The sequence below is a fragment of the Argiope bruennichi genome, chromosome X1, assembly GCF_947563725.1.
Source record: "Argiope bruennichi chromosome X1, qqArgBrue1.1, whole genome shotgun sequence".
Classification (NCBI taxonomy): Eukaryota; Metazoa; Arthropoda; class Arachnida; order Araneae; family Araneidae; genus Argiope; species Argiope bruennichi.
In genome coordinates, this window is record NC_079162.1 from 102,155,232 (window position 1) to 102,223,412 (window position 68,181).

The window sequence follows — 68,181 nt, forward strand, 5'->3', positions numbered from 1 at the left end:
GGCTTGAACAAAAAATCTTAATAAAGAATAAAAATTGAATTATTTCCTTGAAATTACGAAGAAAAAAAATTGTCCGGGACTTCCACGATTTTACTTCTATTGATGCATCTATGGAATAATTCAATGATGTAGAACCAATAAAAAAAGACATACTGTTAAAATTCTGTCGATAAAAAGTATATTATTTGGGGATAAATACAAATTAAAAATGCATTAAATAACATATAGGAATTGCCTTCAAATTGTATAAAGATATTAGAAAATAAACATGAAGATAAAGTTAGAAACTCAAATAAATTTAATTCATGTTACTTTTTTTGTCTTAAATAGAGTTTATTAAGGAGAGGGCCTCAAAATACTTCAGTGCGTGCGACTTCATATTGTCAAAATCCACCACTGCCCATCGCATGGGGAAAATTTCTCCGAATCCAGATGTTTTCTTAAAAGAGGAAAAACAATTCCAAGAATACCAATCTCTTGTTACAAATGGCAGACCGTTCAATTCTTTACTTAAAAACTGATAACATTAAGCGATGTTGTGATCACACTAAATGGAAATTTTTGTGTACATTCTAATACCTCAGTTCGAAGCCAAAAGATTTTGATAATATAAAGTGAATGTTAATATTAGCCGCGATCACATTAAGAGGCTTTCACTGCATTCTTTTTGGAAAAGAAATAAAGCAGAAGGGTTATTTGTTTTAGCTTTATTGTCGAAATATGTTTTAAAAATACTAAAAAGGACAAAAGAACTTTCTTTACTCCAGAAATTAACAATTGCATAGCTAATCCTCCTTCTTCCTCTTATCAGAGAAATTTCTTTTGTATATTATAAAAATTCTCCATCATTTACTTTATTAATTTGAAATTTATATATTGTATAAAAATTTTTCTTGAAAGAATTTCAAACTGAAAAAGCTCGTTGTTCAATTGAGCCAATCCAATATATCCTAATACTTTAAGTTTCTTGTGAACTGAGACTGAATACTTTCTTATATCACATTATTAAAAATTACTTGCAAATTTTTTTGGGAAAAAAGTATTTAAAATAACTATCTAAGCAACGCCTATAAATCTCTTAAAAAATTGGGTGAAAATTTTTCACACCGTCAAATGTAAAAAATATATTTAATCATCATTGGAAATGAATTAACTGAGTAATGGCGAAATTAGATAAACACTAATTTCATATCCTTTTCTGAAAATAATGAAGAAATATTAACAATTTTTCATATCTCTCTATTGAAATAATTAGATATTCCTGGAATTAGTCTTATTATTTACCTTGTTTCGCAACATTTTCCACCTTATCGTGCGACTAAATTAATTTTCTTGAATTTGTTAGAAGAATAAAATATCGCTGATTAATTTTATGGATTCAGATTTTATTTCGAAAAATTCTTTCGACTAGAAATCTCCTCGGATCCTTTCAAAAACTTTAAGAATTGCAGAAATATTCCCTTTATTTCATGAGACGAATTTTTCGATTTTGTTATTTTAAAACTTAAAACTTATAGGTTTGTTTTTGTTTATTTCAATTTGCTTTTGCATCTCAATCGTACAGGAAATTAATTACGAATGAGTTGTACCGTTTTGAAGCGACCCTGATCTATTTAAGTTTTTTTTTTTTTTTTTTTTTTTTTTTTGTAAAGGAACGATTTTATTACTTGATAGCGGTACAGTAAAGAAGATAATTTAAAGGAAAACTTTGAAAATATCCATACTTTTTTAAACAATACGAAGTTTGTTTTTGAAGATTCATTTAACTTTTATAATATCATGGAACGGAAATTGCTCAGACCCATTGACTGAAAAAAAACGCTTGCGCTTGTTAATAATAATTATATAACAGTAAAAATATTTCACAATATTTTCAAATTCCAAATAATAATAATAATAATAATTTTTTTATGCCTTGAGTAAACAAAAATTATAAATGCTCTTGGCTCTAATTTCTGGTCCAAAAAAACTTATATCAACAGATTTAATCAAACTATTTTTTGTAGACGATCCTGTAAAAATGCCATATTTACTTCCTTTTAACTAGTATAAAAACTTTAGTAATATGCAGAAAATGTTAATAATGCTAATTAATAACTTTTATAAAAAAAATTTATATTGGGCTTTTTTCTATTTTCAAAAAAATACATAATCAAAAGATAAGAAAAAAATATAAGTTGTTTTTGCTGATACTATTTTAGCCCCCCCCCCCCATTTATCCAAGTATTTCAGCCTAACTTCTGAAAAGAAACACAGAAAAATATTATTATAATGAACAAAGGAAGCCTAAGGATTACACAGATATAAATGGAACAAGGACAATGTAAGCACATTCCTATTGTTTTGTATTTTCTTTTTGTCATTTTTACAGTACTTTATTCATATAATAATTTTTTCAACTTTCATTTCTTTTGTCAACATTGGTATTAATTTTATACCAAAACATGAACTGAAAAGGAAGAAAAAATATTAATTGCTATAAAAAATTAAGTTTGAAAATAATACAGGAAATAATTATTCTACACAACTTAAGGAATAGAACGCGACTAAACTAATGAAATTAAATATTTAAAATATAGCAAAAAAAATAATAACATATATTTGAACAAATTAATTATTACTATAGAAAGTAATTTTTTGAAATAAGTACGTTTAAATATGTAAGTAATTAATTTACTAATTAGCATATAAATGAATTTTTATTATTCATTTTTATTAATTTTCCTTTTTAATAATATCATTACTAAATGGAAGTGTATGATGCCAAAGCGGATGCACAAAACCTCATTACAGCGAGGGCAAAAAATTAAGAGCTGTTTGTTAAAGAGGATGCATAAGAACCGTTTCACATCTAACAGATCATCTCAGGGAAGAAATAAATGAATAACCTACGTCAGTGAGTTATCACTAGCTTTGTTTATCATTTGGCTATAACTATTTGGCTACCATCCACAGTAAGGTAAGAAACCATTTTAAAGTTTTCGAAAACAGCAAAAAGATTTCTGATTGAAACAGTTCTTCGAAATAAAATCTGAAGCTAACAAACTGAGCAACAATAGTATATTCTTCTAAAAAGTTCCAGAAAATTAATTAAGTTAATCGCACGATAAGGTGACGAATGTAGCGAAACGAGGTCAATAATAAGGTTAATTACCTTACTCATTTCGCCATTGTTTGGTTAATTTATTTTCGTTAATAGTTAACATATTTTTTTAAATTTAAGGAAATAAAAAAAAATTTCGAATTTTATGAGATTTATAGGGGCTGCATCGATAGTTCATTTAAGCAATTTTATAAATTCCTTTTTCAAAGTTTTTTTTTAATAATCATATGTATGAAACTATTCAATCTCAATATAGAAGAAATGCAAAGTATCAAGTTGTATTTGAATGGCTCAATTGATCCACAAACTAATTCAGTTTGAAGAGAAATTTTTCTTAAAATCCATAAATTCCAAATTAGTAATAGTAAATGATACATAATTTTCATAATATGTAAAAGAAATTGGCTGAATTGTTAATTTCTGAAGTAAAGAAAGTTCTTTTGCACGTTTCAGTATTTGAAAAGCTTTAATTCAAAAATAAAACCCAAATAAACCCTTCTGCTTTATTTCTTTTCTCAAATGAAAGTCTCTTAATGTGATCGCGGCTAATATTAACATTCACTCTATATTATCAAAATCTTCTGGCCCCGAACTGATGCATTAGAATGTACACAAAAATTTCCATTTAGTGTGATTGATCACAAGATCGCGTAATGTTATCAGTTTTGAAGTAAAGAATTGAACGATCATCATTTGTAACAAGCGATTGACATTCATGGAATTCTTTGCCCTCTTCAGCAGTCGGAGTCATTTTCCCCATGCTATGTCGATTCATATTCTTTTGTCTGGACAAAAGCGATCTGGATTGCAGAAATCTACTGAACAGACATACACTGACTATATAGTTGATTTTTCCTGCGACTGAATTATGAAACAAAAACGGATTGGGAAAAGAGAGAGAGAGAAAGCTTATTTGAGTTTTAAAAGACAAAAATGAAAGTCTTAACAGGTATGCAAGTTTACCTGAAATTCCTTATGGTCAGCTAAAATTTTGGAAGTCTTTTTTTAAAATTTTGAAAAATCTTTTTTTTTTTTTTTTTTTTTTTTTTTTGTGAGCAAGACCAAGCAATAAACGTTAATGATTCTGATGAGAACAAATAGATTGACGAAAGCCCTCCCATAAAAATCAAAATGAGTCAAGCATTTGATAGTTTGAAATACGGTGTGCAATTTTGGTAAATAAGTTTTAAAAATCAATACAAGTCCGAACTTTATACGAGTGAACTATTACGGAATAAATGTTAATAAGTAACAATTAATGATTTTTAATTGTTATATTATATTATAATATTTTCCTGTTATTTAAAAAGAAAGTATTTTACTGTGTCACAGATTTACAAAATGTTATCTTAATATAAATGAAAGTCGAGTATATGAATCTGTGTTCCACATCTTATGCTAAACGCCTTGGCCGATTTCAACCAAACTTTGCAAACTAATTCTTTATGATAAAAAAAAAATTAAGTTTTCAAAATACAAATGTTATTTAATTAGTAATTAAAGGAAAATGTGTTGCTTTTCAGAAGTAACTTCACAGAGAATTATCTCATAAGAAATATTTTAATCTGTTAAAATTGAGAACTTTAAATTATCAGTAACATTAAATTCATTTTTGTCCAATTTAAAACGTTAAATCATTTTCGAGAATCGCAAATTTTTTTTTGACATTTAACGCAGACAATTTTAAAATACGTGACAGTAAGACTCTGACCTATTCTGTCACAATTTTTTGAATGTTTTATTTATTTTTGGGAATTTAATTGAACTAAAGTAGTTAATAGTTTCTAAAAAGGTGAAAGAAATGATAAAAATGTTATATCCTTCATCTTCCAATAAACACAAATAAACAAGGCAATCAATCAGGTGGTGCGAAGTAATAAAAGGATTGTTTCCATTATAATTTATCCAAAATTAGATTTTACATTAAAAATATTGTGCATAAATGTATTCCAAGCAACATCAGATTATCAGCTAATAATTTATAAGTCTAATTCCTAAAAAATAAATTGCTTATATAGTAGTAAATTACTTATAGCCTTTCCATTGGCATAAATAATACATTCACCTTGTTTCTTTCTGGGTTGAAATTTATGCTCTCACATCAGTGGAAATTAATGGGCAGCTAAGTTAGTGTTTTGGTAGATTTAAGGCATACTCTATCATAATTTTTTGTGATATTCAGTAGATTTTTTATACTAGTCAAAAGTAACAAATTCTTAAATCCTTATATTTCTATGTATCATTTATGTTAATGCTGTGTTTATTGTACTACTGACTTACATTTTCTGCTCCATTTATCGATAGTCAAAGATCTTGGATTATTGCAGTGTTTCCAATTTAATCCTGCTCAGCATACTTTCTTTTATTGTTATTTCTTAATGTCTCAAACGTTAATAAATATGTTGAAATATAAATAGTGTAACAATTTAAAAATCAATTTAGAAACAGTAGCTGGATTTCTTTACCACAAAGCATGCATTTTTCCAGTAAAAAAAAAATCTACAACTTTATTAAACCTTTTAAATTTAAAAAAAAAATGTTAATAATACAAATATGAGTTGCTGCACAGTGTAATGTTAAAAATAAACTTGTCCCTCTTCCCCTCTGCTACTTTTAATAGACAATCTTTAAATATTCTTTAAATAACTATCAAAAAGCATTTCAATTAATTAAACTATCAGGCACTTTGCTCTTATTTGATATTTTTATTAAGTATCATTTTTAATAATCTCAATAAATCATTTTTTGTTAAAGTAAGTAAATAGACCATAAAACATCAATATCCAAAAGTTAAAAAAAAAAAAAAAACAGAGTAAGGAGATTTGCAAAATTCTAAGAACAGAATTTTAAAATATGTGATGAACCTTTATTACCTATAATGGGTATCAAGATCCCAGAGTTTATTTTGCTATAATTGTGATGCATTTTAAATGGCCATTAATATAAAATTATACAACTTAGGGTTGGAACAAAAAAAGCTGGTCTTCGTAAATTAATGCATCGTTCTAAACACCAAGGAGTAAAATAAGTATGATAAATTGAACAATAAAATGATTAAATTTGTATAAAAAGTTCTTGTGATACTAAAATTACTGTAGAATTATTACACAAAAGAAAATTCATTGATGTCAAGAATGAAAAAATTATATTTCTGGAAGATTTGATCCAGAAATATATCAGGCCTATAAAAATCATGAATTTCCTAGTTAAAAAAATCTTTTGATATAGAAATAATAGTTCATTTTTACTGAAATATTTATGACCAACCCTTTTTCTTTGAAAAACGCTAAGCTTATTCATATTGAACAAATACATATTTAACATTAGAAAAAATTTTAAACATTTTTGTACATAAAAATCAATATTATAAAATTAAACAGATGATGTACTGCAATAACTGTAACTTATTTAAATTTAAGTTGAATGAAGCAAAAATATAACATTTATATTTAGTTACAATTGCAATTAGAAAAAGCTATAATAAAGAAGAAAATGATAATATTCATACCTAGCATATAGATTTACTAGAATAATAACATTATAATAAAGAAAACAATCTTTGTTTACATTTTTATAACAAATTTAGAAGAAGCTATAGTATAACTATTTAAAAAGACAATTTATTTCTAGTAATTTTATAACAAATATAACTTTCACTTACTTTAATATTTTTTAAAGCTAAAGTATTTAAGCATCAATATAAACAATGGTATCACATCTTAAAAAATTTCTATGAGGAAATTATTTATTGAGAATATAAACATACAATTTCTTAACAAATGAAAAGAAGCAACCCTCTCAAACATATATACAATATTAAGTTTATCAGCAAAATATACAATGTGAAAATAGAAATAAAAAGCTTTTCTATCCTTTAATAAATTCTAAAAATATTTCCAGAACCTTAGATACTAAATATACTTTTGTTCCATTGCTGATATTATAAGATAAGAAATTTTACATTCCAAATAGAGAAAATACACAAATATTGTGATAAATTTAAGCTTTTTAACTGTGCAATATGCATATAAAAATAGAATAAATCACTAAAAGCTTTTTCAAGAAAATATTCTAAGCAAGTCTTACAGCATTAGTTTGATATTTTATATTTTCTGTGAGGTTATGCTTTCTTTTGGGGGAGAACTTGAAGCTCTTTAAATAGATTACCATATGCTAGTCATTTGTTGCCTCCTGTAATTCTAATAGCTCTTCAGGCAATGGATGTAGGCTACACTCTTATGGCTACTCAAGCCTATTTCTTTAGAGGAACATTAATATTAAGAGATGCCAGCATTGTTTCCCACTATACTTCAGATGATATTTTTTCTAAATTCATTTCAGCCTTTTCTAAAACTGATGGGGAAAAAAGTTGCAGAAAATCAGTCGTAACTTCAGAGGACTCTTGTTGTATTAATATTATTTATTCTAATATCACAGTTTTGAAATTGTCTATCACAAAACTTCTAGACAGATTTCTACAATTCATGGACAACCTTTATTTACAAATATACTATAATAATAACTACAAAAATTTAAAAAGAAAAAAAGTAGGAGTTTGTTTTGAAAAATATATTTGATTAATAATTCCTAAATGTAGAAACTCCTTTATCTGGAACAACATGCTTAAAAGATTTTTCAAAGATTTTACCTTTTAATTTTTGTATTATGAATTTTTTAATGCATTTGGTAAGATTCTGAAATTAGTCAAGTGACATTATCTTGTACATGCAAAGTACAAAATTAATTATTCTTCTAATTTGTTAACAATTTATGTTACAGAAAACTTTCAAATTTTAAAAGTTGTGGTCACTTTACAAATAACTGTTTAGAAATGAAACATGTAACAAGAGTTTTTAACCTTATTCAGAAGAATCATATTTCTAAACCATCTGTAAATAATTTCACCAATTCTTCCTTCTGTGAAGTTTTATCATTGTATGAAGGAATGTTATAATCTGAAGAACGGCTTATTGTAGCATGAAGTAACTCGGAAGTTAAAGGAGGAATTCATTCAAGAGATTCGCTGATTCTATTAATTGTTAGAATTTCACATCCATCTAATTGTAATGGTTGGTAAAGATCAATTGATCCCTTCTCCAAGTGCCAGATAAGTTATTTGATGTTTTTGTTTTGCTTCCGACGGAGGAAAGTTTTTACCACAAACATAAATAATAATAAAAAAAAAGTTTTAGTGATTTTCCAAAGACATATGTAACCTACAAGTTAGAGAATATATAATAATAACATTAAATTTACTGACAATAGCATTTATTCAATGTAAATATTCTTTGAACCACATTATGTGTGCATCTTTTTTTCTAAAAATATCAAATTTTTTATATTTTTTCAGCCATCTAAATAAAATTACTCAGTATATCTCATAAAATAATTAAACACAACCCTATGTTTATTTTATCCTAATTTTTAAATCATAGCCAATTACTGAAGCACTATGCACTTTACGTCTAGTATATCCTTGCATTTCAAACTATAACATAAATGTTAATGGATACATATAAATCACAAATGTCTTAATTCAATATTGAACACAGATATCAAATATAAAAATTTGGCTGCTTCTGCAAGTCCCATGCCATCACAAAAATAATCTTCGAACTGTTCTCTGCAGTCTTTAGTAAAATGATCTGATGCAGATAGTGGATTTATAGATTAAAATCCAAAAATTATTTAACTGTAAAAAGGATTATTCAAATAAAGCATTTATTGTGTGTAAGATCAGAATAAATATAAACTCTCGATATCTATTATAAAAGTCTGGCATAAATTATTAGTTTTAATCAAAATTGAACTTGTCAAGAATTTTATTTTATGCATTTTTTGGATGACAAATTTTTATACACACTTTAATTGTTTTGGATAAATGTATGAATTCACATTTTATATATTTATCACCCCAGTAGTGATAATTTGATTACACTGTCAAATTCTGGAAATAAATATGTTATAATGAGATACAACTGTACTTGAAAATAAACAAAATCTCCAACAATTTTTATAATACAGATAAAATAACTTAAAGTATGAACTTAATAACCTTAACTTTTAAAAACTGCAAATTTTTAACCATAAATTAAAATTAATGTACTCTTAGAAAATCATCTTCCATTCTCATGGTGTAGTATTTAGTTTTATCTTCAACATAACAGAGGCAAGGCATTCAGCATTTTTTGAAATTCCTTTCTTATTCTTGGTAAATGGCACATTATTGAATGAGCTATGAACTTCCTGTAATAATGCCAATAATAATTATAAGAGTCCACCAAGAGACTTAAAAAATATATTTCTAAAATTTAAAGCTAAAATTAATCCCCTAATTATACGAGGGAAGTTAAAATTAATTTCGTAAAATTAATTTACTAGCAAATAAATCTACTTAGCATTTGGTGAATTTCCAAATTCCTTCATCCATTTGATATATCATCCATGGATTTTAAGTTGAACCTAATGGAAACTATTTCATTGTTTTCAGCAATTTCATTTTCGCAATTTGGAGGCAATTTCTCTGCTGCTATATTCATGCAAATATTTTCAGACAAATCCATTTAGTCGGGAAGTAAAAGATAAATACAGAGAGAGATAATAATTACGAAACAAACAAAAAAGGCAAATGCGTTCTTCGGAAATTACGAACTAAAACTACACCGAAGTTCGCACATAATGACGTCACATTCTCTTAACAGAGGGAGCGGTGGTGCGAACCAATGATATTGCCCGATTTTCTTCCATACATGAAATAGGGTAGGGAATGGGAAAATGGGAATATGCCGCAAGATATTATTTCATTTATCTTAATAAAATGCAATTGATCAAGGGTAGTTGAAATAGCTAAATTATTACTTTTAATATGAAAGGCGAATAGCTGGTCGTCTAAAGAGGTTAGTGTCTTTTAAGCTAAAAGCATAAGAAGAATATATATATATATAAATCTTTTGTTTATCCAATGAAAATTATTAAATATGAATAGTAATCATATATATCAATCGTCGAATTCTGATGCTGTAGTACGATTTTTCTTTTCTATTTTATTCAGAGTTCCCAGTAATGAGGGGATTTTATTTTCTCCCCTCAAAAAACGTCATCATCGCCCAAGACGAGTACTTCCATTTTCAATAACGCCTGATAACTTAAATTAATGAGAATAATATTACTAAATTTTTTTTTCTAAATAAATGGAAACATTCTAAATTCAGTAATTTATAAATGGTGATTAATATTTAAGTAAAAATTCCTCCAAATTGAAATCTAATGGAGAGCCATGCCGAATCTGTAATGCAAATTTAAAAAGGACGTTTTTACTGCTCTTAAATGCCCAGAACAATTTGCTGGTTAGAATGAGTTAATTGTCTCACTTATTTATTGAAAATGTTATTATCAAAGAATTATGGACAAGTTTTTGAAATTAAAAGAAAGAAAAGTGATATTTTGATGCCTTTCAATAACTGTTTCTATATTTGTAAAGCTTTACTTTTAGTTCCTTTTTTTCTTCTTTTTTTTTTATTACCATATCAAAAATATAAATTTAATGTCAACTCAATATGCACTTTTGTACCTCCTTCTAAAATTTAATTTAATTTTGTTTGTTAGAATTAATATTTCTTTATCAGAAAATATGCTAAATTATAGAATATGCCATTCGGATTACAGAAAACTGAACAATGTTTGTTTCAGTTCGAAGTTCAGCAAGAAAATTTTTTTCCATAATAGTCCTCTGTTTACAACAAAATTAATTATAATTCTAAAAAAAAATGTAGTGATTTATGAACTTAAGCCTATTTTTACTTATTAGGATAACGAATTATGCAAAGAAAAAGCGTTATGATCGTCGAAAAATTCTATTCGATATTTTGAAAAATTTCAGACTTCTCGGAATCCATAAAGCGTAGTTTCGTAATTATGTCTATCTATAAGTCTGTGAATACAATAGCTTAAAAAACGTCTTGAGCTAGACAAATTGAAATTTGGTTGTGTGGTCTGTGGTCTTTACAACAACTCTGTAGAATCCTATCAAATTTTGAGTGAAATCCCTTGACATGTCTGTTTCGCTGTTCCATTGACTACAAGTGAGGATGATAGACAGTAAGTAGCCATACGAATAAATCGGTTCAAAAAGTTGGTATCTAAAGTTAGATACTTTTAGAATTTTGAATTAAATCCGTCAAAGAGTTGACCACTTGTTGTCTGTACTTTTGCATACATGTAAATGCGATAATTTAATCACACAAGGACTTAGATAAATGAAATTTGATATGTGATGGTGATATTAAAACTGCAGTTCTGTGTTAAATTTTGATTAATTAGACAGCTAAAAAAAAATGCATTTACAATGGGTATTTAGTTTTCTTCACCGTGCTATGAAGCACAAAACTCACATGCGGGTGTCTGAAAATAAAAATTCGATCACTTGTGTCGTTGACGGTAGGGCCCATTGTTCACTGTTGAGGGAGGTAATACCGTCATTAGTGAGCCTACTGGAAAGTTGTGTAGAGACCATTCCTGCTAATTAAATTGACAGGGTGGCCAGCCGACCACGAATCGTCAGGGAATTCCTGGAGGTCGGGAAAAAAAAAAATTTATTTTACAAAAGGGGGAAATATTTTTTAGGGAAATTTATTATAAAACAGAATTTATTTTTATAAATTTGTAATTTTTATCGAACATGATTACTAGCTGGCATTTCTTCATAAGTAGAATAAAACATCGTTGGAAGCTAATGAAAATCAAACTTTTACTGATAGTCTAAAACAGACTATGACAAAGAAAGATTAACCACCATATCTAATTTACTGCATATATATGTATATATATAATATTTCACTGAAAGTTTTTGTTTGCTTTATTTTTTTTCAGAACTATAAGTTATCGACATAATTAGCAAAAATGGTTTTGCGTACTGTGGGAAATGGCAGCCTAATTAAAGCCCAGCTCCTGTTACTGTTATGATTTTAGGCTTTAAAGGGTCTCTTGTATTTAAAAAGATATATATGGAGCTATCCGCCTACCCCCTTTCTTCCTTCGAACATCGAATCGGTCATATCAAGTGTTACGAAAACGAAAGTAAGAATTATGAATATTAATATTCAAGGCTAGTTGTAAAATATTAACCCATTATTATAATTCCAAAACAATTTATTTAACTAAATAAGTATTTTACAATAATTATTTTGTTCCCTCTTCTCGAGGATCTTTTTGTCAAATTATGAAGTATTGGATGTTATTGTTATTATTTCCGTAAATCATTTTTTTGTTTAATTTTCATCATGATGATTACTAAACTCTTCATTTGAATAAATGCTATGGACGACGTGGAATAGACGTTATTGCTAATATTTTAACATTTTTTTTTTTTTTTTTTTTAAATTTTCAGTTCGCTTAAAATTTCCCATACATTGAACAAAATGCTTTATAATTTTAAAATAATACTAAACAGGAGAAATTAATTTGTTTGATACATTATAAGTAGAAATGGCTCTTGTAATTTTTTCAAAAACAATTTTTTTATTAAGAGAAAGGTAGCACTTTTTTATACGGTTTGATGTTTATGAAACGGTTTGCCACAAAAATTTACAAAATTCATTCATACTATCTTTTCTGAAATTTATACTTCCAAAACATTTTTCTTTATATGTACTAAAGAAAAATGTTGATAAGGACCAATTTCTTACTTTGTTTCTTTATTTTACGTGTTAAACATTGAGCCAGCATGCAATCTTTTATTATTATTATTAGTATAGTTGGCGAGCTAAAAGTCAATGCAATTTTGATTTTATTGAAGAATTTTTCTTATTTTGATGCAGAAATTTAATTTTAGATTTTTAAATTATTTTTTTTTTCCTATTAGTAAAATTATTGCTAAATTCTGATTGCGTGTTGTTAAACAGTATGGGCGATCCCACAGGAAGGAAATAAAACATTTCATTCTTAAGAACTCTACTAATGTGCATATATTTTTGTACTGCACTTTTCATGAGTAAATTTGACAAAAAGGTTCTCAGATATGACTTGTTGGTTAAAAGTCGGTCTAGATGGGCATGTATCTTCTAGTATTGGTTAATATATTTGGAAAAAAAAAAGAAAAAGGAAAGGGTTTTTACATAATTGAAGCTTATCTAAAATTCAATAAGTGAAAATGTTTTTTTTTTTTTTTTTTTCTGAAAATTAAATGTAATTTCACATTGATTTTAGTTAAAAGAGTAGACCAATTTTTCAAGAGAAATTAAGAACATGTTGTGCAATAATTAAAGAAAACAAAATAAAGTAAAGCAACATCATTCTGAAGATATTAGAAACATCCGAAAAAAGTCAGAGAATTTTCTTTAAAAAATCTGGAAAAGTCAGGCAAAAAATTAAGTCAGCTTTCATAGGATTAACAATAAAAATGTGCATTTTTTTTTTCAGTATAACTTAAAATTAAAAAACTACCAGTTTATTTAGATATATACATCATATCAGAAAATGTCAATATTGATATAGAAGCATTGCATAATCAAACAGTTTGTAATTGATTTTTATACCTGTAACAACAAATAAGGTTCGACGTAGTTGGGATGGAATGTGTGAATTTCCTCTTGTACTAACTTGCTATATTTAGAAATTTTAGTTGCAGTCTTATAAAGCTAAGAGCTGAGCAGTTCAAGATGGCTATCATCATAAGACTAGCAAAACTGCCATGAAATTGACGATAGAACCAAGCCATGTTCTAAAAGAATTTTTTAAATAATTTTTTTAATAGAGAAGAATAGCAGCGTTCAGAAATGGTCAGGCTATAAAAAATTGTTTCATTGCTTCTTACTTCTGTTCTCATTTGTTATTACTTAACTTTTTTCCACCGTTTTTGCTTTCGAAAAATTTGGTAAAAACTTGCTTTTTAAATGATATATATATATATATATGACAATTTTTTATAGCCTGACCATTTATGAACGCTGCGGTTCTTCTCTATTAAAAAAATCATTTAAGAAATTCTTTTAGAACATGGCTTTGTTTTATCGTCAATTTCATGGCAGTTTTGCCAGTCTTATGATTACACACATATATATATATATATATGTGTGTGTGTGTGTGTGTGTGTGTGTGTGTGTGTGTGTGTGTGTGTGTGTGTGTGTGTGTGTGTGTGTGTGTGTTTATAAATTCTTACTTTAGCTTTAAGGAATTGCAGAAAAATGTGATTATATATTTTACGAAGAATTAGAATGCTTTAAGAACTTCTTGTTTCCTTAAATAAAGAAACAAATTCTTTAACCCCTTCCGGTATGATTTAATAATAAAAAGTTGTGCATGAAATAAGAATTTCATTTTTTTTTAAAAAAATTGTTTCATTTTAAAATTCTTATATATTACTGATTAAAATTATATTATTGTTATGGATATAATATCAATTCGTGAGTTCATATTCAACACTTCACTCTAATTCGCTCTCGGATTAACACCTAGTTATCCCAACATCAGAGCGTTTATACGAGGCACTCCTGTAAATTTCTTTATTTCAGGCACATTATCTATTTCCTTCCATTCTTCTGATGATGTGTCTATGATTTCAGAAAATTCACTAGAATCATTTATTATTGGTCTAGTTCTTTTTCTTCTTCTTGGTAATACTTCACTGTTATGGGTTTTATTATCGGTATGGCGTAAATATTTGATTATTTTTTATGATTCTTCAGAATCCCTCCAATCACCTTGATATTCATAGTCAGCACTATTCATTACGATGTTTTTTTCACAATATGTTGCTCCTTTAGTAAAAATATATATTGGCCAGACCGATGTTGACACTAACTGTTTATAAGAATGAAATCCCACTGATTAACAACAATTTAGTCGTGATCTATATCAAGAAATTCTAACGGTAAGCAATATGTGATAGTGATCTATGATATTAATATAAGTAACAAAAGTGCTGCCGGATTCAGTACACTTGAAATTTTAAACCAAATTTATTATTAACAGTAACTTCAGTGGCAGGATGAAAATAGCTCGTCATCGGGCTGTATGGCAGGAAAATTCAATTACAAGCTGTATTCGTCATTTTACTGGAACGGGTTAGGTTAAAATAAAAAAGAGCTAATTCTGTAGTTAAAAGCAAAATGAAAATAAAAAGTGTCAGTTAAAGCATTCTTTAAATGTATTTATATATATATTGGAGTCAGCCCAAGACAATAAAATGCATTGCTTTAAAATTTAACAAAACTCATCAAATAAAAAATCTTATTCAATAAATTGCTTAAACTTTTTTAAATATAAAAGCGAAGAAAGCATTTTGTTTTCTTACTTTTTCCATGACTTTCAACCGCGGAAAAATAACGCAACGTGTCGATTTGAAGAAGCAATGACATTGTTTTGAGCTTCGTCATAGTAAAAATCATTGTTATAAATTGTGTCCAATACTAATTTTTTAAAAATTACTAAAACAAAAGGAAAAAAATGCATTAATTCAAACAAAGTTTTTGTCATTGAAAAGCTACTTTTTAAATCTTTAAAGCAACATTAAAATAATTTTTGTACAATGATGTTATGGTGAAAATACGTTAAAATTTTGATTTTGTTTTTTGAATAAAGATTTTGAAAAATCCGCATTTAGACGGTCTCTAATATCCCAAAAAATAGCTTCACAAATTCCATGCTGCTGACTTAAAGGGTTTGTGTTGCGTACAAATTTCTATAAGAGTTATAAAAAAAAAATTAAAAGCAATAATCGTTATGGATTGATAAAATCGGGATCCTAAATAATAAAAGTTTTGAAAAACTTAATTATTTCATTAAAAATTTTAAATATCAGAAAACTAGCAGTTTTTCTTTCCCCTTGGTAAAAACTAAAATTTGGTGAGATTGGTCCAACAAAAAATAATTTTCAAATGCATAGGGGTTATTTAAAAAGTACACTGTGAAAGAAATCCTGATCACTGAAAACTTAAATCTTCACGTTAAAATCTCATCTTACAAGATTTTAAGTGATCGACTAACGTAATTACAAACCGCAATTAATTACATTTCAGTAACTAGTTAAAAAAATCAGTCTAATAAGTTGTTCAAGGAATTGCTCCAAAACAACATACGAAAGAGAACGATGATGAAATGTGTAATACCATCATAAAAATACCATAAATAACGCACAAATGGGGTAAGGAAATAATTTTTTTAGATAAGTGTGTAGAATATAACAGTAAGGCAAATAATAAGCATAAATCAGCCAGCCCAATCTGAATCACAATCCATTATAAGCAAAATGCACGAGAGTTGTTCTTCAGAATTGAAGGAACTTGCCAAATATAGTATTGACAATAATATATACTTGAAATTTCGAACCCTCAGAAATGTAAATATACAGGTAGTTATCAAAATAATGGAAACACCCGTGTTAGAGTTTTGACTCTCTCCAGTGGAGAAAAGGGGAAATTCTGTTCCCCTAACCAGATGTACTCGAGACACCGACCCGGCGACATGTACATACTCTCTCTCCCGTCTTTTGTGTTGTGATGTGTTTGTGTGGTAGCTTAGAAATGTCCGTGTCCATATATGTGTGAAAATAAACCTATGAAAGTTCAACTCCTGCTTCGTCATTTATGGAATTGTCATGCACTGACTGAACAACCCGTGAATAAAAGTGACATTTTTGAATGCGCTTCGTAAGCCTAAAAATATAACAACAGCCCTCAGTTTATTTTATAAATAGCAATGTCTATATTCTGGTAGTATGCGTTTGCTTTATTGAAGTTCTGTGATTCTTGGATTTTTTTTTTCAAAAGCGTAAGATGTCGGGCTTCTCAAATTTTCAGAGACCAAATTGTAGGAGCCCGTCTAGCTGGAGCAAGTGTGACCGAACCATCCCATCTTTCAGGTGTTTCTAGAGGTATGGTATCTAAAGTCATTAAGGCATACACACTGCTCTGCATGGCAAAATAATGGGCCGAAAGGAAGCTCAGTGAAAGAGACCGACGAGTATTGAAGCGGATTGCAATGTCTAAAAAGCGAACAACTGCAGCAGAAGTGATCGCAGAGCTCAATCCCCATCTGGATTTTCCGATAGTGGGACTCATCCGTGAGCAACCGCCTTATAAACAAGACCATTAATAGAGAGTTTTATGGCCGGAACGTAAAAGTCATACAACCCTTTTAGCAGTCTTTGCTGAAAATGATCCATTCAATATCGACCACACGTAGCATTAAATGAGTTATCTTTCCTCACCATAGTGCATATTTTAATTTTTAATATATATATATATATATATAAATTTTAGTCGCAATATTTGAAAAAATATTTTGCACTTTTCCCCAAAATCCTTTAACCCTGCCTTTTTCGCAGAGAGATACGCAGTAAACCCTCCCTCTTACCAATGACTGATGGTGGCATTTAGCAGTCTGGTTTTCAGTACATTGTAAAATCTTCCCCACAGCAAGTAAATTCTTTATTTATTTTTTGTTTGCTATCCCAGTTGTGGTCATCTGGATATCATCTAATCATGACTTACCAGACTTGTCCTATGCTAATTTCATTTAGTTAGTTTGATGTATAATTGTATTTAAATTATTTTTCTTACTCACCTTTTTTAAATATTAACAGAAATACTTTGCTCGTTATTTTAATATAATGAAAATTTTAAACAACATTGTCCCGTTTCGTAGATAAAAAAAATAATAAGTGTATCATCTTGTTGATTCTAGTATTGCAAAATTGTTAATTCGCAATGGGAGAGGGGTAAAACATTTACAATATTTGGTTGTATGCACTTGCGCAGTTGTAACTTGACTCCAGCGCATCACAATTAAAAGAAATTCCTGAAATATATTTGAGGGTAGGGGCAAAAGTGCTCTTTACTGCAATGGTTTAATTTTATATGGATCGCAGAAGTACGAAAAAAAATCGAAAAAAAGCAAATTAATGAACTGGAGGCAGCATTTTCACGATGAGTCTAATTTCAGGATTATAGCGTCTTCAATAGAGAGCAAAATTAGTCCATATAGCAGCTTGTAAGTTATATAAGTGCGTAAGTTCAATTTATAACTCGGTCCCGATTTCTCATCGATCGTTTACATAAAAAGGAGTATCAACCATTTTCATTAATTCTCTATCTTAAAAAACTCCAAACTTCACATATATCTATATATATTAAATTTCAATAACTGATGCGTTCTTTTGTGAATGCTTTGTTTATATAATATTGTGTTTATATGATCTAATAAATACGTTTATCTAACTATCGAATTTTTATACATTTCAATAAATGAATATTATTACTTTCTTGTATATAAAATATAAATAAATTATGGTTATCATCAAAAAATTCGGACACGCGATTTTGAGGAATCTCTACGTCCTCGAAAAGGGGTAAAAAACAGAAAAAGTAATTCGTAATCCAATATTTAGGCAAAAAAAAAAAAAATAATAATAATAATAATAAAATAAAAAAATAAAGGGTGTGTGTGTTGAGTTTCTTTCACTGACTGTTTATTGTCAGAACACGTTGATTCCAGATATGCTAGTAATGAAAACTCAATGAAAATTCGGGATCCTTCTTGGATTCTAGAAAAACAAAAGTGAAAAAAAAAAGAAAAAAAAAAAACCTGAGAAAAAAGAATAAGAATGTTTCCGTAGCTTTTTTTTATTCTATGGATAATTCTGTAACCATACTTTTTCATAATTCAGAAATAGATGCTGTTTTGTAAATATTTTATTTATTTGATCTTGAATTTATGATATCTTGTTCAATTGTTTATCTTATTCACATATCTTGCAATAAATGATAATTAATTCTATTCTCAAAGGAAAAATAATATTATTTTTATCAGAAAAATAATTAGAGGAATTAAATTTATTTAAAAAGAAATAAGATAAAAGAAAATCTACATCCTCTTTTATTTACTAAAATTTAATATTCTCATGTTTCTGAATTAGTTTCCGTCGAAGTCGTTATTATAAAAGGTAGATTGTGTATGTCAGTAGGATACAATAGTTCACCAAGCAATATCCACATCAAGAAATAAAAACAAAAACGTGTAAAATCTTTTTTTTTTCGAGTTAACGATTAATATAATTAGATGGCTTTATTTTATGTTCCTGGTTCTGATTTTGGTAATATTCATCAAGTTACGGGCAAATATGTGAAAGTACTGCAAGTAATTTATATTAGTAGTTTGGAAGCTATTTTACAAATCTTAAATAACGCTTTCGGAGAGATTTTCACGCATCGTTATTATTAGATTAAAATTTTAACAGTAATATGACAACGAAGTAATTTTTCAAAAATCCATATTCGCATTTCTGTATCAATATATTTTACAAATGAGCTTTCCTTCTATTCATGCAGAAAACAATTGTTTAATGGAAAAAGGAAAAACAAAAAGAAATACTCACAATGTCGTTTCCAAGATTAAAAAAAAAAAATTAAATATATATATTAAAAATATTAAAGCAGTTGCAGCTGCAGGACTTTTTTGTTCAATTTTTACATGATGCTGCAATTAAAAGTTTCTGTTCTTTTATTTATTTATTGAATGATTATTTCGTTCAAGCCACCAAGCTATAGACCAGAGCGTTTAACCTAGACCCACTAAACTTGGTACATATATATATTGTAGGATGTGTATGCGCACTTTCATGAGATTTAAAAATTTTCATTTTAATTAATTAAAAATAAAGTGAAATTTTGATTTTTTATGCAATAATTTCCGAAAATATTACAGCACAAAAAATTTTCCCTCATTTTTAAATTAAGAGAATTATTTTATTAATGACCTCATTAACCTTTGTAGCACAATGTTTTCCATATTTGTAATCTAATATTAAAAAAATTTAAACGTATTTTACTATAATATATTTAATTGGTGAATTAAACACAATTCTCTTTTATTGTTGTTACCAATACTTCGACTTGGCTTTTTTTCTTTTGTTGATGATAAAATTATGAAGAATCAATTTATTTTTGCTAATGACTGGATTTCTATATAAAAATATGCTTTTAATATACTTTTTGAAATATTTACTTACAATTAAGTTTTAACTTCATAAGTATGCTACAGTGACATTCTTATAGCGTATCCATTTTAAAATCTTCTTACTCCTTAATGTAATAAATTATTGGAATCAAGTTAATGAATTTAATTACTATTAGGTAAGAATATAATCTGTAATACGCCTAAACAATGCTGAACGAATCTCTATTTTCTGTTCTTTAAGAAAGTTTTTGTATTATTTGAAGTTAAAACACTTTTGTTTTTCATGTTTCCATTTTAGTTGAGATTACTGAAAATTGAAGAGATGCATTGCAGAAAATGCGAAACGGTTTAAGGTTTTTTAAATAATAGTAAATGCTGTAGTGTATCGAATTTGAAGTTTAAATATACTCTTGTGTGTAAGCTATTAAGAGCAAATTAAGATTAATTTAAAAAATTAACTAAAACTACGTTGGTTACTGCTTTCATAAAAACCGTTTTTTTTTATATGAGAAAGAAATGTTTTGTAATGTGTATTAACACTTGTGAAACAATATATTTTCAACTATTTTTAATATATTTTACAACTATTTTTCACCTATTTCATGGTTATATTGGAGAAATAATAATTTCTATCATGAAAGAAGCAACATTCTTACCAAGTTATTTAATTGAATCTCGATAAACCTTTTTAAAAATTTTAGTTACATACAAATAAACAAAAATATCCGATAAACCTTCAGAAATGCGGGACTGTCTTGACTTATCCTAGAGGTCACAGAGAGAAAGGTTAGTGATCAGTTTACTCTTTTCTTTGTTAAATATAGTTTACCATACTATACACATCATAAAATATTAAAAAGAGAATTTTATAGAGATAAGATTTAATTTTTAAAATTATAACTACTTTTTATTAATTTCATATTTTTTATATATATAATTAAAAACTATTACAAATCTGACATGAAGTTTCAGTCTGAAATATTCCAGAACTCTGAAGTGAAATACGGAATCCTGGCTAAGCAGATGAACAGTGGTACTAGCAAAATTCAATAAATAAACTAAACAATATGAATTTAGAAATAACCATTCAGTAAATGGTTTAAAAAAAACCCAAGAGACCTTTAATCGAATATATTCATTTTACAATTTCATTCATAATTTTTTTTTTTTTTTTCCATTTTATGCACATTATTATATTAAGTTGGCTATATTCCATGTTTAGAAATGCTGAGGAATAGAATTAGGCCTAATATCATTTTCAAAAGAACTATATTCATCTCTTCTTTTTAATATGGTGCAAATGCTTCATTTAACTCAAATTTAGGATATTCTCTTTTTCGGGAAAGTCGGGCTGAAATAAGGAACATCACTTCTACACAGAAACATCAGGTCATTCTACACATATCAAATACGTAGAAAGAGTTTAAAAATCGAACTTCATTTCTTTCGTTTTATTTCTAAATTAAACCTATTTAGTATTTTTTAAATAAATAATTTACTTATAAAATTCCAAAAAATTCAATTTATATCCATTTTAAATCAATTTAAAATTTCTTAACTCGGATCACTCAGTGATTTTGATGTTATAACTGAATAATATTTCATAGTTTGGTTTAGTTATTGTATTTAATTTAGTTAATTTGTTATTAAGCTTCATTTAAACTGATATAACTGCATTATATTTTGCTAGTTGTTTTATTTTAATCTCGATTGCTTGTAGTGTTTTACGTACTTAGCTGCAAGCTTGGCCTGGTTTTTTTCTCATAAATACAAATGTATCAATAAACATTATTATTAATAATTGTGTATTTATTTTAATGCAAATAATGTTCCTTATTATTTCCAATATGAAGTACCTTTTTTGCCATAAATGTTCGAACTGTATTATACCGTGAACGATATTAAATCATCATTGTGAATGAAATAGTGAAACTGAAATGTATGTTTTGTTGAAAATGTTATATAGTAAAATTTCATAAATGAACAAGTAATAATTGTATGTTTTTTATAAATTTTAATTAAGATCTAAAAAGAGACTAGGGCATAAGATAAGAAACCATTGAGGAAAGAATTGCTATATTTACAGAGAAAATATTTGTTTGAAGTTCGCCATTTATTAATAACTTACGGTATGCACATATCCTAAAATCAATGTTTTCGTAAAACTTTCGAATTTATTTATTATCTTTTATTAAAGTCAACGTATTTAAGATTCCAAAATTGATTTACTTTTGTTTCTGCGGTAGTTAGAAGTAAAGTTACTGGTAAAATTACAAACCAAAAGTGAAATTTTTAAAACTGATGCTAACAACGGAAGGCCACGAGGTTGAAAATTGAATTCGAGATGAGATTTTGTATAATGGTAATATACATTTAGAATGTGTTTTCATGAAAACTTTAAGATACAATAGCTAGCCAGTTTCGTGAAAATGGCCCTCAAAATTTCAACACAGCGTACATACTAATAATGTGTCGCTATTGAGAAGTCAAATACCATAGTGGTTAAGGCGCTGGTATAGCATTCACGAGACTCGAGTTCGATTTTGGACTAGTAATATCTGTTTGTTTTATTTCTAAATTATTTCAAATTAATTTAACAATTTAAAAGCAGCTTTAATTAATATATTTATCATTTTTTATGCAAATAAATTCTTGATTATAATTTAATTTTTAAAAGAAAAACCATTATAAATATGAATGCGTTTTTTTTAATATTCAGAAATATTTAAATTAAATTAACAATTTAAAGATAATTTCAATTAATGCGATACTCATTTTCGTATGGAAAAATAAATGCCTTTTCTCCTACACAAATTATAACTAATTTTTCAAAAGAAAAACAATTATGTTCATTCATATGGTTCTGGAATTACAAATATAATTTTTACTACAAAAATATTTTAAATAACTATTTTTATTTTATAATCATTAAAAATTTCAATTTTTTGGATATTAATAATGATAAATTATTTATTACAACACAACGGATCCGAATTTATATTGGGAACTAAAAAGAGCAGTTGAAATTAATAAAATTATATCGGCAAGAATTCTAAATATTAATAATCGCGAGAAAACTAGAAAGCATTTTTAATTATTGCAAAAATACAAAGTAAACATGATTTATAATTTTATGGAAAATATAAAGCACTCCGAAAATTCTGATGAAGAGTAGAGCAAACAAAGAAATTATCGTGTCAAAACATGCCAAAAAGATGATTTTATTTGGACGTGCTTTTAATAAGACATCAATGAGAATATAGTTAATAATATTTGATACAATTGTATTCTCAGAATTCTAATGAACTAGATAACATTATTCCCAATACAGCATTTCAACATAATGATCATGAACACAAATATTAATGATAATATAAACATTTTAACAATGCATAATAGAGATTGATGATGACTTTGTAGTCACTTAGATGTTTTAAAAATGTCTTATATTGTACAGATAGGACCTACCAGTCCATACAATCGCTTTCAGGTTTCATCAAATATTGTAGCATCACAGCTGCGAAAGCATTAGCGTTATGGTCAATTCTCTGAAACATGCTCATATTATTACTATGTACACAATAAGTTGAACTATTTGTAGTGTCCTCTCTAAAGTTTCTTGTCCGATTTTCATGCGTGTTACTTGATTGAGATAAATCACTGTGCTGCTGAATCTTATCTCCAGTATTTTCACAAAAGGAATGTACTTTAGTAGGTGTAGTGGGAAAATACTTTTCACTGTAATACTTCCCTGCTTTTGCTTCATTTACACGCCTGCTTTTAGTTGAATTTCGTTTTCGAGATGTATCTTTCCGAAGTTCGTCCTTCGGAATTTGTTTCTTGCTTTGAAATAGTTTGAACCTTAGCTTTTTTTCTCTTTGCAACTATCTTCATTTTTTGTGCCAAAATTCTCTTACCTTTATGAACTAACTTGACTCTTCTACCTGTTGTTTTCAAAGAGTCTTTTTGTCTACCTAATCGTTTAAGAATTGCTTTAGGAGTAACTTTTTGTACTTTTACAACAACAGTCTTTGTTAATTCTTCTATAGACTTAATTTGCCTTGTCTTTTCAGTATCTTCTTTATATTTTATAAAACGAAAATTCTTCACAAGTTGTTGATTTTGTGAAAACATATCACGAACAGGTATTAAACACTTCGTTTGTAAAGATGTTTCTCCTAAGTAGGCTTGATTGTGAAGATTCCTTCCAGGAGGTAATAACAAATATGGCTATTTCTAAAAAAAGAAAAAAAAAGACATTAATTAAAAAAAAATCTATCTCAATCATTTATACTATTAAATTTACCAATAATTTAAGAATTGACAAAAAAAAAAAAAAAAAAAAAAATGGTATCGTGAAACATTAATTTGGTGGCTGAGTTTTCAGGAAAATTTGATATCTAAATAAAATTGTAAAGAAACAATATTATTTACTAAATTAAATATATACAAAAAGGAACATGGAAATGAAAAATCAATATCAATTTCTTTTAATTTTGATTATTATAATTCCTTCAAGTTTAAGAACTCATGAAATGACCTTGGTAAAAGCGTTAAAGCAGGGGGAAAACTAATTTTGTCCCTAAAAAAACGGTATATTTGAGTATGTAATAACAAAATTAATTAAAATTTGGATAAGAATGAAACAATAAATACAAATAACTCAGAGTTTTTTTATGCCATATTTCATGTTTATATAAATACAGTCTAAAGAAAAGAGATATTAAAAGATATTTTTTTTAATTATTCCCATTAACAATTTCAAGAAAACTTTACTCTTCAAATAATTTTAAAGACATCTTATCCATGACTAGAATCCACATCAAAGTGCTCTCTGTAATAAAGCTAAAGAATGTGCAGATGCATTCACAACTTTTAAATCATCAAAAATAAAGAAATTTCTGTATAAAAACTACTACTATGGGAAAATAAGTCAAAAGGTTCCAATCATTATAGATTCCTATTCCCCCTGTCAAGGACACCAAGGAATATTGCATAGATATGTGTGAAATGTTTTTTTCACATTTAGCTACCCAGATTTTAAGTTTTTAACTGCAAAGGGTCAGGTTTGCCACTCAAATCCGGGGGGGGAATCCCAGTTTTTCCCCCTGTACATATATTCAAGATATGAGGAAATGCAAAAATAGCACTCATGTGCCCAGTTATAAAGCGGTATGATTTTAAGGATTGGAAAAAGCAAGGAAAGGAAGCAACAATTTAACATTATTTAAAATAATGGCATATTAAAAGAATTTTGATGTTTACAAACAATGGAAAATAATTTATCATTGTTTATTATCTAGGATTTAGCAAGACAACATTTATATATCAAGGAAGGGGGATATATTACCTCTTATGCTATTTAATTGTCAGTCACATAAAATTAAGAACTTGGGTGAAATAAAACACAAAACATTTTTTGTTATCATAATATAAATCATTTAATGATTACTAAACAAACAAAAAAATTACAAATCAAATTTTTTTTTTTCTATTTATTTATTTTTGCCAGTTCATGCATTTGGCATCAATTTCAGAAGATTTTTCAGCTATCAGTTTCAAAGAGCTAATCCTTAACAAATAAGGTACGACCTTTTTGTGCGGCTTAATGTACATTTTTTTTTAGTTATTTCACTTTAAGTGAACATATGTGAAAATATTTCCGACATATCATTGAATGCATTAAAGGCCGACGCAACAAGTTTTAAAGCCCATAAAAATTGTGCTTTAAATGATTGTTCTTGAATTAAAAAAAGTTCGAAATAGAAATTTATTTTCGGACTTGATATATCACCTTCATTCCTTAGAGTATAAAGTTTGTGACTTTTTTGAACTGACACGCAATTTTATTTCCCCCTTTTTTGGCATAACTAATAAGTTCCGGCTTCTCAAATATTATTTAGGCTTATTATTTTCTTGCAAAGCGAGCAGTGCACAACAAATAGATTTTGTGGGACTTCTCGAACCCTTTCAGCAAAATCAGAATTGATTTTTTTTTATCCATCCAAATGTGCATTAAATACGAATTTGAGTAGCTCATTGTTTTAAAAATAAATTCTCTAACGTACTCTCAAAAAACTCATAATTTCTCAAATAATAAACTATTCAATAAATTCACGTGCGAGTGACTAAATATCACCGTGATGCGATTGAAGATTGAATGTTGTTATTCTTGCCACAGAATTGTATTCTAATCTTTCACACAATTACAGAAACCTCGCGCATGCTCATTAGCTGCAGTTCGGGAATCCTATGGAAAAAGAACAACTGTCTCGCAAATCGAAACTGGACTGATCTATACAGAAAAAATGGGGGGGGGGGAGAGTAGAAAAGATGCGAGTTTCCGCATTACAAAATCGAATTGCTCCGTTTTTGGAAGCGATGACTATGATCTGTAATTCTTGCAAACTTTAGAGATCGGTATTTTTTAGATATTAAAAAGTAATTAAGGAACTTCTACAGAGAAAATTCTCTGTATTTTTCCGGTTTTCATGAAAGTTTTCAAATTTTCCTGTATTTTCCCTGTTTTTTAATCGATTTTTAAATTTCCTGTGTTTTCCTGGTTGTTGCGTGGCCTGGCAACTCTGTTTTAAATCAACAAATTCAGCAACTGATGTTATGAAAAAGAAAACATTATTTTCGAAACCAGTATGCTTAGTTTTCACAGAATGATAATCTCGGAAATTTAAAAAAAAAAACTCGTTCAGGATATGTTAACCAGAAATGAAAATCGACCGGACCAAAAGATTGCGAGACAGTTTTTCAGTATACCAAGAGTTGCAATGTGGAGCCAAAAAATATATTGTTACTCGAAGATTCACCACAAATCAGCTGACTCATGTCGAGTACGCTTGTTTCTATAAGAAACAAGCGACTTGCTCCCTCCTTTTATATCTCAACTCTATGTTACAAGCGGGGAAGATTTAAAATATTTAACTCAAAGAGTACTTTTTCTAAACAAGTTTGGATGGCTCATTACTCCCACCCCTTTCTCGTGATGTTTGACCGCGAACCTTTCCTTTCGTAATTCCTCTTTCATTTTCTCAATAAGAGTGCAAGAGGGAAGTCCTCGATGTGTTTATTACATTTATGGGCCTATCTGTTTTAACATAAAGGTTTTACACTCAGCACCCTGAGCTTCGAGGAGATAGGGAATTCAACGGTGCTCTTCCTCAGTTTCGACTGTTAATTTTAAGAATATGCTGCTCATAACTGAACGTAGGGAAGGAGCCTCAAGTTTTAGAATATTCAGCATGACTCTAAAGTCAGCTCTAGGAGTAACGGAGAATGGCGGCACTGTTCTTCGTTTTTGTTGTGCAGGCGGTTGATCGGCATCAACTTCGTCGTCTAACACAACCTCTTTTATCCCTTCCGGGTGTTCTTTAATTTTAATTTCATCGTTAATATTTTCCTTATCTATTTTTAAGTTTTTTACCTTCCTAATGAGATGGGCTGCCGGGGCTATGAAACCATCTGCATCGGCGAATCTCTTTTTACTTTCTTTTACTGTGCTGCCGTTCGGCGAAACTACGTTACTATTTTTAGTTTTCTCAGATTGATCTAATTTGTGATTTGGAGTATTTTTGCTCTTATTTTCCTTTGCATTTTTAACGTTATTAGAGGTTGTGCTAGGATTTTCTTTATTTTTAACCATTTCGCAGACTGAATTTAATTTTTTAATATTTTCTATTAGCTTAAACAGGAGAATCCCTTGCCTATTCAGAATAATATTTAAACTGCCGCTCACCTGAACAATCTCCTTCTTGACTTGGCTGTGCTCTACATCTGTCTTTAATGCAGAGAGAACTTGGGTCCAAATTTCCAAGTGTCTCTTTCAAGGAGATGGCTTGGGTGATCTCCGTCATGTATTCTCTGTGATTTGGATTGAAGTTGGGGAAATGGGTCTTTTTTCTTGTGTTTCTTTAGTCTTTGGTTCCAATGGAACTCCTTGGTTCTCTTCTGTTGAAACCTCAAATGATTGCGTATCCATTATTACTTCTTCATCTGAAGAAGATGTGGTGTACTCTAATGAGCCCTTTCCGCTCACACCAGTACCGAGAAGGACCACTTCGGGTCATTAGACATCTCCTTTTTCTTACGGTTTACATCCCGAGAAAGCAGCTTCGGCTCCGTCGATGACGGAGCTTTCTCTTGACACGTCCTCTCCATACAGGGACCGAGTAAAGAATCCCTCAATCTCTCGCCGACAGGGATGCAATTGGCCCCCTTCTGATGTTCAGACTTTCAGGGAAGTATACGAAAAGGTTTTGGATCTCCAGTGTTTACTCACATGTAGAAATTCTAGCCCTTCTCTCGACGATGAATAGCCCATCGGATAGGAAAAGCCTTAAAGGTTCCCCCACTCGACAATTCATGCTCATATTGGCAGAAAACATCTTTAACAATTTGTAGAATATAAGTCGCCCAACAATAGGCAAATTCTCCCTTTTCGATCCAGATGCAGTTTAAAACAAAAGAAGGCCCCTCAGGACTTTCAATCTCTATAGACCATGTGCTTCACTACTCTTTTGTATTAACCTTGCTGGCAGTTACTTAAAGAAGCGGAAAATATATCTGTGGAGTAATTATAGGAATAATTATTATATACATAATTATGAGAATAATTATTCTATAGGATATCTTTATAATCAAATGTTATAATGTATACCTTAATATTCAAAAAATTATATTAGATTTTTTTATTATTATTAAAACAGAACATAACGAATTCAGTAGAATTCGTTTTGTTTCGAAACAGAAAAATTATAGCTTTATCGACCAAATATATTAAATAGAATCATAAAAATCAATAAAAAAAGAAATAAAATTGTAATAATACATTTAAATGTAATTTATCCAAAATAACGTTTATATTTAAAAGTCAGAATAAATATAAGCTTACTTTTCGCATTTTTCATTCTAAAAATTTTTAAATTCTTTTCAAAAGAAGAAAAACAGCGTTTTTATAAAAATATCTGACAAATCACGAATAACAGGTGAAATAAAGAATAACCGTGAACGTTTTAAAAGTCACTTATAATCTATTATCTTCTATGTAAGTAGCAAATCTTTAAAAAAATAATAAAAATGCCTTTCATTCGAAAATTTGTGTACTATTTTCTAATAAAATATTCATTCTCATCAAAAGAAATTCTTATAAAACTTTATTTTTCGAGAGGTTATTAATTTCGACGTTCAAGAAAGAATAGATTGAAACTTATCATTTTTAAATTTTTTTTTACTTCCGTCCTTCATATAAAAATAAAAAAATGAAATGATTGACAAAAATAGCGGTAATCTAAAATATTATTCAATACTTCAGGAATCATTAAAATTATTTGAAAACTGTTTTCACATATGTATAGAATAAATGTAAATAATTTTTGCATCTAAAAATTAATATTAAATGTATTATTTAACAAGGTTTTGATGCTTGAATTGTTTTTATTCCATTTATGAGGATTATAGATAGTGTTGTAATAAGTGCAAATACGGCAGATTGCTGTTATGAAATTTGAGTCTTTTGTAAAAAATCTCGAATGCATAAACAAACAGCAATAAATACTAAATAAACAAAACTGACCATTTTCTTGTTATAAAATGTAGAGCTCATTTTGAATTAATTATAAGTAAGCATGCTTGTAAAATTAAATAATTATAATCCTACAAAGTATTTATTAGGAAAAAAATTCCCTTTTTTCATTCCCTTTTTATATTCTGTAAAATATTAAATTAATAAAAAATGGAAAGTCACAAAATTAAAATTTCATTTTTTTTGTTGTTGTTACAAATGCCTGTATTTTTGAAATAAAATTCGTATAAATTTAAGAATTATTTTAATAATTTTTCTGTATATGTAAGAGAAAATATGACGAAAAAATAATTTCAGTTCTCCGATTAAGAAATGGAAAAACTAAAAAATTTAATATAAAGGCTTAATCTTGCAGGATTAACTTTTCAAAAAATGCAGAAAGTCCTTTTCATTAAAGTTGTGAGCCATTATTTACATTTAAAATTCCTTAAAGTATAAAATTCCTTTATGAGAAAAAAAGTGAATTAATTTAAACTATAAACTACAAATATAAATTGTCTGAAAAATAAAAACTGGAAATTAAATTGGTGTTTTTATAATAAGTATCAAAATATTGACAAATAAAGTAATTTTCTGTTCATCGTGTTGCAGACAACATTACTAAGGACAAAAAAAAAAAAAAAAAAAAAAAAAAAAAATCGATTTATATTTTATATCACCATTTAAATTTCGTGTTATACATTTAAATGCATTGATATATCGATGAATTGTTATGCATTATATAAAATTAAAAAAAATAATGAGGAAAATTTATCAGTCAAATTGAATTAAAAATAACTTTTTATTATTAAAAGGTTTCATACGTAATAAACAAGTAATACGTTTTTTGAGAAAAATTTTTTAAGGATATTGGAACCTCTAGCTTGAAATATCGTAGATGATTATGTTTGATGTTAATTCGACTATTCTGATTTTTCAAAATTTCTCCTGGTTATATTGCAGCGATAAGCTATACATATACTAAAAGAAAAGGAAAAAAAAAAAAAAAAAAAACTTTGAAATATAGGTGAGTGTAAATTTAGCAACTGATAACAAATCCTTCCCTAAAACCGCAAATGATTACCACAGGGTGTCTGTCCTATTAGTGCGGTAAATTAATCATAGCTCAACAAGATTCCCCCTCCTGTTATTACTCTGAAGAAAGGGGCTATTTCATTCTGCTTACGTAAAAAAAGAAAAAAAAAAGTCCCGGAGAAGATCAAATAACAAATGAAATGCTCAAGAACCTTCCAACAAAAATAATTTTCAAAATTACGAAATTCACAAATGCTATCCTCAAATATCATCACTTCCCAAATTATTGGAAAACCTCAATTATCGTACCTATTCACAAACCAGGAAAAGACGCCCATAATCCAATACCGCCCCATTAGCCTTCTATTATCCATCAGTAAAATCACAGAAAAATTATATACAATAGAATCAAACCCGAAATAGAAGACAAAATCGAAATAATTATTCCACAATCGCACAACTCCTTAGAATGACAGAAATCATCAAACAAGGTTGGAACGAAAATAAAGACACTGGCGCAGTATTCTTAGACTTGCCAAAACATTTGACAAAGTATGGATTAAGGGTTTAATCTACAAAATTATTAAACTTAACATCCCAGATGGTTATTGTTAAACTTATGGCCTCCTACCTTATCCACAGAAATTTTAAAGTCCAGGACGAACTTCCAACCCTAAACCACTACAAGCCGGAATTACCCAAGGATCAATCCTAGCCCCACTCTACTTCAACATATACATCAATGATATAACTAGAACAACCAAAACTCAACTCTACCTCTTTGCAGATGACACAGCCATCCTTAGCACAGATGCAAATAAAAATAAAATTTCTGAAGACATCCAAGACCATCTAAGCAAATTAGAAAAATTATGCAATATGCAAAAAACACTACACTCCAATAATGTATATAGAATACTACACTACAATAATGTGCGAAAAACTACACTACAATAATATGCAATAAACACTACAACATTTAACTATCAAGATAACTTTTATAGGCTTTAATACTATTTGTAAATCATTATTGCATAAAGCTAAACTATTCAAGATAATCTATAGGGCAGACCGTTGAATCTAGAGCTTCCAAATTTGGAATAAAGTTATTTTTTGGTAAGTACGATTTTCTAAAGAATAATTAAAAATTAATTCAAATTTTAAAGCTTTTCCTCTACAACTTTAGAGCATATCATCACACAAGATCATTTTTATATATTTTAAAATTCAAAAAATTAGTTTTTCAGCAATTTCTATTTTATTTCTATATACTTTTTTTCTGATTTTAATTAATTTTTCAAATTTAGCTTTAAATACAATTTTGTAATAAAACTTTTTTTTAACATAATTGTGTACCACAAAATAGCAAAATGGTGAATAATCAATGTGAATACTTTAAAGTTTCTTGTCAGATAACTAACTACAATAAGTCTCAGTTTATTACTAGTTAATATTTTAAAATATCAGGATGCCTTTAGTTTTACATTCATTCTATAAATTGCATATTGTAAAATTCATTAAATTTTTTCTCATAGAATATTCATTTACATTTTCATTGAGGATATTATAGATTTAAAAAAATGTATGGACATATCACAGAATAAATTTTGTACCCATAAAAAACACAGAGACCATTTAGGGAGGAAAACGATTACAATTAAAGGAGGGTTCCGAATATTAATGTAGATATGATGAAAATGTGAAATATTATTCATATTAAATAAAAATACTTATGAAATTTTGGAATAATAAAAGAGATTCTTAAGACTGCTGATTAAAATTTTAAAGATATTTACATTTTTTACTAGCACTTCCATACTTCTAACTGCCTCACTAAACAAATCAGTTTACAATCATAAACTTAAAAGTTAGCAAGTTGTCAGTTCAAAAATGGCAAGTCCTTGTCTACATCATTGTTATCACGTAAAAACTGCCCAAATAACTTTATCTGTTACCAAAGAAATATACAGATGAAGCAATTTCTAAAACTGAATCATCCTACTACCCACTCTCAAAGGATAAGCTTATTCTACAATCATATTTAAAAGTGCCGAGAAATAAAAAAGTAAACAACTTTATAAAATAATGTAGGGAAATATAAATCAATTTTGGTTAAATTAAAATAAATATTTATACTTTTGCTTAGCAGCTGAAGTATGAAATAAATGCCAATGAAGTTTGAAAATATGAACCAGTATTATAATGACATTAATGTTCTTTAGTATTCAAAATTTTAATTGATATTAATTCCACGTTAGTTTTCAGAATTTTTAAAAAATAATATGCACTCTCCTCTGTAACTTATTATTTACTAGCCACCTCTGATGATCAGCTAGTTCATCAGATTTATTAGATGTAAATATTTCAATTTAATATTTTGTATGTAACATAATGGTTTCCATAGCAAAGTATTTTTAACTTTCAAATTTTAATAATCATGTAAATAATACTATTTTAGAAGCTTTACACAATTAAATTTATTATATTATATGCATATTTAATTTTCTGTCATTTACCTAAATTTGTAAGTTTAATTTTAAATAGAAAGTGATTAGACTTGCAATAATCAAATAACATATTTGTTGAATTGATGCATGCTCATAAAAAAAATACAAAGACAGAAATAATTATTCAACACTGAAGTTTTGTTCAAAATACATTTCATATCCAATAAAATATATTTCATGATTTGTGTAATATATTAAGAAAACACAATGCTGTGCTAAGAGATAATTATATATATATATTCAATTATATAACAGTTAGAACTAAAAGTCTTTAAAAAAACTAATTTAAAATCTTAAAACATTTTTAACTCTTAACTAAAAGTCTTAAAACATTTTCAGCAAGGCTTACTTCTTAGCTTAATAGTTAACCATAATTGCCATAGAATCATATTTGAAACAGAAGCCTATTTAATAATAATAAATAAGTTAAATCATATCTTGAACACTGATAATAGGAGAAAAATAACAGAATGAAATATTAGTAGTAATAATGAAAATATCATTTAAAAATATAATTAAAAATGAAACTCGGAAAAAAAAAATATACTTGCAGCAAATAAAGCCTTGCTGTTTCTAAATTTTCATTAATAAAAATTCTAGTTAAAACCAAAATATGTATATACTACAGCGAAAACCCAAATTAACTAGGCAAAATGCGTTTTAACTAACATCTCTAGAGAGAACTCGAATTAATTAGGAAAAACACATTCTAACTGACAGTGCTAGGGAGAACCCGTTTTATTCGTTGTTTGTTTGTTTGTTTCTTATGGCACTTGCCACTGACAAGCCCGCTGTTACGAAGACAGCGATTTAAGCCTGAGGGGGACGTCTCTTATTTTTTATAGCAGTGCCAACTAGGGCCAAGAGAACGACTTTGCTACTCACGCATGACTCATTCGCTTGCACAACCCCTTTTTACAGGAGGGCACATTCACACATCTCACAGATAGAACAACAGAAGAACAACCATGCCCAAACCGGGACTCGAACCCGGGACGTCCAGATCACGGGGAAGACGCGCTACCCCTATGCCAGGACGCCAGCCCGTGTTTTAACTGACGTGTTATTCGTGTTTTAACTGACTTGTTAGACAATATTACTTGTATCCATCCAAAATTACTATATTAAACTATACTTAGTAAAACAGTGAAGTTGAGGAAATAACCTATCATTGTAGAAAAAATACATTATTTACTATTTAATTGTACTTTATTTACTTTTTTTAATTTATGCATGATTAATACTTTATTATACTTATTTATTTTTATTATTTTACAAGCAACAAATCTATATTAATACGAGTTTAACCGGACAAACTGAAAATAACTAGAGAAAACCAATTTTTCCTAACGCTGTCAGTCAGAACATATTTTCCCTAGTTAATTCAGGTTGTCCCTAGTGCTGTTAGTTAAAATGCGTTTTACCAAGTTAATTCACGTTTTGACTGATTTTGGGTTTTCACTGTAACATATATATATATAATGAGATGCACATTTCGAACTTTCAAAGTATAAATTTGGAAGCTCTAGTCTAATATTTTGTCCTGTCATGACCCACATATTCTTCCTCATTAGTTAAATATTATTAAATTTTTAATAACCAATATTTATGCCAAGAAAATAAGTTAATTTTCTTTTTGGATTTTCTTTGAAATCAGTCACATTCAACAATTTAGATTTACATAAAAAATAAATGAGAATTAGAAATCAAATGGATGATATAACCACTTCATTATAATCTTTTACTTACATTTCACATAAATAAAAGATTACTATTTCCTGTTATATTTTTAAGGAAGTATCTTGAAGCATTTATCATCTCTATTGTAGCTTTGAAAGAGCAACTTTCTTTATGATTATATTTTTGTCAGCAAAATTTTTTAATATACCAAAACTGTAAAATGTTAATAAATCATAAAAAGTAAATATTAAAATAGCAATTCAAAAAAAAAAAAATGAATAAAATGCTTTATACTGAAATGATGTTCTTTACTATTTTTACTCACAAAAACTAAACATTATTAAGTATTGGGAAGGCTCTTGTAAAATAAAAGGTATTAATTAATTAATTCCTTCAATTGATTTGAAGGAATTGGTCAATATTTATTATTTCAAAGCAATCTCCTCCAATGGCAATGCCTTTTATATTTTCAAGTCCTCAGAAAATGTCTTAAAAATCCTTTCAATGACTCTTATATTACATTTATCTTTTCAAAATAATTATTCTCAGATCATAATATTTAATCAAATACTAAGTACTGCCAGCTGTTTTATATAAGAAATAAAAACAATGTCTAATATATATTTTAAATTAACATTCACAGAAGTATTAAAGTAGCATTAAGAAAAGTTTTTAACAACATGGTTTTACACACATCCAAGTGGGATCATGATCCACAGTTTGATAAGCTCTGACGAACATAAATACATTTGTCTGAAAAGTTGAAAGTTATCTTGTGTTTCTTCAATACATGATAATTTTTCTATCACACTGAACTTATGTGTAAATAAATAAATAGGATTTTTTAATTTCCTTTTAAAAAAATTCACAGATTCAAGACTTTTTCTGGTATCGCAAAGAATATATAAATTTTATAAAGTACAAAATTCTCAACCATGTTAAGCTTTCACATGCCTTTGAATAGAAAGTTAAATATATATCTAAATGCTTTCAAAAGATAATGTTTAACAGTTTTCTTACTTAGAAAACTTTTTTTTCATGTGAGTACGTAAATGTACTTTTAAATTACTTTTATGAGAAAATCCTTTATTACACACTTCACATGTATGGGGCTTTTCCTTTGTATGAGTAAACAAATGCACTTTCAAAACATGCATCTGAGAAAATTGTTTACCACACACCACACAAGCATGAGGTTTTACTTTTGTATGGGTCAACAAATGGGAATTAAAATTAGTTTTCTGAGAAAATGTTTTACCACATATTTCACACAGATACTGCTTTTGCTTATCATGAAGAAGTAGATGTGAATTTAAATTACTTTTCTGAGTAAATCTCTTACCACATACTCCACACAAATGTGGCTTTTCTTTCGTATGAAGACACACATGAGTATTTAAACTACTTTTCTGAGTATATCTCTTACCACATACTCCACACAAATGTGGCTTTTCTTTCGTATGAAGACGCACATGAGTATTTAAACCACTTTTCTGAGTAAATCTCTTACCACATACCCCACACAAATGTGGCTTTTCTTTCGTATGAAGACGCACATGAGTATTTAAACTACTTTTCTGAGTAAATCCTCTGCCACACACATCACATGTGTAAGGCCTTTCATCTGTATGAACCACCAAATGTACTTTTAAATTAAGTTTACGGGAAAATGCTTTATTACATATTAGACATTGATAGGCTTTCTTGTCTTCATGGATTACTAAATGCCGTTTCAAATAATTTTTACATGCAAATTCTTTACCACATTCTTTACATGCATAGATCATTCCATCAGAATGAATAAGTAAATGACTTGACAAGGCATTTCTCTTAGAAAATGCTTTATTGCATACTTTACATACATAGGATTTAGTATCTGAATGACTTTGCAATTGTCGATTTAAATTAATTTGATCTGAAAACTCTCTATCGCATGTTTCATATGTACTGTCTTTTTCCTGTTTGCAAGTATTTAAATGCTTTGAAGTACTCTCAAGTGGAAATCCATTGTCACTCACTTCAGATTTATCGGGTTGTTCATTCATATGAATGCGTAAGTGCCTTCTTAAAACATCTTTCCGAGAAAGTTCTTTACCACACACGTTACATATATGAAGTTTTTCTTTGGTATGGGAAAGTAAATGATTTTCCAAGCTATACCTCCGAGGGAAAGCCTTTTCACACAGTTCGCATGCATAAGGTCTAATTTTTGTATGAGTAAATGCGTGATATTTTAAAGCAGTCTTCCAACCAAATGTTTTACCGCACTCCTCACATACGTGCGGCCTTTCCTTTGTATGCGTATTTAAATGTTCTTTTAAAACACTCTTCTGGGAAACCATTTTACCACACACTTCACATTCATAATTCTTTCTTTTTTTACTAGCATTAGAAAGTCTTAAATTATTCTTTAAATAAAATCCTCCAACACTTACATCATATAAACAGGGTTTTTCCAAATTGCCCGCTTCTGGTTGAGATATCTCAGAAAATTCTTTATCAGACATTTCTCGGGCATTAATACATCATTTATTTATGAAATAGAAAAATCAGAGATGAGAATTACTGAAACTGCATTTATGAAGTAAATTCCTTCACATCACAAATAAATAAAAGGTCCAATCAAGAAATTTTGTTTCTCAAGCAGAACTATCAACAAAGACATAGCAGCGCCAGCCGGGTGACTCAGTTCAGTTCAGTTGTACTTTGAGATTAAATAGTTGTCCCGTCGAGACTACCATTTGCCCTTGTTCCACCGACGTTGTCTTAACTGTTCACACGAGGAACAATACAGGGACAACAGCAAAGAGACAACAATTGCGTGCAAAAGTTGGCCTCATGTGAAGCAACCTTCAAGTTACAGGAAAATCGTACAGCCCCAAAACAACCATCGTGTGTGTGTGTGGAGGGGGGGGGGGTGATCGAAAAAATTCTTCGAAAGGGACGAATTAAGGTTAACGTTTTAAAAAATTTTAGTATTTCCTCTGTCCACAGTTCAGGACACAAACTGTAAGTTCATTGTATATACTGCGCTGCAAAATGACTCCAGAAAACGTCCAAATAAAGGAGAAGAAATCGAAATTAACACTCTCTAGAAATCGACCAGACCATGTCAACCTAAATGAGTACAATCACAGCGCATCTTATAAAAGCATCAGGCAAATATGAACTGTGCTGTGATTGGACTTCTAAAGGTTGACAGGAGCTTGCCGATGCCTCCATTTATTGCTTATGTTTACATTACACTTCGAGATCTACATGCTATTCTTTGCTCTGAGTATAATATACTCTGGTTTCTTTTAAAATTCCTTTCTCCTGAGTTTTAATAATGGCATATAATATGCTTTCTGAATTATGCTTATACATTCAGGATAATAGATGAGTATGGAAAAAAAATATTCCTTGTTATGTTTATTTAGGAAATGTGGAATATTATGTTTATTGAAAATTTATTGCATACGTTTTATTTTCTTGTTTACTCATGATAGCAAATTCGTGATAGTAAATATGTAGCAAGAAATTGTTATATGCTTTTTTATTCAGAAGTGAAAGTTTATTACATATCTTTATCTTTTTGTTAACTAATTATGGACTCGCATGAATCTTTCTAATCAAGGCTGAATTAACTTTCGGAGCCTTCAAAAAATATTGTCTTATAATATTTCCACCTTCCATGCTTACTATTTTCATCAATCACCATGTGTTTTCTCTTAATGACTAATACTCTTTAACTGTATATAAATATCATTCACTTTCTTTTGCTCTGTTAGACTTTGCAGATATCCAAATTTGACAGCCTTGACATTTCTTTCTTTTGCTTTAAATTCTTTATTCTATTGAATTTACTTTTATGGTTAATTTCATTAGGAGCAATTAACGATGTTTGTACTTTGCTAAATTAACAAAACAATTTTATACATACTGAACACAAAATAGGTAGACTGAATTAAAAGAAAGGTAGACATTTTGTTTGGGTGAAATAATAATGCAAGAAGCAATGAAAAACTAATCAACTTTTTGTATGATTCTTACTTATGAAGTATAAGCAAAATGATATAGAAAAATCTTTTTATATGCATTTTACATTTTAAAATCATCTGAATAATCTGAGCATGTATTTTCTCCCTTATATTTAGATAATGTTGGAGAATTATTGGAGCAAGTGTCATCAGTTGTCAGGAAATTTTTTATATCTCATTCTGAAAAGATATTCTCTAAATATTTTGCAATGATGCTCAAATGATTGTATATATAATTTTTTTCATTTATTAAATAATTTTGAATTTCAATAATAAATAAAATACAAAAATGATATATGTGAAGAAAACTTTAGTTTTGAGTTGTATATTAACCACATGCTAACAATTAATTGCCAAGGATCATTGCTCATAAATTCTTTCATAATTAAATCTTGACTCTATTCATCAACAGCATGCAGTTAATATCCATATACTTTATTTATATATGTAGTTTATTCAATAATTTGCAAATAAATTAATATTTTTTATATATTATGCAGTTCTACACTATAATTATATTTTATTTCATCATAACATTATTTTGGATTTATTTTTTTAAAAAAGGCATTTTTTATTTTTTATGAATAATAAATATAAAAGTTATTTAAAGGCTGTTTATAACATATATAGTTATTTGTCTTATAATAAAAATGTGAATATAGATCTTGAAAATTTTAATATTAAAATTTGAAATGGTTCTCAGGAAGAAAGTTTGACAATAAATGTATGTCAATGACTATTTTAATGTATTTATCACATATATTTGGTAAATAAGATTCAGATTTAAATGTCATTTTACAGTTATTTTTTTGTGTATAGTTTTACATGGTAAGTATGATTTTTAATAGCCAATCTAATCTTGCAAAATTTTATATAATGATTATTATATCATACGGGTTCAAAGAAACTTGCTAGAAACTCACAGTATGTATTATTGGAAACATCTAGTTCATCCCTACTTATTTTACACAAGTTCAAAAAAGAGATTTTAGAATCAGTTAAATAAATAACTCAATTTGCTAATTGAGTTATCTTTGAGTCTTTAAAATAGCTCTGACTCAAATTTTATATGAATCTCTTCTGTTTTTAGATTAATTTTAACAATAATTATGTCTTACTTTTCAATGAATTCTAATTTTATTTTTGCATAGCATTGTGAGAAATAAAAAGCAATATTTATAATTTAGTTTTCCATTTTATTTTTAGCTGTTTTATTTATGACAATTTTTACGATGTATTATTTCCTCTTGCTTCATCGAGTGTAATGCATTGTAATCAGGTCATTTTATAATAATTTTAATAAAAAAAATTTCTTTTATTGTTAAGTTGTGATGTTATGTTTGCATTTACTTTAACAGCATTTATGTACTTTTCATTGCCTTGTAGCTTTATTTATATATAATATTATTCAATCTAAAGATGAATATTTAGTTTTGTTTACCTCCAATCATTCATAACAAATTTATTTGTTATCATGCAAATTTCTTTCTAATTCAACAAAATATAATATATAATAGTTACCTGATTGACAATGATTTTATAAAGTCATCTTCTGTCTTTAGATTTTAAGCTACAATACTAGATTTTGAGGCACTTATTTATTTTTCATTTGGTTTCTATAATATTATTTTATCTGTGTTTTTTCAGTGATTATATCTTTGTTTTCTAAATACCTCATGTTCAAAAATTGATACAATTTTGCAGTATTGATGTTTGATAACATTAAACTTGAAAATATTGGATAAGAAAGTGGAAGATTTGCTAAAAAAGAAAAACCAGCTGGCAGCCATGGCAAACTAGATGATCTGTTCATCTGTGATAGCAGTTATTTGCATGCTTCACAGCTGTGATAGATCTTCTTGAATGGATATGGCAATAAATTATGCACAGGTATCTTAGTGTAATATTGATTTTCATATTCTATTAAGATCTGTGATCCCCCTTCCCAAATAACTCTTTTAAAAAATTTTAAATAGTAGCATAATTATTAATACTTCTATTTGTATATTCAGTTTTGATATATTTACAATAGAAAATTGAAATGCTATTATTTCATTCTTTAAAACTAATTCAAAAAATGTCATTATGTAAATATTTTGAGCTACACCTGCAAATTTTTTAACTTTTTTTTTTAATTTTTCTGTTTTAAAATTGAGATTATTTAATTTGTATTATATGGATTTTAAATGTATTTTTATTTCATATATAAATTGATATTTTCAAAAAATAGAATAAATGCCTTAATACTATGATTATAAATGCATTTTAACATTGAGTACTAAGAAAACGAATTTGAATATGAAATAATTATTCATATTTATTAGTTAATGAATATTAATTATTCTAGATAATTATTAACAAAATTAATATGATTTTGTAAAATTACTAATCAATATTTCGCTTTAATATTTAACTTAGCAAACATTATGAGAAGCACACAATTGAAATGCCTACCATAAGAAGTTCATTTAATTCTATTTTTTAAAGTTATTAAATATGTATTTTAATATGAAACTATTTTTAATGCATTCTGGAAACTGGGACTCGAAAAATCTGTACTACTGTTTTTTTAATTTTTATTATTAAATAGAATTCACAATGAGAAGGTATAGCTTTTGAAAGATAAAAATATAAATACTGCTTACTGATACACGTTTCCCCCTTTGTTTTCCATGTAGAAGAACTTAAATGATTACCCTATTTTATATAGTATACAAGTAATCCTGAAATCCTAACTCAATTTCATGGTCATCTACTCCAATTTAATTCCTCTCCCTTTCAATATGGCTTTCCTGTTATTTTCTTTATTAATTTTCTTATCTTTTATTTTCTACGGATTACGTACCACTGGGTAAATTTATTACTAAAATTTCGTCTTTCTCAGCTGATTATTTGTTTCTGTAGTTGAAGGGCTAAATTATTACTTTTAATATGAAAGGCGAACAACTGGTCACCGAAGGCGGTTAGTTTCTTTAAAGCTAAAAGAACATCTATCAGTCTTTTGTTTATTTAATGGAAAGGATTAATTTTGAATAATATTTACCTCAAACGTCGAATTCTGATGCTATAGTGTGATTCTTCTTTTCTGCTTGAATCAAAGATGCCAATAATGAGGGGATTCCCCCCCCCACCTTTCCATCGAAAATGTCATTGCTGAAGGCGAGTACCTCCATTTTAAAAATGTCAGATCACTTAAATTGATAAGAATAATATTAATATATATTTTTTTCTAAATTAATAGAAACATTCTAAATTCAATTGGTTATAAATGGTGATTGAATATTTAAGTAAAGATTCTTTCATTTTTTTTAAATTTAGTTTTCTTCCAGATTGAAATCTAACGGAGATCCATACCGAATCTGTAATGCAAGTTGAAAGAGAACGGTTTTTTTCTTTCTAAAATAGTTGAGAACTGTTTGTGGAATAGTATGATTCAGTTGTCTCCGTTATTTATTCAAACCGATATTATCAAAGAAATATAGACAATTTTTCGCAGTTTGAAATAAGAAAAGTGACACTTAGATATTTTTTTGTCTCTCGATATCTGTTTCTATGTTTGTTAAATTTTATTTTCAGATTTTTTTTTAGTTTTATATCAAAAGTATAAATTTATTGCGACTTATTATGCACTTTTGTGCCTCCCTCTAAAATTGAATTTAATTTTGTTTGTTATTTCAAATTAATATTTCTTTATCAGAAGATATGCTAGATTATAGAATATGCCATTCGAGTTCTTGAAAGCTGATATTGTTTACTTCAGTTCGAAGTTCAGAAAGGATATAAAAATTTCTCATAATAGTTATCTGTTTATAATAAAATTTATTATAATTCATAAAAGAATTGAGTGATTTATGAAGTCAAGCCGATTTTTACTTACTAGTATAACGAAGTATGCAAAGAGAAAGTATTGTAATCGTCAAAAATCCAACTCGAGATTTTAACTAATCTCAATATCTTAGTTTTAATTAATTTCCTGGGTCCATAAAGCACAGTTTGGGAACTATGTCTGTTCATAAGTCTGTGAACACAATAACTCAAAAGCGTCTTTAGCAAGACAAATTGAAATTTGGTTGCATGTTATTTCAACAAATATGATGATTTCTATCAAATCCATTGATATGAAATCTATTTGGCTATTCAAAAACAAACGAATATGATAGACAGTAAATAGCTATGCGAATAAAATCGGCATAAACATTTAACATTTAAATTAGATACTTATCGAATTTTGAATTAAATCCGTCAAAGAGTTGAATGTTAGTTGGTCTGTACGCGATAATATAAAAACACAACGACTTAGATAAATGAAATTTAACATATGATCGTGATATTAAAAATGCATTCTGCGTTAAATTTTGATTTCACTTGGTTGAAAAAAGGGCATTCGCAATACATATTTGGTTTTCTTCACCGTACTGTGAAGCACAAAACTCATATGCCATTGTCTGAAAATAAAAATCTGTGCATTTGTGGCGTTGACGGTATTGTCCAATGCCCATGATTTTATTTGGGGAGGGAGGTGATGCCTTTATTAGAGAGTATACTCGAAAGTTATACTTATTCATTGGGCTACTTGTACAGTAATTTTCGTATTTCGAATATTAAATTTTACATAATTTTTTGATTTTAAATAGAAGAAACACGTCATTCGAAATAATAAATCAACTTTGAGCAATGAATTGCCTTGCGGTTTTTCAACAACGAGCTTGCATTTTCTTTCAGCCTAAGAGTCTTACTCAAGCGTATTTAAATTTTTTAGCATGAAGCATTTCGCTCATTGATTTTTTGGGGCATTTTTTTTTTTTCTTTCAGTACAACAAATTTTAAATTTTACATTATAACTTAGTGAATAAATTTTTAAAGAAAAGTTTCATATGATGCTTTCGAACATTTTTGTTTGATTTTAATGCGTTGAAATGAAAACTGACATTAATACCCATTTTAAAAACATTATTTTTCATATAATTTTTTGTAAGTTTTGAAATTATAAATAAAAATTATTTTGCCAAATTTAAATAACAGATCATATATTACCATATAAGAATTTTGTTATTTGTCAAATGCGATTCAATAATAGAGATGATAATGTTTTAAATCTTCATTTCATACCGAAATAATGGAACCTACTAAGCAACCAACAACAAATAACACTTTTTGAAACATTTTATTCATTTCGAAAATAATATTTCTTACGACATTCGGCTTAAAATTTTACTCTAATTATCTTCAGTATTGCATCTTCAGAATAAACCATTATGTTTATTGATTTTTTATAGTTGAATTTTTCATTATAAAACACGATTTGGAATTTTCTAAAGCAATACTAAGAGTTTTTTTCTTAGAATTTTAATTAAATTTTTAAAGAAGTTTACACATTATATTTCTAAAAAGTTATTCATTCTTATTTTGAACTAAATCATTAGAAAGGAATTTGAGACAAATATATATTCCAAAAACATCTTTAACTTGCAACTTATTTTTACTAATCTCTTAATCTACTTAATGATTAAGTAGATTTACTAATCTACTTAATATTCTTATTTTATAACTTTTAAAATTTTGTCAAACCAAGAGATTATGTCATATATTATGTTTTCAAAATTTTATTTCTATCAAAACAATTCGATAGAGGAAATGACAAATTTTTAAATCTTCATTTAATGATGAAATACAAAAGTGTGCTAAATAAAATTCGGAATCGAAATATATTTTGAAAATACATTTTGCAAGCTTTCAACGTAAAAATTTACTTTAGTTCGTCATAAGCATTACTTCTTTAGTATAAATCGTTATGCTCTTTGATTTTTGCATATTGAATTTCTGAAAAGGTAATCTGAGGTTTTATATAATATTATTAAGATAAGTTTGGGGGTTAAAGTTTCATATTATATTTCCAAAAAATTATTCCAATCCAGTATAATCCAATTTATTCCAAAATAATTCTCGATAGTTTCAATTCATATTCTTTATTGAGATACATGGAAGATAAGCTAAAGTATCTGTGTTTTAGTCAATCATCAATTTCTCTTGACAAATTATCATCACTTTCATTCGCAGCAAGCAAAATTGCTTTAATATCTTCTTTAGTGATTTCATGCTTTCTTTTGTTCATAATGCAAAAATTACTTCGATAACTTCAAAAATCGATTCAGAATAGCACTTGAATAATAAATTTAGAATTTTTTTCTTATATGTAATTATTATTATATATATATATATATATATATATATATATATATATATATATATATATATATATATATATATATATATATATATATATATATATAATTCTTTTTAATATTTTTTAATAATTTTTTTGGTTTAATTTTTATTTGATTTTTGTTTTTCCTATTAACTTGATTCTAATACATTTGTATATATATATATATATATATATATACAGTGGCTCAAAAAATTGAGAGTACACCTTACTTTTAGTTGATAAATCCGACTTTCAATGTAAATAACTTATTACCGGAAAGTGCAAACATGTTTTTATTTTTACACGTAACAAATGGTTTAATTTAGAGTAAAAATAAAGAAAAATCAACGAAAAACTTCTAAATTGAAAAGTTTCAGAAGCATTTTAAATAAACATGCATAAAATTTTGCCTCAAAAAATTGAGAATACACCAATAAAATTTTTGCAATATCACGCATAGAAAAAAAGTGTCACTATTAAGTTGCATATCTTTTGGCTCTTAAAATGGCCTCTAAACGTCATGGTACCGATTAGACTAATTTTTGATGGTATCTGTAGATATTTTACCCCATTCTTCTTGCAACACTTGTTTTAACTGGGTTTGTTTCTAATTTTGTGTTTTTGGATTACTGCTTCGAGTGTGGTCCACAGATATTCAATGGTATTGATGTCTGGGTATTGTGGTGGTGTGTGTAACTGCTGTTTACAATGAAAAAGACATTATATTTTGACGTTACGTGCAATCTGTTTGGGGTCATTGTCCTACTGGAAAATGAAATTTCCATCTAAACCCAAATTTTTAGCACTTTCCTTTAGATTGCTGCGAAATATATCCAAGAAAACCATATCGTTTATAATGACATCTATAAAAATTAAATTTCCTACCCCGGATGAAGCCATACAACTTCAAATCATGACGGAGTCACCATCATGTTTAACTGTAGGAAGTAAATTTTTTGGATCCAAAGCAGTATTAGGCTTTCTCCATACAGTACGATGGCTGTGACTGCCAAAAATGTTGAGTTTTCTTTTATTACTAAATATAGCTTTCTTCCAAAGGTTATTGGTCTTCAATTGAGGAGTGTTTGCACACTTCAAATGCCTTTTCTGAATTTTCAAGCTGATGAGCGGTCTCTCTCTAACAATGCGACTTTTATATCCAGCTTGTCTAATGGCATTTCGCACAATTTCAGCACCTATACTTCTGCCTATGATTTGAAAAGTTTCTGCAACAAGTTGGATGAACCATATAGTCGCAGCAATTTAATGAAACCTGTTAAAAATTTGGGTTTAGATGAAAATTCCATTTTCCAGTAGGACAATGACTACAATGATGAGCAATATTTATTACACTAAATAAATATTGCTAACTGCAGTTGACGACAAAAATAAATAAATATTTGTGGTTTGAGAGCTTTTTAGCTACACTAAAATAGTTTACCCAAGAATGCAATTTGTTAAATAAATAAATTACAACCTATCTTCAGACTCTCCATTCAATATTATGACTATGTAATCGGGAACGTATCGCTTATATATTACTTTTTACTTTCAATTACTATTCGCGGCAAAAACTATATAATTTCAGATGCTTCTAAATTTTTAATAGACTTTGAATAAAGACGCCTTGATAAAAAGATGATTAAAATAGTTATTTTTAGCATATTTATTAATAACACATTAACCCCTTGACATACGAACTTGCTTAACTTCCTAATAAGATAGCAGATCTTATTTCAGACAATTACTACTATTTCAATCCCTAGAATAATATAAGGGCATTTGAGGTAATGATGCATTTTCAAGGGATTTTTGCATTTAAAATTACTTAATGCTTTCACTTAATTTCATATTTAAAATTTAAAGTCAGATTCGCCATTGTATATGCAGGGGTTAAGAAAACCCAATACATGCAACAGAGGGGATAAAACTCGCGTTTTTTGGATGGAATGTTAGTTTGCAATAACTTCGAATTAAAAATGCACTTAACCATAGAACGCGTGCTTAAAAATGAAGATAGGGGAATTCATATTCAAGATCTAATTGGTTTTTAAGTCTAAATATATATGGAAAAATAAATACATGGGGGATCTAACGTTTAAGCAGTCCCTTTTTCATAAGAATATTTTTCATATTTTACATAAAATAGTAAGTTCATACATAAATTTTGAAAATATTTTCTCCAGCCTTCTTAAGAAACAACAACATTGTATCTTTTCAGCTTTCTATAGTGTTCGTGTCCGATCTATAATAAATTTTTGTTGAGCACGCGTACTTATTCTCCTCGGATTCGAAACTCCTTTGCTCGTTGTTGCAATCCTTACTTAACAAATATTTTAGGTAAGGAACTACGCTGAAAAATCTATTTTTGGAGAAAACATCGACTATTTTTTATTTATTATTCTAGATTTCTAAAAAAAATTTCTTTTATAAAACTTTTTCTTTCAACATTCATTTTATATAGATTTCACAATAAGAAAATGCATTTGTTCATTTAGAATACACGCCATTCTGGCGCAAGCTAGTTCCTATCTATATACTACAACCTAGAATAAAATACAATCATATTTTTTTCTAAAGTTAGATCATAATGCAATTAAATCTCAAGTCTCATAAAAAATAGGCTCAAATAGTAGCGATATTTTGACAGTCAGTAAAAGAAACTGAGAACAACATTTTTTTTACAAATATCTTTGCAAATTTATAACAATGAAAGAAAGGGTCAGTATCTGAATAAAAAAGAAGCTAAATAATACTTTTTTCTTTAATTAAAGGTAAAATTAATTATTATGAGTTATTTTGAAGCCAAATTAGAGATATTGTGCTTGCCCCCTTGTCGGATTTGTCTTGCCTCCCCGTCGGCAAATCTCTGCCGCAGCCTCTGGTAGACAGCCTCTCCCTACCACCGAAGCTGAAAATTCAATTTTCTGCGCTGCGGATTCCATGGAGAAAAATTATATTGAAAGCTGTACAAAAGAAAGTTCAGTCAAAATCGCAAAAAGAATTCTTATTACAAGATTCAAATTTACTACTACTAGAATTATTTTAAGATTATAATATAGTATATAAAAGTTTGAGATATTAAAATGCTTCATACCATTTCGACTTATGTAATATTATTATTGTATCATGTTATCCATCAATTATATCATCGTTTTGTGTATTATTATATCAACAGCATTTGATATGAAAGTGGAAACAAAGTTCATTAGAACTCCTAATGTTAACTATCTGACTGCTTAGCAGCAATTTGGTAAGTGAGATGAAATGTCCAGTCTAGTCAAAGATATTAAAAAATGTGATCACTTGTGATTCCACAATTTATTAATTATTGTTTTCATTGTAATTATTTTTTGAAATATACCGTAATGAACTGTCCTTTGACTTTTAGGATGTTATTGAACTAAACAGAATATAACGTTCTTTTATTTGAAAGTTATGACATTATTATGTATGAAACTTGTGATGCTGGAAAAATGATGGCTCAAGTAAATTATACATTATATATACACCCATGTATAGTATATCCCCATTGTATAGTATACATAATACTCACCTGTGTCAATAAAGCATAATTTATATTTCCTATAATGCGAAGTTACGGAGCTATAACACTGCAATGATTTTAGGAAAGATTCTTTAGGATAATTAGTGGCATGAATCAATAGGTTGAAAAGTTTTCGATGCAGAGCTTCTTTCTATATAAAAATGTACACTCATGCCAATATTTTTTGTCTTAAGCATTCTCAGCCGGTACAACATGTCTGCAAATTGTCTCTTGCATCATTGGAAAAATAATGCAATTTCATAAATTCCACCAATTAAGAATTAAATTGTTCCAATTATCAATATTAACTAAATGGTAAAAATAATTACGCGTCGAGTAATTTAATAAGACAATCATTCTCTAGAAGATCGAAGGTGGCGAGCCAAATTAAATTTTAATTGCATGAGAAATTGGAAAGTTAGTCATATGCAAAAATTAAGTTTAATAAACTAAGAATCTGGCTGACATTAATTTGGGCAAAATGATGTTTTAAAACGTATTTCATCTATTAATGCTATATTTAATTACTTTAATTTAAAACTGGATTTAAATTATTGATCATAACCATTGACAACGCCACTCTTTATATTTCTGGGTCTCCGTTGCAAGCATAGTAAGGGTGAAAGGGATTATTTTTTCTTCACCAAATAAAATAGTGAGAAAAAAATATTACAAAGTGAATAAAGAAATTGTCTTTAATTTTCAGTTAAAGAAAGGAATTCATACAGTATTTATTTATGTTGCGTCGCCTTTATCGCACCTGTGACATACAGACCTTACGGAATGGAGAATTTGAAGAGACATCATGAGGCGATCTCTAGTAAGCGTAAGCTGTTCTGGGAGTGTGAAGGGAAATATAACATTAGAGGAAAAAAGTTTTCTCTAACAATAAAGATATTGTTTTCTTACAATCTAAAATTTTAAGAAGCATTTTTTTTCCAGAAACAGTGCACATTTGGTGCAAATGTAAAATACGTTTCCATATTATTCAGAAGTTTTTTGAAAATGAATATAAATTAAAACTCTACTATTAAATTTTTTTCAAAATTAGAAGATCACCAGCTTTGAAGATGTATCGGTGAAAACATTCATCAGGCAAAAAGTACTTTTAAATAATATCAAGATTCATTAATATCAGGGAATTCAGAACCCTGTAAACAGCAATAGAAGTAATTAAAAAAAGTAAAAGCCACCAGAAGAAAATAGGCTAAAATTTTCATTTGTATAGAACGATTAACAAACACTATGTCATTTTTCTCCAGCATTCGCTATAATGAAATAATGTACAGAGGAAAGCTTATAAAATATGAAACGGAATTTAAATTAAATTAAATTTTCGATGCAGAGCTTCTTTCTAAATGGAATGGGTATTAAATATCCAATAAATAAATAGAAAGGTTATCGTAAAATATATTTTAAGCTAATTTGTCGACATATCCTTTCGAAACTAATGTCATTCCACTCCCAACACACCAGGACAAGCGCTGTGATACAACTCAACATTTGAAAGACAACACTTATCCCGAGTGCTCTTTTCAGTCTAACTCTCCTAGCTATGAAAAGTACGGTTTGAGAAGGATTAATGTTGGAATGACAGCGCCATTCCTCTGACCATTACCTCTGACAGCGCTATGTATCGTTAGATTTAGGAACTATTTTTTTCCTTCGCCGAACAAAATTCCATCGCCTAGTGACTATTCTGCTGCAATATCGAGTCTTCTGACCAGTAGTTTTAAAATTATCGAATTTTGAAATCGTAATTTTAATAATAATAACACTGTATACAAAATTCTGGCAATAAAAATAAAATTACATTTCATTTATTCTGAATATTTACCATTTTTTTAAAGAGTGTTTTCCTTTGAAATGACAGTACGCACAATGCCAACTTCTTATCTGTCCGTAAGAGGACGCTACGATCGTTAATGAAGCTCCAAAGGGGAATCTGTGACGCTGGTTTTTACTGAGTAGAACTGAAGTTGCCAGACTTTTATTATTTTGAACGTCTGACGCATAAAACAATAAAAGGCAAAATAGGTGTGTTGAAACTAAATTTCTGTATGCTAATTAAACAGGTATTGAAATCCTTAGTGTCCAGAATGTTATTTTTAATAAGATCTCAAATACTGCTATTTGTTATATACTCACGACCACTTTCTACATAAACATATGTTTTATAAATAAATTTACCTATTTGGAGGGTTAATCCATCAGTTTCTCTCTTTGAACCGTATTATCAGGAACCACCACAGTTCATGCCATCATACCTAAAAGTCAAGTGTATTCAGCCAGTTATGTTACTAAGGGGATAATTCTATTCCAAGGACGGGTGCCCCGATAAGCCTACCATCGAAGAGGAATAAATCCAACTTCGTTTTGTAATATTATTTCGAATCGAAAGTTTTCCTCTTAAAAGCTGTCAATTTCTAAATTCATGTCACGCCGTCACTGACGAAAAAAAATAACGGAGTTTATTTCTGTTGGTTACGGCTAGATCGGTTCGATTTGCCTTTTTGGATTCGCGGAAGTGAGCAGGATTCGGAATTACTATTCAAAATTATTTAAGAATAGGTTTCTAATAATAATAGGTTTGTAATAAATTGCATAATTTATTGTTAATGATAATATTCTCATTGAGAAGGAATAATTAATGTTTATGCTCTTCAATTCAGTTTTGTTATTTTTTTATCAACTTGAATATAAAAAATATTTATTAAAAGTATCTCGCGTTATCTTTATTCCCGTATTTCAGCAAAATAGTAGTATTTATACAGGGAGCCTGGGCGGTCAGCCTATAATCTCCGACCCCTAGGGGAGCTGTTGAAAGATAGGAGTGCAAACATGTTATAACTTAATAATGTAGTGCATACAAGTTTAAGAATTTTAGTAGTTGTTAATAAGAAAAAACAATCCGTATTTCTTCTTATGAGAATTACAGTTTTCAATATTTGGACGAAGAAATGGTGCCACTTATATTGTATGGTTTGAATTTAATAATAGTATAATTTAAAATGAAATTATTATTCCTAAGAAAACCTCTTACCGTATACGTTATTTTTAAAGAACACCCTTCGAGAAAAAAAGAGAAATTTAGAAGCCTCGTACTGAAACGGTTGAGGAACTTTCCAAAAATGAGACGATTAACATCGCTCATCAAACGTAAGCCATCATTCTATTTAAAAACGGATCAGTTCGACTGTCTGATAGAAATCGGATCAACCCTAACATACGTTGTGCATGAAGTTTTAGATATACTATTACATGTTAGCAATTTCAAAATAGTGGTAAATTATCACTCTTTTGTTTTACTATACTTATGTATACAAAATTTTTTCAGTAATGAGTTCTTGAATTACATTTTTTTTTACTCAGTAATTAATACGTTTCCCAAACTAGTTTCGTACCATGATTTCATAATGTGATATTTCGCGAAAAACGGGGTCGAATTTTACATCTTGTCATCAGTGGCTTAGCTCGAATAACTGGCACAAATGTTTTTTCCCCCTTTTCCTTTCAATGGTTTGCAACTGGAAACGGTGCATGACTATCTTTTCGCTCTCAAAATACTTATTGTTTAAAAAACAAACAAACTGATTAATGTTTTTCCTCACGGTGTTGTCTGAGACAGGAACTCAAAACATCTATATCCCAACTCCCTTCCGTCATCGCTAAGCAATGTTTGTCATACTATAAGTGTATTCCTAAAGAACAAGCGCTAAGATGTTGCTTATTTCAGACACATACAGAAAAATCATAAGGATAGAACTATGCAATCGCTCAACAATATAATTTTAAAATGTTGCACATGACGATGTGCATTTATTATTATATGTCCCAAAAGCTCAAAAGATTTTTTTTTCAGAAGTTTATTTTTAAATAAAATTTTTATTTCTGTATTTTCAACCTATCTTGCGCTATTCGTTTGTAGTGTACTCTGCTGCTATCTTGCTGCTTATGTTTCACTTCAACCGTTGTTGGCTATTTGTAGAGATTCAAAAATAAAATACAAAAACAGTATTCAATTTTGGTTGCCATTCTAATTGCTTCCTTTATTTTCCAAATCCCACAATAGGTTGGAATAGATTACTAAACAAGAACGTTTTTGGAACTAGATCTGAATTACATCAAGTACTGTGTATAATATCAGTACTTAATTCATTGTCTTAATTTTAAATTGATGTGAGAAAGTCAGCCAATGAAATTATTCTACTTCTAAAGGTAATGTGGAGCCATTGCATTATGTCTCTTGAATCGCAACTGTGACGTCACATGTCTTAAGACGAAGAGAAGTTGAAGGGATGTGACGAGGCGATATGATTTGGTTTGTCATTACGTCATTCTATAATATCCGATGTAAAAGACGCTTCTGCATAGTTTGGTTTTGCATGGTGTTGCTTGTGTTCGTGTTTGTCTTTGTGCTTTGTGTTAATAAAAATATTTTAATTTGTAAGAAACGAGCATATCTAATTCCTATTTGTGTAGCATAATTTCGTCCCTACGTTTAATCTAAATATTTATCAACGTCCAACGTACGTCTATTAATTTGATTAAAAGTTACTCTTTGGAAGTGGCGCAACTATAATTAAAACTGGAAGTTTTTTTTTTTAATAAAAAGTCTTTCATGAAGTGAGATTATAAAATGATATTTTCTTAATTTATAATATTTAAATAGCATTATCGCCCTGAAAGATGTTATACTTCTTTCAGAGTTCGATGTTTGGTTTAAGAGCACATTTTGTTCAGAGAAGCAACTACCCGGAACTTTTGTATCTATTCGGAATATGCGTTTTAAAACCAAAAAATAAAAAATTGTGGAGCTCTTCAAGATTTTGCGTGTCATCCAGAGAATGCAAATCTTCTCTGCATCGTTACAATTTTAATACATATGTACTACCTAAACTATTTAATGCAAAATTTTTTACGATCTACATATATATAGTACGGCAAAGCCTGTTTATTTTTCTAGTGGTGTTCTAATTGCTTCTAAAATGTACGCTAAATTGTTGTATGTGGAAGTTTGGATTCAGCATTATTCTTTGATCCACACAATACACAATAGTAGCTGCAATCCAACTAAATGACAATTCTGGAATGCTATCATTGAAATTCAGGTTGACATATAATACGAGACATATAATAATAATGGATGACGTCGGAAAAACCATAAGATGTAGCTATTTACGGATATGAAAATTTGATTTACAGCGCCATCTACAAATCGTTGTTGATTGTCTAATATGATATTTTATGATTCTTTTTCCCCTCTTTTTTTATTTAGCAGGGTAAAAATGTTTAGGATAAGATTGTTTCACTATTTATAGTATGCAAATAAAACTACTTAAAAAATATATAAGAAAAATTTAAATTTATGGATTTCTAGAAATATTCAAGAATTTTTCGACGGAAAAGATTAGATTGTCAATAGAGGTATTACCACTTTTAGAAATGAAAAGTAATTTATATGAAATTTCTGAAAATGTGTGAAGTCATACTTACCTGGCACTGGGGATGCTTTGATCAACAAGGAAGCTCCCCCGAGCAGAGACCCTCCATTGCACTTCGGTGGGTTGACGTTCGCCACATCCGCAAATTGCGGTTGCTTGGGGTGCACAATTTTTGGTAGTTGGGACTGCGTTCGCGCTGTCCCTATCTTTAAAAAAGAAAGATTGAGGGTACTTTTTATGGAATATTACTACTCTGAGGGTAATTTTATAGATCTGGAACCCTTGGGGGAGAATACTCGTTTTCTACGCATATTACTAAATTTCTGTCCAATGTGCTGCCGTTATTATTATTATGCATCTCTGTCTATATGGATGAGAGCATGTACATAACTTATCATTCGTAGAAGTTATCTAAACCTAATTCAGGTATACATGCATGGCGGATACAATTATATATGAAATTACGGATAGAATGTCCCTAAAAAAAAAGGGGGGGGGGCAACTAGCTTTTAATCTTTGCGTTTAATTGTATACTTCGAATAACGAAATTTCATTAAATAATGTGGACAATTTAATGAATATTCTGGGACTTCTGTGTAAATTCATCATTAAAAAGTTTTTTTTAATCAAATTTTTATAGATCCACAAAATATAAAAATGTAAATCAGTAAAATGCTTTTCTTACATGCACACACAAAATTTCTCGCTTCCATCTACAAAATTTACTTAGATATCAAAATTAGTTATTTTATTATAGGATATGTCTCTTTATTAAGTGTTCCTTCTACTTGTATGTAGCATCCGAAATATTTCAGTTTTAAATTTGTTTACAATTCCTTTTTTTTTTTTTTTTTTTTCCCCTTGAATGCCCTTTTATATTTTAAGAATTTTTCTCACTTTTGGCTTACGAACGACATCTCCTTTCATTTGTAACTTCTGTTCTGCCTCAGAACAAAAGAAATAAGGAAGAATATTTAAGGTCCCCTAGGAATTAGAATTGCTTTGAAAGTTTATTTGCATTGGAAGAAGCGGCGCGACTTCTGCAAACATTTATCACTAAATTTTATAGTAATTTTCGAGTTACAATTAAAGTTGTTAGAAAAAAACACCTAACAAATACATTTTTCTTTCCAAAATGTATGCCATATCACATGAATTTGCTACAAGAATTTTTTTTGTTTTTTTAATCTTAACCGTTGTTCTATTATGCATTTTTGAAAATCTTCAGTATATTTCATTACATTCTGTATTAAGTTTAATGCATTAATTAATCTTATCCTTATATCCACATTAGGATAAGATAATTATGAATGTATTTTATATTATTTACATCGGTATTTCTAAAATATCGAAGTAACTCAATAGATAAAAATAAACTCAGTGCATTAATTTTAATGATAAAAGAATTATAACTCGAAAATTATTTCAATAGTTTACTCTAAATGAAGGCAATCAATCAATATATATATCTACTCAAATATATATCATTTAAGATTCTTTGTCTTACCAAGTCATATCACTCAGCTATAAATCTATCGCAATGCACAGAAATACAAGAATTTAGAACTATCCCTTTTTTAAAGTTTCGGGAATGGAAAGCACAGTAATGTCAATAAGAATTTGAATCGATTATTTCTTATTACTTTAAGGGTTAAAAAATCAACTGGATTCTCATCATTGGCTCACTTTAAAATCTAATTTAAGGAATAAGCGAAGAGAGAGGAAGCGAATAATGTTAAGTTGTGCGCCATTATGAAAATAAAAATATATTTTATGGATTACAACTCGGATAAATTGTTTTAAATGAATGCCAAATTATACCTCAACTGTTGCAGAAATTCAAATATGATATTTTAATGAGCGAATTATCTTTCTTTATAAGAACCGGGAGCAGCGCGAACGCAGTCCCGACTACCAAAAATTATGCCCCCCAACCAACTACACTTTCAGGAAGTGGCAATAGTCAGCCGACCAAAGTGCAATGAATGCATTTAAAACACAGCAATCGAAATATAAAATCTGTAAAAATCAGAGAGATGATATTCGTTTCCCTGTCTGCAAAACAATACTAATACTATGGTATTTGGAGCTGAATAAGAGAATGTGAAGAAACAGAAGTGATGTCGACTCAAGCGCCGCCATTGTTAAGTCTCAGTGAGATCTGCGTCTTACAGGAAATGATGATTAGTGAAGTTGGAAAAGCAAATAATTAAAAAAATTCTAACAGAGAGAATTTCAATTAACGCTGCTTTTTTTCCTAGTGGAAAATGCTGTTACTGAAATGAAAAGAGGATTTGAGTCGAAACTGCTAGATTAATAATTCATTAAGGATTATTACTTCTTAAATCATGAGGTGGAGCTGTTATCACTGCTACTTCGATTCTATATTCAAAAGGATCTATTTGTACCATAAGGGCGAAATTTGATTTAAACATATAAGATAAAACAGCGGAATAGTAATAATGGTGCATCACCTATCTTAATTGCTTACGTTATTGAATTCCTGAACTACGTTTTTACTATCGAGAAAAACATTTTATCTAACATTTTATCCTCACTAACGGTCGAGATCATTACGCTTATCGGCGTATGACTCTGCGTTTTGAAGTGAAGATTGTAAGCAATCGATACTACATAAAATAAACATTTCTTATTTTAGGATACTATAACCAACGACTGAGAGTGTTTTTAAAGAATAAAATCAAAACACAGACTACGTCAGTTCCAAATGAAAGTGAGTATCTCACTCGTTCTATTTTTAATAACCACATAATCCTCGTTGCCAGATGCAACAGCAGAAAACAACAGTTGCATTTAACACAAAACAATATTTAAAATATTTTTGCAGCAATTACCTCTAAAACAAACATGAACAATTATAACAATGAAAAAAATACAGAACACTCACAATTATTTATAATATTTAGTTACGTGTGAACCACAATGACTTGCGATGATGAGTCGCGTTACTCACAACCTGTTCCTACACGCTAATGCCTGATTTGTTAAAGGCATACTCATAAGAAAAAGCAAATGATGATATATTGCTTCTTTGATAAATTAATTATAAACGACTTATTGAATTAATTTAAATTGATATAACGTGCAAAAAAATCTTAGTGAAAAAATAATATAACACAATCACTTCACAATATCATTTAAATAAATAAATAAAAAAACAATTGATATGATGATATGCACTTATTACTAGAGTCACCAAGGTTTGAGAAGTTTTTAAGGAAATTCACTTTTAAGTACAATTCATTCAATTAGTTTTTTAATGAAATTCTTATTCTTTCAATATAATGCGCATAATTCGTTTTATCATCCTCAGATGATACCATAATGTTTACTTATTGCGAAATATAAGAAATAATATTATGAACACTAAGCAAAAATTTCAATATCTGTTTAATGAGCATACAGGCACTTAGTTTCAACACACCTATTTTGCCTTTTATTGTTTTCTGCGTCAGACGTTCAAAATAATAAAAAGTCAGCAAACTTCAGTTCTACTCAGTAAAAACCAGTGGCACAGATTCCCCTTTGGAGCGTCATTAACGATAGTAGCGGCCTCTTACGGACAGACAAGTAGTTGGCATTGTGCGTCTTTCATTTCAAAGGAAAATACTCTTTAAAAAAATGGTAAATATGCAGAATAAATGAAATGTAATTTTATTTTTATTGGCAGGATTTTGTATACAGGGTGATTATAATTAAAGTTACGATTTCAAAAATCGATAATTTTAAAACCACTGGTCAGAAGACTTAATATTTTAGCACAACAGTCACGAGGCAATGGAATTTTGTTCCGCGAAAGAAAAAAATAGTTCCAAAATGTGCCAATAGATGGTGCTGCAAGAGGGAGGGAGAGCAAAAATGGATTCATTAAGTACAGGAATATTGTTTGCCAAAATTAAACATGGGTTCAGGAGTGAGACTCCTGAACCCATTAACATTAGTAACATTAGTCTCCGAGAGACTAATGTTACTAATCAATTTTTTTGTTTACAGAAATTTTTATTTTCTACATGTAAATCTTTTACTATTAATTAGCTTCCTTTTTTAAAAAATAAAATTCCTGAGAATTAAAAAGTTTCCATTTCAAAGAGAATTTAATGTTAAACATCTATTTTACAGAAATATATAATAAATAATTTGTAAATTAGCAATTATTATGCACCTATTTAATAATTCGGTGAATGTGTTTTTAATAACGAAAGTTGTCGAGAAATTGTGATATTCAATATCGGAAATTCTCAAACCGCGATTGTAATTATTTAAATGTCAATTTTTTTAAATACAAAGTAATATTTTTTAATTAGTATCTATGCAATTATTTGATAATTTAGAGAATTGACGAAAATTGTCGAGGAAGCACAACGTTATACATCGCAAGTTACGCGTTATGTTAATCTCCGTCCTTCTCGGAGTGTCCGCCTAGCCATGATGACTCATTACAACAGCCAGCAGGCCTTATCTCTCGGAGGTCACGGTCTAATACGATGCGAATGCATATGATTCGGTCCATTTTTCTGACGGAACTTAATCAAGAATTTGAAACCATGTAAAGTTATTATGAAGTGTTAATATTTTTTAGTTTATTTTGATAGGATATGCTTCCGGAGATAATGCATACATTTCTTCAGGAAATTATTTAGAATTAACTTTCTAGATCGAGAGACGCTGCAGCGCCTGTTCAACGAGAAGGAAATGATCGGAGAAGACAAGATCGCCTCTTAGTGTATTGCTTTATTCTGCATTACCTCTGGTTTTGCAATTCTGTGATAAAATATTAAGACATTCATGTTGGAACTTGAAATTATAGTATTTTGTTATTTTAACATAATTTGAAATTGTAATGGTGGACATGTTTATGGTAGAATCACTTGGAAGATTTTTAATTCTCAAAGACAGATTGAAATTAGCGTCACAAAAGCAGAAATAATGTCCCTCTTGAGAATAAGAATGACTCGCAATTAAGAATGAACGCGCAACTGTGGCTTGCGTTAGTTAGACTTAGTGAGTTTTTACTGTTTGTGAGCTAGAATTGGCTATTGAGATACAGTTTAATTTGAGTTTGCAATAATAAAAGTTAGGAAGAAAACTAGAGGGCTGACATAAATTAAAGTAGTTAGTACATTAAGGGATCTTCTAGAGTTTGCAGATGGTTTATATTTAGGAATTTTAACTATTGCTTCATTTTCATTCTTATCCATGTTTTTAAAAAAATTAGTGGCTAGTTTATTAATGAATTTTTTAAGAGGTGGATAGTCTAGGCATAGGTACATATTTGTATTGGGCATGTAGTATTTCATATTGCAGAAATTTCTAATTAAGTTATTTTGCTGGCGTTCAATAAGTCTAAGATTAGTCTTGGCAGCATATCCCCGCACAGGGCAGGCATAAATTAATACTGGACGCAAGTAGGCAGAGTAAATAAGCATTTTATTTTGTCTACTCATTTTGGAATTTCGAGAAATTAAGGGATAATATCGAGTTAGGTCTCGAAACTTTTTAGCTGTGTATATAAAGCGGAGTTTCCAAGTTAATTTATTGTCTAGAATAACGCCTAAATATTTGTATTCCCTAGACCACGGGACAATTTGATTTTTAATTTTAACTGTGGGTAAATTCTTTTTACAGTTATTTTTATTAAAAACTATAGCTTTAGTTTTACTAGCATTTATTTCAGTTTTTCATTCAACGAACCAGTCCTCAAGAGATTTAATATGTCTGTTTAAAGCTATGGTGATGAAATTTTGATTTTTGTTTCTAGCTAGTATTGCAGTGTCATCAGCGTACTTGCACAACATAGTGTTAAATTGCTTGGGGATACCATAAATAAACAAGGAAAATAAAATTGGCCCTAGTTTAGATCCTTGAGGTACACCTGCAAGAAAAGGTTTTACTTCAGAAAATTCATTGTTTATTTTGATTTTGAAGGATATGTAACTAAGGTAAGAAATTATAATTTTGATAAGGTGTGGGGGTATGTTGTAATTAATTAGCATGTAGATAAGCCCATCTTACCAAACTCTATCAAAAGCTTTCTGAATGTCAAGGAAAACCACTGCAGTTTTTTGTTCATTTTCAAACCCTTCCTGAATTAATTCTACTGCTCTAATTAATTGGTGGTGTGTGGATAGGTTACGCCAAAATCCAAATTTTTCTGGTGTTAGTATATTATGTTCTTCTAGGTAATTATTTAATCTATTGAGAATTATCTGCTCAGCAATTTTGCTGACGGAGGGGAGTAGGGATATGGGTTTATAACAGCAGGGATCAGCTAAGTCTTTTCCTGGTAAGAAAGACACCCCAATTTTAATTATTCAAAGAAAAAATTTGAACTTGAAATTTTACAGTGGTAATTTGGAAAAAATATATTAAGTCATAGGCCTTCTATTAATTAAATTAGGGTCGGGAAAAATCAGGGAAATTTATTATAAAACGGAATTTTTTGTTATAAATCTGTAATTTTTATCGAACATGATAATGAGCTGGTGTTTTTTCATAAGTAGAATGAAACATCGTTGGAAACTAATGAAAATCAAACTTTTACTGATAGTCTAAAACAGAGTATGGCACAGAAAGATTACCGCCATATCTAATTTATTGCATGTATGTGTATATATATAATATTTCACTGAAAGATTTTGTTTGTTTCATTATTTTTTTCAGAACTATAAGTTATCGACATAATTAGCAAAATGGTTTTGCATATTGTGGGAAAAGGTCAGCCTAATTAAAGCCCAGCTGCTGTAAAAGCCCACCTTTAATGGGTCTCTTTTATTTAAAAAGATATATATGGAGCATCCCCCCGCCCACCCACTTTCTTCCTTCGAACGTCAAATCGGTCATACCATGTGTTACGAAAACGAAAGTACGAATTATGAATATTAATATTCAAGACTGGTTGTAAAATATTGACCCATTATTATAATTCTAAATCAATTTATTTTAACTAAATAAGTATCCTACAATAATTATTTTGTTCCCTCTTCTCGAGGATCTTGGAAGAAGTATTGGACATTATTGTTATTATTTCTGTAAATCATTTTTTGTGTGTTTAATTTTAAGCATGATGACTACTAAATTCTTCATATATATGATTGCTATGGACAACATAAAATGGACGTTATTGGCAATATTTTAACATTTTTTTAAAAAATTTTCTGTTCGCTTAAAATTCCACACATATTGAATAAAATGCTTTATAATTTTAAAATAATACTAAACAGGAGAAATTAATTTGTTTGATGCATTATAAGTAGAAATGGCTCTTGTTATTTTTACAAAAAAATTTTTTTAAAGAGAAGGGTAGCATTTTTTTATACGGTTTGATGTTTATAAAACTGTTTGCCACAAAAATTTACAAAATTCATTTATACTATCTTTTCTGAAAGTATGCTTCCAAAACATTTTTCTTTATATGTACGAAAGAAAAAAGTTAATAAGGACCAATTTCTTACTTTGTTTCTCTATTTTACGGGTTAAACATTGAGCCAGCGTGCAATCTTTTTTTTTTATTATTATTATTATAGTTGGCGAGCTAAAAGTCAATGTAGTTTTGATTTCATTAAAGAATTTTTCTTATTTTGATGCAGAGATTTAATTTTAGATTTTTAAACGATTTTTTTTTCCTATTAGTAAAATTATTGCTCAGTTCTGATGGCGTGTTGATAAACAGTATGGGAGATCCCACAGGAAGGAAAAAAACAACAACAACATTTTTCTTAAGAACTCTACTAATGAGCATTTATTTTAGTACTGCACTTTTCATCAGTAAATTTGACAAAAAGGTTCTCAATATGACTGGTTTGCTAAAAGTCGGTCTAGATAGGCATGTATCTTCTAGTATTGGTTAATATATTTGGAAAAAAAAAAAGGAAAGAGTTTTTACATAATTGAAGCTTATCTAAAATTCAATAAGTGAAAATGTTTTTTTTTTCTGAAAATTCAATTTAATTTCACATTGATTTTAGTTAAAAGAGTAGACCAATTTTTCAAGAGAAATTGAGAACAAATTGTGTAATAATTAAAGATAATATAATAAAGCGACATCATTCTGAAGATATTAGAAACATCTGAAAAAAGTCAGGGAAATTTCTTTAAAAAAACCCTGGAAAATGCAGGCAAATTCAAACAGCAGAAATGTTGGCCACCCTACTTAAATATATTTCTTTTTTTAAAATTTAATTCAAAAGGATATTTATTAGATTATTTTTAAATGTTTTTTTTAATTTTGTTCAATTTAATATAAAATTCGAATGCTGGAACGCTGTTCTGTTTATTCGATTTAAAAGATTGAAAGAAATTGTTGTCACTCCTTTTTTTATTTTATTTAATTAAAGAGTAATATATATATATATATATAGGACAACAAAGTATTATAACTTTATTTTTATCTATTTAATCATATATATATATATATATATATATATATATATATATATATATATATATATATATATATATATATATATATATATATATATATATATATATATATATATATATATATATATATATATATATATATATACAGCTAACTCACCAGGGTTTGGATAACTGATTTTGATAGTATATAAAAACTGGACTATTTCCTTGCAGTTATAAAGAATCAAATGTTATTCATAAAATCCCGATATATATATCGGAAGAACTCGAAAATTGTTGTTTATGATTATTGAAATTAAGAATTCAATGTTTGGAAATCCGGTTTCGGTCAAATTTCAAATCTTTTTTTTCTCAATCTTAAAATTTCCTATTATTATTTGAGGCAGCGGCCGGAATTTTACGATGAGTAGTAAGACATCTTTGAATGGCTGTAAACAACTCTCATCAAAATAACAAACATTAATTAATTTCATATTCAAATAAAGCTAATTGAAAATTTAATAGCTAATTTAACTATAATAAGTAATTATTTGTAACAATTAACTGTTTGTACTGTATCGGGGAATAATGATCGCACACCAAACGATGAATAATGAGAGAAAATAACGAATGAACTAGTCCCTCCGACGACTAGCTGGTCGCCCCCTATACGAATTTTTAAAAATATTTGGAAAATTTATAAATCTAAACACCCATAAAACCAATCGAACCGATTTTGGCAGTTATTATTTCTTATGAAAGTTAATGACACCTTGATACATTATCGCAAGGAGCGTAGTGAGAAACAACTGCAAAAATAAAGTACTTTTAAGCACCTCAGTCAAAAAAATTAAGCACCTTTGTACATGTACACATACGTAACCTTGCGTATTCTCCAAACATATGATATTTTCTGTTTTATAATAATGCATAGTTTTTATCGAATTTTTTTTAAAAATAATTTTAAATGTGTATTTTTTTTAAATTTTAATATTTATTTTTGAATTTGCTCTTTGTATTTTTTTTAGTTTTTGCAAAAAAGTTTATAAAAATAAAAAAAAATTTATCAATACCAAAAACATTTTTAACTTTCATAAGATTAACAATAAAAATGTGCATTTTTTTTTCAATATTTCTTAAAATTAAAAAACTAGCGGTTTATTCAGATAGATACATCATTTCAGAAAATGTATATATTGATATAGAAGCATAGCATAATCAAACAGTTTGTAATTAATTTTTATACCTGTAAAAACAAATAAGGTTCGACGTAGTTGGGATGGAAAGTGTGAATTTCCTCTTGTACTAACTTGCTATATTTAGAAATTTTAGTTGCAGTCTTATAAAGCTAACAGCTGAGCAGTTCAAGATGGCTATCATCATAAAACTGGCAAAACTGCCATGAAATTGACGATAGAACAAAGACATGTTCTAAAATAATTTTTTTAATAGAGAAGAATAGCAGCGTTCAGAAATGGTCAGGCTATAAAAAATTTGTCTCATTGCTTCTTACTTCTGTTCTCATTTGTTCTTACTTACGTTTTTTCCACCGTTTTTGCTTTCGGAAAATTTGGTAAAATTTTGCAAATGATATATATTAAGAAATTCTCACTTTAGCTTGAAGAAATTGCAGAAAAATGTGATTATATATTTTACAAAGAATTAGAATTCTTTAAGAATTTCTTGTATCCTTAAATAAAAAAACAAATTCTTTAATCCCTTCCGGTATGATTTAATAATGAAAAATTGTGCATGAAATAATCATTTAATGTTTTTAAAAAAATTGCTTCATTTTACAATTCTTATATATTATTGATTAAAATTATATTATTGTTATGGATATAATTGCAATTTTCGTGAGCTCATATTCAACACTTCATTACAATGACTTCGGATTAGCACCTAGTTATCCCAACATCAGAGCGTTTATACCAGGCACTCCTTTACATTTCTTTATTTCAGGCACATTATCTATTTTCTGGCATTCTTCTTATGATGTGTCTATTATTCCAGAATATTCACTAGATTCATTTATTAGTCGTCTAATATGTTTTCGTCTTCTTGGTAATACTTCACTGTCATGAATTTATTATCAATATGGCGTAAATATTTGCTTATTTCTTATGATTCTTCAGAATCCCTCCAATATCCTTGATATTCATAGTCTGCACTATCCATTACGATGTTTATTTCACAAAATGTTTTTCTTTTAGTAAAAATATATATTGGCCAGACTGTAGTTGACACTAAATAATTATAAGAATGAAATCCCCCTGACTAACAACAGTTTAGTCGTGATCTATATCAAGAAATTCTAACGGTAAGCAATATGTGATAGTAATCTATGAAATTAATATAAGTAACAAAAGTGCTGCCGGATTCAGTACACTTGAAATTTTAAACCAAATTTATTATTAACAGCAACTTCAGTAGCAGGATGAAAATAGCTCGTCATCTTGCTGTATGGCAGGAAAATTCAAAGACGAGCTGTATTCGTCATTTTAGTGGAATGGGTTAGGTTAAAATAAAAAAGAGCTAATTCTGTAGTTCGAAGCAAAATGAAAATAATAAGTGCCAGTTAAAGTATTCTTTAAAAGTACTTTTTTTTTGGAGTCAGCACAAGACAGTAAAATGCATTGCTTTAAAATTTAACAAAACTCATCAAATAAAAAATCTTATTCAATAAATTGCTTAAAATTTCTTAAATATAAAAGCAAAGAAAGCATTTTGTTTTCTTAAAACAACATTACATAAACAACGTTTTCTTAAAACAACGTTAAAATAATTTTTGTACGATGATGTTATGGTTAAAATACTGTTTTTGTTTTTCTAATTAAGATTTTGAAAAATTCGCATTTAGGCCGCCTCTAATATCCCAAAAAATAGCTTCACAAATTTCATGCTCCTGACTTAAATGGTTTTTGTTGCGCACTGCTGTGTCAATATGGACAAACCTTCATATGTAAAGAGAGATTTCTTTGGGAACAAATTTCTATAAGAGTTATAAAAAAAATTAAAAGCAATAATCGTTATGGATTGATAAAATCGGGATCCTGAATAATAAAAGTTTTAAAAACTTTCATTTATTCCCTTAAAAATTTTAAATACCAGAAAACTAGCAGTTTTTATTTCCCCTTGGTAAAAACTAAAATTTAGTGAGATTGGTCCAACAAATAATAATTTTCAAATGGATAGGGGTCATTTAAAAAGTACACTGTAAAAAAAATCATGAGCACTGAAAACTTCTATCTTCACGTTAAAATCTCATCTTACAAGATTTTAAGTGATAGATTAACGTAATTACAAGCCGCAATTAATTACATTTCAGTAACTAGTTAAAAAAATCAGTCTAATAAGTTGTTCAATTAATTGCTCCAAAACAACATATGAAAGAGAACGACGATGAAATGTGTAATACCATCATAAAAATACCATAAATAACGCAAAAATGGGGTAAGGAAATAATTTTTTTAGATAAGTGTGTAGAATATAAAAGTAAGGCAAATAATAAGCATAAATCAGCCAGCCCAATCTGAATCACAATCCACCATAAGCAAGTTGCACGAGAGCTGTTCTTCAGAATTGAAGGAACTTGCCAATTGACAATAATATATACTTGAAATTTCGAACCCTCAGAAATGTAAATATACAGGTAGTTATCAAATTAATGGAAACACCTGTGAATAAAAGTGACCTTTTTGAATACGCTTCGTAAGCATTAAAATATAATAATAGCCCTCAGTTTATTTTATATATAGCAATATTCTGGTAGTATGTTTTAGCTTTATTGAAGTTCTTTAAATCTTGGATTTTTTTTTTTTTTTTTTTTTTCAAAAGCGTAAGATGTCGGATTTCTCAGATTTAAAGAGACCAAATTGTAGCTGGAGCAAGTGTGACCGAAACATCGCAACTTTCAGGTATTTCTAGAGGCATGGTATCTAAAGTCATTACAGCATACACACGGCTCGGCAAGGCAAAACAATGGGCGGAAGGGAAGCTGAGTGAAAGCGACAGACGAGTATTGAAGCGGATTGCAATGTCTAAAAAGCGAACAATTGCAGCAAAAGTGACCGCAGAGCTCCATCCCCATCTGGATTTTCCGGTAGTGGGACTCATCCGTACGCAACCGCCTTATAAACAAGATCATTAATAGACAGTTTTATGGCCGGAACGTAAAAGTCATACAACCCTTTTAACAGCCTTTGTTGAAAATGATCCCTTCAATTTCGACCACACGTAGCATTAAATGAGTTATCTTTCCTCACCCTATTTTAATTTTTAATATATATATATATAAATTTTAATCGCAATATTTAAAAAAAATATTTTGAACTTTTCCCCAAAATCATTATACCCTGCCTTTTTCGCAGAGATATACTCAGTAAACCCTAACTCTTACCAATGACTGATGGTGGCAGTTAGCAGTGTGGTTTTCAGTACATTGTAAAATCTTCCCCACAGCAAGTAAATTCTTTCTTTATTTATTTTTTGTTTGCTATCCCAGTTGTGGTCATCTAGATATCATCTATTCATGACTTACTAAACTTGTCCTATGCAAATTTTATTTACTTAGTTTGATGTATAATTGTATTTAAATTATTTTTCTTTTTTAAATATTGACAGAAATACTTTGCTCGTTATTTGAATATAATGAAAATTTTAAACAACATTGTCCCGTATCGTAGATAAAAAAAATAACAGGTGTATGATATTGTTGATTCTAGTATTGCGAAATTGTTTATTCGCAAGGGGAGAAGGGTAAAACATTACAACAATTGGATGTATGTACTTGCGCAGTTGTAACTTGACTCCAGCCCATCACAATTAAAAAAAGAAATTCTCTAAATATATTTGAGGGTGAGGGCAAAAGTGCTCTGTACTGCAATGGTTTAATTCTATATGGATCGCAGAAGTCCGAAAAAAATTATATCATCAGAACAGGAGTTTCATAAGAGGCCACAGTAACTCTTAATTTCTCTTTAGCTGTTCGATGCAGAAACGGCAGCGTTAGAAAAAGCAAACATTGAGCAAGAAAGCAGTTTCTCTCGAAAAGAGGAACATGATGGTTATCGGAATTCCAAAAGCCATAAAGAGTCAAATTGCCTCTCCACTTTTAATTTTGAATTTATCTTTTCATTTAAACAAAGGATGAATCGGGGGGGGGGGGGGATCGAAGTTTTTAAAGTTATTTAAAGTATGCGATGTTTGTTCAACAAAATATTAACCCCTGGGGAAATTCTGACTAACGAAATGCAGGAATTTCAAAGAAATTGCTAGTATAGAGTGAAATTGGAGATTTTCGTTATCTCCAGTTTCCTAGATAAAATAGATGTAAATTAAGCAAATTAATGAACTGGTGTGAGCATTTTCAGAATGAGTCTAATTTCAGGATTATAGCGTCCTCAACAGAGCGCAAAATTAGTCCATATAGCAGCTCATAACTGCGTAAGTTCAATTTATAACTCGGTCCCGATTTCGCACCGATCGTTTTCAGATTCCGGGCGCCTTTTGACCGCTGGAAAATTCCCTAATACTTGATTAGATATGATTCTTGGTCACTTGCTAGAACTTGGAATAACTGAACCATATGCCGGTAATTTTAACAATGCTTTGCAAATAAAGGGTCATTTTTAGAAGAAGAAGGGGAAAAAAAAAATGGGGAGGGGGGAGGGGGAGAGCGGGGTGTACTTTTTCATATGATTCAAATCAAGTTTAATTTTGAGATTAATACGTTAGACTTT

At 28.6% G+C, this 68,181-nt stretch overlaps 1 protein-coding gene, 1 non-coding gene and 1 pseudogene across 2 annotated transcripts; 1 reads left to right on the forward strand and 2 right to left on the reverse strand.

Moving 5' to 3' along the window:
• Nucleotides 1-35,151: 35,151 nt before the first annotated feature.
• On the reverse strand, nt 35,152-37,556 carry LOC129959453 (zinc finger protein OZF-like). Its single transcript, XM_056072286.1, has one exon. It carries the CDS (start codon nt 37,351-37,353, stop codon nt 35,863-35,865), a length of 1,491 nt encoding a protein of 496 aa, XP_055928261.1. The 5' UTR covers nt 37,354-37,556; the 3' UTR covers nt 35,152-35,862.
• A 15,866-nt stretch (nt 37,557-53,422) lies between these two features.
• Nucleotides 53,423-53,517, reverse strand: LOC129959578 (U6 spliceosomal RNA; annotated as a pseudogene).
• A 588-nt stretch (nt 53,518-54,105) lies between these two features.
• LOC129959574 (U1 spliceosomal RNA) lies at nt 54,106-54,267 on the forward strand. The gene has a single exon (XR_008783466.1). It is a non-coding gene; the product is annotated as a U1 spliceosomal RNA (small nuclear RNA).
• Nucleotides 54,268-68,181: the final 13,914 nt, after the last annotated feature.

Coding starts and splice junctions, on each gene's coding strand:
- LOC129959453 (XM_056072286.1), bottom strand. CDS start 37,353: ATGTCTGATAAAGAATTTTCTGAGATATCTCAACCAGAAGCGGGCAAT.